This window comes from Paralichthys olivaceus, chromosome 7, assembly GCF_024713975.1.
Source record: "Paralichthys olivaceus isolate ysfri-2021 chromosome 7, ASM2471397v2, whole genome shotgun sequence".
NCBI classification, from domain to species: domain Eukaryota; kingdom Metazoa; phylum Chordata; class Actinopteri; order Pleuronectiformes; family Paralichthyidae; genus Paralichthys; species Paralichthys olivaceus.
This window is the reverse complement of record NC_091099.1, coordinates 2,836,051-2,906,911: the sequence shown is the minus strand read 5'-3', so window position 1 is coordinate 2,906,911 and position 70,861 is coordinate 2,836,051. Positions and strand designations below refer to the sequence as shown.

Sequence of the window (70,861 nt, the reverse complement as noted above, 5' to 3'; positions counted from 1 at the left end):
CTTCAAACTTACCAAATTTACAAGGAAACTACAAATTTCTCTCCATAGTTTGGCTCAAATCGCCTCCTTCCTCCATATTTTGTCGCCCACCAGGTTTATCGTAACAACGAGTCTGTGACTCCAAATCCCCGGTCTCCTCTCGAGGACTACTCCCTCCACATTATCGACCTCCACACCGGCCGGCTCTGTGACACCAGGTCCTTCAAGTGTGACAAAATAATCCTGTCCCACAACCAGGGGCTCTACCTCTACAGGAACATCCTGGCTGTGCTGTCGGTCCAACAGCAGACCATACACGTGTTTCAGGTGAGCACAAAAGGATTTAGTGTAGATTTAAAATGTAAATCTACATTTAAGAATATTTGATCTCAGTAATGGAATTTGTTTCATCGCTTCTTCTCCCTCGGTCTCTTTTCTAACCAGGTGACTCCAGAGGGAACGTTCCTGGACGTGAGGACTATCGGGCGTTTCTGTTACGAGGACGACCTCCTGACTCTTTCAGCTGTTTACACTGAGGCTCAGGCTGAGAGCCAGCCGGGCTTCCCTCGCCTCTACACAGACAAAACCATCAACTCCCTGAAGCACAGGCTGCTGGTCTACCTGTGGAGGAGGGCGGAGCAGGATGGCAGCGCCACCGCCAAGAGGAGGTAAGATTATTGTTCTCTTGTCTATCTGTCACTCACTTTGTTAATTTGTTCTCTGCTGTTGAATCCTTTATTTTTTCTTGCAGCTGGATTGTGAGTCTTGATTCAATCCGTGTTTATTCTGCACCAGATTCCGATTCACAGCTTCACACCACCACAAACAAACACCACAACAATGAGCTAAATGCACCAGAGTTCATTTATACTGAACCAAACCCATCAAGTGTTAAAGCTCCGGGTCGTTTGTACTCCTCTCGTTTGCTCTGGTTTGAAGCAGACTGTAAAGTTTCTCCTTTGGTTTGATTTCTTTTGACAAAAAAAAAAAACCCTATTGAACCTCTGTCTATTACTCAGATGTCTCTGGGGCGGGAACAGGAAAGTAAATACAAGAAGAAGCCGCCTTAGTCCAATGAAACCATGGTTCATTCTCCCGTTAGCTGCTTATACTGTGTAAGATGCTACAGTTTGTGTGCTGTGAGGCGTTCTAGCTCAGACTTGTAAAGGACACCTGGTGGACCTCCAAACGCTCTTGTTACGGTTATTTTAGTCAGCACCAGTTTGCGATTACTGTGTTCACACCTGCTCAAACGAATCACACCAGGGGGAATCAAATCAGAGGCGTACTTAACTCAAATCAGACTGAAAAGTGCAGGTGTAAAAAAAAAAAAAAAAAAAAAAACCTTTAGAAATCACAGCAGCTTGTATCAGTCAATCCTTAAGGCTCATCTCTTTCTCTGCCACATTCATCTGGACAGGACCGTGTCTGTCTGCAGAAGAAAGCAGAGCGGCAGCAGTGTTGTAACTGTGCAGAGAAGTTTTACTGCAGCTCACTTTATTAAGTCTGTGCATTCAATAATTCAGACCTTGTTAAAAGCAGGGAAACTCATTAGGAGCGCTCCATGCTGCGCTGACAAGTCTATAAACAAAGTCTCACACAGTCTGTGTTTACGAGTAGGAGACGAGCTGGACTGTTCAAAATGTCACTCCCTAAATAATGTTCGTTCCTTTGCATGAGGAATTATTTTTAGTCTTATTTACTGAATCATTTTTTAAATGTAATTTGTTTTTTCACATGATTTTATCCTGTAAATGCAATTCAGCATTATATTTCTTATTTCCTTTCTTTCTAAGGATCATTTTTAAAATAGCTGTGTAATTAATTTAATGTTTAGTTTAAATTATATAAATCCTTTCTCCTATCAGGCATCAGGAAACTGATATTTAAGACGTGTGAAATATGTGGTTTCATAAAGAGATTGTTGGGTGGAGGTTTTATCTCCTCTGAGAACAATTCTAGTCTTATTCAGTTGTTAGTAAGAATTTCTTAGTTTTGAAACTAAGGATTATTTTAAGATTTCCAGTGTCATTTCCTTAATATTCACTTTACTCCCATAAAAATCACCAAATCCTCTCAGCTGAGAAACTGCAGCTGAGACTTTTTGCTCTTTTGGCTCCAAAAAATAACATTTAATTATCGATCAAAGATGAAAATCGTTCTGTTAATTGTCAAATGATTTCCTGTTGTGTGATCTATGAAACTTGTTGTTCTTTGTCTTTTTCTTAAAATGTAAATTAATTGTTGATTACCAAAGCTTTTCAGTCCACGTCCCCATTCTACAGATGTTAGATATTCGTGTATTGATCCGCGAGGCTTCTGGTTTTGACTCATATGTTCCGTGGTGTCGTCAGATTCTTCCAGTTTTTTGATCAGCTGAGGCGGTTGAGGATGTGGAAGATGCAGCTGCTGGATGAGCATCACCTCTTCATTAAATACACCAGCGAAGACGTGGTCACACTCAGAGTCACCGACCCCTCGCAGGTAGGCTCACACACACACACACACACACACACACATTCACACACATTCCTCCCCCTGCTCTCTTTGTTGCTCTCCCCTGCCTCCTCTCGTGTCTTTTGTTGTTCACGGTGTATAAAAGGGATTCCTCCTTCAGGTCTCCAAGGACACGATTCTCCTACAGATTCCCTTCAGTCCTCTGTCCTGGTGACACCAGATAGATCTAATTAATGTTCACCTTATTAACATGAAATCTAAGCTTCCTGATTTCTAATTGTGTCAAATTAACAGCTTATAACATTACATGAAAACCCAAAGACTGAAATACCTGATTATAAGAGAATAAACTGTTCTGTGTTTTCATTATTTAAGACCAGGGATGATTGTTTTGTGTTTAGAGAAATAAAATACGCCTGCAAGAAGAAAATACAACAAAATGTTAAGACTTTGTTTCTTTCTCCAAACCCCCACCCGTCCCCACTTCCCTCCCTTAGCCGTCGTTCTTTGTCGTGTACAACATGGTGTCCACAGAGGTGCTGGCCGTCTTTGAGAACACCTCCGACCAGCTGTTGGAGCTGTTTGAAAATTTCTGCGACCTCTTCCGAAATGCTACGCTGCACAGCCAGGCCGTCCAGTTCCCGTGTTCCGCTTCATCCAACAACTACGCTCGGCAGGTCCAGAGAAGGTACGGAACAACTAGAATTACTACATGGTGTCTCTCACCCACACATCGATGGTGGTTACAGGTTTTTTTGTTATCGCACAGTGGCTGACTATGTGTGCATCCGTATGAAACCACATTTAAATCCACCAGATCCAGATTCTTAATTGAATCTAAACAAAATTACAAGCACTCAAGATTTACAATTAACTCTTTGAGAAATCAATGAAAATGTTGAAAAAAAAAAATGTTTCCAGTTTCCGGCACGATCCAGATCCACACCACCACCCTGACCCATATCACATCCACCAAGTTTCATGGTAATCTGTCCAGGAGTGTAACTAACAGACTGGTAATAATGGAGGAGGTAAAATGCTTGGCCATATAAAGCCAGGCGCTGGTGTCTGAGTGAAAGGGAAAAAAAAAAAAAAAAAAAACTCCCCCTGATGTTGTGAAGCCAAATGTCAGGAGGGATTTGAAGATGGTGGATAGAAGGAAGCAGATCAGCAGCGATCGCCTCCAGGAGGAGGAAGCAGTTTTAGGACTTAATCTGGATATAGACGCGAGGTATTAAGACAGTCAGTGTGGCTGGAGGAGCCGTGATTGAATCTGGTGGCTCGACTCGCCACCACAGACGACAAAATCCCCAGTGGGAGAGAGGAGGGGTGAGGAGGAGGAAGGAGGAGGCGATAAAGGAGAGTTTGAATAAGGAGAGGAGAAACTGAAAGCAGATTTTTGTCATTTACAATTTGAGAGTTGAGTTGAGCCCAGTTCCCAGAGAGAAATATTGAATATTAAAGCTCAAACTAGATATGAGGACATTTAAAAAAATCTGGGTATAGAATTCACTGGACTGACGAGTAGGAAGGAAAGTGTGATTTCTTTTTTTACTTTTCTCTCCACAGCAAGTAGCTGTAGTAGGAACTAGGCTGTTCACCATCAGCTGTTCAGACCTGGTGTTAAAATCCGTCCGGGTCTGAACAGGGTCTAATATCTGAGGCTCCCAGAAACACAGTGGAGTCGAGGATCTTTACACGAAGGCCACGCTGTCTGATGGAACTGATCATTCTCTAATGAATCTCCCTGCCGCTGTTTGCTTCTGTTTGGCTGATGTCCCGCCGTCTGTCTCCGCCTCAGATTTAAGGACACCATAGTGAACGCCAAATACGGAGGCCACACCGAGGCAGTGCGGCGGCTGCTCGGTCAGCTGCCCATCAGCGCGCAGTCCTACAGCAGCAGCCCCTACCTCGACCTCTCCCTCTTCAGCTACGACGACAAGTGGGTGTCGGTGATGGAGAGGCCCAAGACCTGCGGAGACCACCCCATCAGGTACGCAGCGTAGCGTGCTGCTCTCAAACGTGTGGCACAGGATGAATGATTTACTGAAAGTTAACGACAGATTGATCAGAAGAGAGAATGAATGAATGAATCAGTTGCTGCCTCCGTTTCAGACATAAACAGAAGAACAGCAACATGGATGTGTGTAATGACTGTGATGTGATTGCTCCGTCTGTCTCTCTCTCTCCTCCACCAGGTTCTACGCTCGTGACTCTGGCCTGCTGAAGTTTAAGATCCAGGCGGGGCTGCTGGGAAGGCCGGTAAATCACGCCGTACGACGCCTGGTAGCCTTCACCTTCCACCCCTTCGAACCGTTTGCCATCTCGGTCCAGCGCACCAACGCAGAGTATGTGGTGAACTTCCACATGAGGCACGTGTGTGCGTGAGGAGCTTGTGTGTGTGTGCGTGCATGTGTGTGTGTGTGTGTGTGTGTGATGGCAGAGAGGAAGAACCTGTGGACTCGTACTTGGAAACAAATTGGAGGATTGTTGGGGTTCCGTGAGCATCGACTGGTGACAGTACAGCAAACACTTCCACCATCAGGAGGCACAAAACGGTTTGTTCTGCGAGTCGCCCTCTTCTCCTCCAGAGAAATCAGCACTCACTCTCCTATTAGACACCCCCGTTTCCTCTCTTCTTTCCCCCCTCCATCACACAGCGGTCACTCCGCCCCTCCTCCCCATCTGCAAGCAAGCAGGCAGCAATTCTGCCTTTTCCTACTTCCTCCGCAGAACAAAGAGGGACCTGTAGGGAGGAGAAGCTGGAATAAGTGTAAATGGAAATGTAGAGAGAGTGATTGATGTGCGACGGAGGGGGGAGACGTAGGAAGCCAAACCTCTGAGAAGAAACCAAAGGTGGTTTTTTTTTTTTTTTTTCTACCATGCACTTAAAACTGTGCATTCATATCAGAATTGCTTTTCCAGTTGGTCCATGACCAGCTGTACAATGAACTTGCTTTTTTCTTACATGGATGTGGGAAATGTTAATTTTATATTGTTTTAAAACATTTTTTACCTTTTAATGTTTGTATATATTTTATGCCAATAAAATTGTCTAAATTCTGCCCACCGTGTTTATTTTTTTTTAACTAAAATCAGAGTTCTTCAGGTAGATCCCAGGATTATTTCTGCTTCCCACGTCTAAATACTGACGAGTATTTCGTCTTAAATGTAGGAGACAACATTTACTCACACACGCACATTAGCAAGGACGGGAGAATTTCTTATGCACATGTGAGCAGGAAATCTCTGGAGCAGAAGAATAGGTGCAAACATTTCCTGTGGAGGAAATTGTGTTAAATTATACAGCAGGTTCGGGAATTTTCCCATCATACCTTGCATATCGCCTACATATTTCTTAAGCAGCTGTCGTGAGACCACCGTGGCCACGTGTCTTGAGATGAACTTGAAATGATTTGAGTTTGAGAGCAGACAAGACTCAGTGTAAGTGTCTAATTGAATTTTGAGTACTGATCCCTGCAGCCTGCTCTCCTGCTGTGTGAAGGATCATAACGTACGATTTTATATCAAGTCCATCTGTTGTACGGACCAAAGCACCGAACATCTGTCTGGCTCAAATGTGTTAATAAAAACACGTGAGCACAAATATCCAAATTGACCAACTACCCCCCCCCCCCCTCCTCCACTCCTGACCATATAAACGAGAGGCTGCTAATAAAGAAACATGTTTGCATGTATAATAAACAGACTTAAAGGGGACGAGCACACACCCAGGCAGCTGCAGGGAGGTCATGGTGGTATGGACAGCAGGTGCTGAGGGATTAAGTGTTCTCCGAGCCTCTGGTTACACAGCACAGTGGACCTGTGTGAGAGAGAGAGAGAGAGAGAGACACAGAGGAGCATTGGGGTTTAGTGGGAAGAAGGTATTTACAAATGAAATGATGATGGAGAGATGAAAGAATTGGACAATCGGTGAGAGATGGCGGTTGATGAAACGGGCCAGAGGGAGGTGGAGGTGTGGGGATCGATCTGTATTATGGAGCTGCGTAGTGGGTTTTTTTTTTTGCATAAGCACAGTGGAAGCTTTCTCGTAGATGCAGGCTTAAGGAGGCCATGGTATGTCATTGTCATTATGGAGTGTTTGTGTAAGCTGTTGTGTGACAACATGCTGTGATAATCAACTAATTACAGGAAGTGCTCACAGCAGGCACAGACGCATATAGGATGACACATTGTCTGTGGTCCTCCTATGTGCATATATAAAACGCACAGGTTTCTGAGGAGGTGTGTTAGTGCCTCCTCCTCTCATATGTCCACGCTTCTGTTTCTTTCATGTCACAGTTTTCACCATCCCTGCTGCCGGAGACCAGAGACACATTTTCATCTCTCTGCACACAAAAAAAAACGTGTTTCTCCTCATTTGACGTTGATGTTTGAAAGAGCGAATGAAGATGCAGGACGCTGTGGAATCCGAGCCGCTGTTCGAGTCTTCGATGCAAACACAGAAAACAGATTGGACATGAACCTGATGACAGCACTTATCGTACAATAACAAATATGCTGCATCTGTCTTGTGCCTAAGATTCACGTAAACCTAGAGCCTTCTCCCTGACCTTGGTTGCTACGGAAACATAACCACTCTCTGCTTGGTAACCTAGTCTTTTCTAATTGCTGTTGTCTTGGCAACAGCGCAACCAATGTAATCTAGAAAAGGCCACAATCCTAAGTGTTTTCTGTTGCAGCGCTCGGCTTCTCGGAGCAGCCGACAAACACACAGACGCATTTGATCATTTAGGCCACGATCACCCGAGAAAATCCACAAACTGTGGGACTCGCTGAGGTCCCGGCCTCTGCTCTTCTGTTGGTGGAGCACACGTGTGGTTGGGCTGACTCTGAAATACACACAGACGTAGAGCAACAACGACTCTCTGGTTTATTTCTGTTTATTATGTTGTTGTTGAGTTTAAAACGTGACATCTGACTTGAGAACTGGTCACTGATGATTTTCAAGTATTGATCCTCTGTTGGTTCACAGCAAAAGCTTAAACAATTATTCAAACAAACACGTGGACACATAACAGACCTTTTTACTGGGTCGTAAAATCCAAATTGTAAAACATTATTTTTAATAATATGTCTTCAGACGTTTAGAACAATTTCTGGTTTGATTAAAATGTACATTGAGTCAAGTTTGGCATTAGAACGCTGTGAAAGTTAGTTTGATCCTTAACACTCCAATTGATTAATTGATAAAAAGTAATGTGGTGGAACAGTGAATTAACTAAAAGTGATAGATAGAAAGTTAAAATAATTTGATAAATGTCATGGAAAACCAAAAAGCTTTTGACTTAATGATTGAAACAGCAAAGTACTGAATATAAGGTTGAAGTAGTTATCTAAGTTTAATGGATAAATTATTTTCAGTTCACTAAAAGTAATGTGTAAATGGTGTAAACATGAATCCAAATGTAATGGATCCAACAGTTACCTAAAAGTAGTGGGTTTTGAAACAGTAAGACGAATCCAGAGAAATGTTTTAAAGTGTGAAAGAAAGAAAATGTAAAGTAAAGAAAATGAATTTATAGATATTACTTATTACCAGAATTTTTGAATGAATGTGTTTCATTTCATCGTTGGATTGAAAAAAAAAAAAAAAACACGTCTTGTCTTTGGGCTCGATTCGTTCAAGTTGAAGATGAAGAATAACAGATAATACAGATAAATTTCATTTTGAGGTAACTGAGGTAAATGGAATTTTGTTTGTGCTCCTCACGCTCCTGAAAAATGACACTCGTCATGCAATCTTTGCAGAAACGCTCCTGCTCGTCCCAGATAATCCACAGACTCTGAGCCGTTTCACTGACAAAATCTTTTTTATTATGAGCCGATATATAAGAAGTAGATATTAACTCCATCGACAAAAGAAATCAAGTGTTTCCTGTAATTAATGCGAACAGCAGCTAATCAATGTGGCCAAGTGGATCTGCAGTAATACCCCCCCCACACACACACACACACACACACACAACATACAGTCTTCACCTTTGCCCCCTTCATATCCAGCTCCTGTTATTGTTATCGACCACACTGCTGTTGCACGTCCCTGTATCATATAGCCCTATGACAGTGTCAACATTTCATATCACATGGATTAGCCCCTCAGACATCTGCACAGCTGACTGACACCAGCTCTGCTCTCTCGTGGAGCCTCCTGGTGCGAGACATGAAATCACAACGCCACCTAATGAGCGGAGGGACGGGAGAGAGGCTCTAAATATTGACAGCAAATATTTGAGTCAAGGGTAGAGGAGTCCCCCAGCTCATAGGTGTGTGCTCAGACACACACACACACACACACACACACACACACACACACACACACACTCCAGAATCACAGCTTCATGTTTTTATCAGCAACTGTACAGATGTGTTCAAGTCTGAAAGAAACTGGCTTTTGCTTCACACACACACAGTCCTGAGTGTGTGTGTGTGCCTGTGTGTGTGTGTGTGTGTGTGTGTGTGTGTGTGTGTGTGTGTGTGTGTGTGTGTGTGTTAGCTACAGATAATTTCTAACTGGTTTAATTTCTGTTGCACACACAGGCCTCTTGCATGTTGTGTGTTCGTGCGACGCGGTCGTGTGTCACTCATCTTCATTCCGAGAGCAAACACAGACGTGACCTTTGTCTGCGTCTGTCTCGCGTCACAGACACACTGAGGCAGAAGAGCTCAAGTTAATTTGGACACTTTTCATGGTGGAGTAAAGAGAGCGTCCACTCTTTGGCCTCTTCGTCCTCACAGACTGTTTTGTCTCCATGGCTGAGCAGCAACAGGTGATCAGAGTTCCCCCCCTGCTGGACAAAATCAGGAACTGTGCCTTCTTTCCTGGCTCCCTCAGGCCAATAAGCAGAAATGAAATATTTCTTATAGATATTTATAGATATATAGATATTTATACATAGATATTTATCTGAGTACTGACAGAAATGATACCTTAAAGGTACTTTTACTTTTGAGTATTCATTTTGTGCCACTTGAACTCTTTCTTTTGCAGCATGGAGTCCAACCTTGTACTTATTTTACAAATTTTTAAATCCGTGGTACTTCAATAACTGAAATACCATTGATTAAAGTACCAGCAGCAAATAAAATACTCAACCTCACCTCCAGTTTCTTAAAGGTCCAGTGTGTAAGATTAAGGTGAAAGAAACTGAATATAAATTAATCCTAGTGATGTTTTCACTGGTGTGTTTCATCTGAATTGTACCAATTGTTGTTTTCTTTACCTTAGAATGAGCCCTTTATATTTAAATACTTTATATTAAAATATTTTATATATAAATATTTTATATTTACTCTACAGAGACCGCCATTTGTATTTTACAGTCGTCCAAACTGGACAAACGAAACCATTTGAGTTTTTATAACTGAAGGCTTCCACGGATTCTCTGTCATGTTTGGAAGACGAGGGGTGTTCAGCTGCAACATGCAACATCCCCACTAGATGTCACTAGATTCTACACACTGAACCTTTAAAGTCAGGAGCAGCTACAGCAATATGTTTCTGCTTACACTTATATAACAGCGGAAACTACAAATACTTTGAATTTAACTTAACTTGTCAATTTAAGCTTTTGAGTGTTAAGCTGTGTATTTCACTGTTTCTCACTGTAGCTACTTCAGTCGACTACATTATTAGTTCATGAGTCCTGTCAGGAATTTAAGGATTTAGATCGAGACACGTTTCCTCTGAGCAGATCTATGAAGTGATTGAATTTTATTTGATATTTTATCCGACTTTAATATTGATGTATGTTGATTTCCACGTGTTGATCTTTGTAACAGATGTAATTGAAATTATATTGAAGCTATAAGACAACAGAGTCTCAGTACATGCTGTTTAATAGCATTTTCAAAATCCCAAAACAAACCAACTAACAAACGATGTCGATTAAAGCTGCGGATTCGAATGGATTCGATTCAAACATTGAGCACAAGGTGTTGTTTCTACTTCACCAGCTGCTCTGAACTGACCTCTCTGTGTTTGTCATCCAGGTCAGGAGCTGATTAACAGAGTGCATGTGGGTTTTTCCAGCCGCAGTAAATGTCACTGTGTTTTATCCACAGTTTGTCAATGACACACAACAGAGTTAAAGCTAAAAACAATCAGTGGTGTTTAAAAGTTCAATCATCTTATTCACAAAGTGTTGAATTAACCAAGAATGAACCTTTTCTCTCTTCATATTTACTCTGTTGTTATCACCTCCACCGAAGAGGTTATGTTGGTTTGATCTGTTTGTTTGTAGGATTACACAAAAACTACTCAACAGATTTGCTTGACACAGGAAGGAAGAGACGTAGGCCAAGAAAGAACCTGTCACATTCTGGTGAGGATCCTAACAAAGGGATGGATCCAAGAACTATTCTTCACTTTCTTCCACACTGTAAATGTTTACCAACTCTCCAGGGAATCAAACAAACAAACAAAAACATTCAGACCGTTAGCTTCCAGATGTGAGATAAAACAACATCCTGTTTGCATGGTTGACATATTGAAAATTGGACTATAATATTTTAGAGAAACAGAGAATTATCATTATTATAAAGTTAACAGCACATACTCAGAGCACATATAGAGCAGTGACAAACAGCTGTACTGTTTGTATGTACATGTACAATAACTCCAATTAGTATTTAAATCACTTAATTTACAAGAGAACAAATCTTACTGTTGTTATTATCATTATGGTTTATTGATGTTTTTATTATATGTATTATTATTATTATCATGATAATTGTTGTTTTTATTATTGATGTTATAGTTATTATCATGATCATGGTTGTTTTTGTTATATTTATTATTATTTATATTATTATTAGGATTGTTATCATTTCATAATTATTATTATCATGATGAGGATCGTAATATTTATTGTTATTTATATTATGATTATGATCATAATTGTTAACTGTATGATTCTGTTTATTATTGTTATGATTATGGTTGTGTTTATTATAAATATTATTATTTTATATGAGTATTATGATTTGTATCATGCTTATAATTATAATGATGATCATGATTGTTATATTTATGATTATGTTTATTATGATTGTTTTGATTATATTTATTATCATTATTGGAGGAGGAGGAGGAGGGGGGGGGGGTGTAGAGAGGAGGCCGGTGACGTCAGAGGTCAGCTGACTGGTTTGTTTTGCTGGCTCGAGCTCGCTGGGGATAAAAACAGACGGAGGAAGACGCGTCGACAGCAACAGATCCTGCGTCAGTTCGTCTGTGGATCCACAGACCGTCGGTCCGTCTGCAGACAGCCAGCTGAACACACACAGACACACACACACACACACACACTCATCTTTCCACCGAGAGATCCGCGGGGAGAGGAGCTGCCTGCTCGGGCTTTTGACGCAGCGATGCCTTCAGAGAAAACCTTCAAACAAAGAAGGACGTACGGTACGTGTGTGTCTGTGTGTGTGTGTCTGTGTGTGTCTGTGTTCGTGTTGTTATCATCCCGGGGCAGAGATTAGCCTTCAATGCTAACGATCAGTTTCATAAACACTGTGTTATCTAACGAGCTGAGGTCACGATGAGAAGAACGAGCTCAGGTCTGAGCAGCCGCCACTTCACGTTCAAGGAAAAACACAGAAGCACTTCGTTAAATCCTCCATGTGTTAGTTTGCATAAAGGAAAGAAAAGAAATATATATGTGTGTGTGTGTGTGTGTGTTTGCTGCAGGCCTCCCCCCTCTCTCCCTCCCTCCCTCCCTCTCTCTCTCTCTCTGGGTGAGCGAGTGTTTATTTGCATCAGAAAAACAAAGTGGTGTTGAAACGCAGGGAGGAGAGGAGCTGCAGGATTGGGGGATGGGACAGCTTGTGTTGGAGTTTAGAAACGGGGGCACAGTTAAAAGTGCAGGTGGAGACTTCGGTCCTTTGTTTCCTCGTGTTTTTCAAAGTGTTCAGGCCTCAGGGCTCGATCTGTTTCGCTTTTGTTTCTGCACAAGTGTTTCAGGAAACATCACGACTTCGGTGCCCTCTTCAGAAACAAACAGGGTTTTTCACACCACAGTCCTTGTTTCTCTCTCTCTCTGCTCATACGTTGGTCTTCGGGTGTTTTGTGTCATGCACCTCGAACACAGATGAGAACACGTTCCTCTGTCTCCAGCTCTGGAAATACATTTCCCAGTATGACTAACACAACTCCCACTTCCGCCTCGTCACGTTATTGGTCCACACTCACACGAGCTGTGCACGTGCAGCTGGGAAACACTGAGTCACGTGCGTCACTGACCTGAACATGTCTTTAAAAAAAAAAAAGTTTTTACTGGAGTGAACTCACATATTACACAGAAAAACACAAAGTTTGGAAACTATCCTCATCACTTTTCATGTTATCATGAGGGGCGGATACTGATATTTGTGAGTAATATATTATAATAATAATTCATTATGAATAAAACAACAAAAAAGAAATACAACCACATTATAGAGCGTCAATTAAGATCACATCTCTGGTACCTACATTTTGGCATCAACTTTAGTTCAACTAACCACAAATAAAAAGAAAACACACACACCAATTAGATAAATATATGTAAATTGAAAATAAATATATTTTTATCTAAAATGTTAAGATAAGAGGTAGCGTAGAGGAACGTAAAAATGGACACGGCAGCACAAGGAAGTAGTGAGAAATACAATTAAGAATATACACAGAATCCAGATAAATAAGACAAAAGCTGTTTCAAACGATGCACATCTTCTCCGCCCAGTTTATTCTGTAAAATAAAACCTGCAAACTGAAATATCTGTGAAAGGCTCACATTCCTCACCATCTGATTTTCATCTCTAGTTTTGATCTGCCCTCTGTGTCTTTGCCTCGTTTAATCGTGATTATCTGGTTTCATGTGTTTCACGGTGTTGGTGACAGTCTCCTGTGTGAATCGCCTGATTTGAACCTGAGTTCCGCCTGTGAAACTGTTAAAGTCACATATTTGCAGGTCATCGGATCATTTAGGAAATCACACAGAATCTTCCAGTTGAGTCAGGTCCTCTTAACTTATTCCTGTATGATGACAGAAGGGAAACCCACGTGGTTTTAGGTCAACTTGCTTCCCATTTTTTCTGTCTTCCCTTTGACTCAAAGGTTGTTTGTTGGCCTGGTCATGAGAGACAGAGAAGATGCACTGAGCGTCTCTGTTCCTCTGCAGTCAACTCATCCTGAATGTAATGCAATCACGGAACTCTGTCCTACATTTCCCCACGTTCAGTATGAAAATGGCCCCGTCAGGAAGATAAACATTTGTCCCCTGGAAGCAGCGTGTAATGAGTTGATTGAATCGGATCCTCTGACAGTGGGCACACAGGCTGTGTTCTCAGGATAACACACAGGACCCAGTGACAGACAGAGAACAGTGTTCCGCTTTAATCTGCTCTTGAGAAAATCTGCCCTCATCTTTTTCGTTTTAGTAAAAGTCCCTTAAATTCAATCAAGTCTTTCAGCTAAGGCCACATTATGTTGCGGCAGCCACACATTACAGGTTTGTTTCCTGTTTGTTGTCGTACAGTGGCTGAAAAAGCCAACGCCCCTATGAGGCCACACTTAAACTCACTAGATCCAGATTCTAACTGGCAGACAATCATAAATCTATGTATGCCTGATTTATTATTATTCTTTTTTATCTCACGATGTTAAAGAAAGTGGAACAAGTCCTTGATCCACCCCCCCCCGATCTAGATCTGCTGTACCAAAGTTTTATGAGCTCTTCGTTAAGCCACGCCCCACCGCTACGGAGAATTGAATATGATATTGAATCTGTTGAGTAGTTTTTGTACAATCCTGCTAAAAAAAACTCAAACAGCAGAGGAAAACATAATCTCCCCGACAGACACAGGTTTTGTCCATTTTCACCACGAGACATTGTTGTTGTTGTCGGTTCAAAGTGCAGTGAGACAAAGGTGTTATCTGTTGTGTGTCTTCTCCCGGTCGCAAATCACTTAGAATGGGGTTAAGCCTCACGGAGGAGGAGCCTGTTTGTCTGAGGTCACTGATGAACAAGTGAACATCTCATCAACATGCGACCCGAGAGTCATCACAGAGGAAACAACTTTCTACTGACGTTTAAAAATACAAAGACCGAGAAGTTTGTGGATTTGCTTTGTCGACGTTGTGTGATCTTCCGTAATGAGCCGGTGTGTAAATGTTAGTTTCATCTCTGACATGCAGGTGCGGTGTGTGTTCAACGAGTCTGTTTGTTTGCGAGGGATTCGAACCTGCAAACACACACACCTGTGAGCAAATGTTGTGAGGATCAGCGTTTTTAATGAGCTTATCGTCAACCAGATGGATTTTGATCCTCGATAACAAGGCCCCACATTAGCTTATTCATATTTACATGAAACCAAGTCACATGACGCACCCACGTCTCACAATTATGGCAACAAGAACGGTAAAAAAAAAAAAAGTCGCTGTTATGGTCACATGTTCAACCTGCTGCTTTTACTGCTCGTATAATGTAATGGAAAAAAGATTTTAATTTACATCGGACAGAAACGAGTACTTCAGATATTTCTTCCTGGTTTGTTTCACCGGAGTCTTTGTGACTGAGATGACATTCACCAGTGAAGAAGGTTCCAGTGTTATAAAAACAGTTTCTTAGCTTTATCCTTTACACGCTCTTTTGTGAACACAGAGAAAGTTCTTTTACTCTTCGCTGTAGAGAAACACGTATTGATTTTTTTCTGTTTGCATCTGTGACCACTTTGACCTCCTTTGTGTTTTGTCAGCTGATTCTCTTGACGTTCTAAATCTGTCCGTCAGGCCCTCACACTTCATCTCCATTAACGTGTCTTTGTCTCTGTGCCCCGCAGAACAGAGAGTAGAAGATGTCCGACTGATCCGGGAGCAGCACCCTAACAAGATCCCTGTGAGTTGAAACACACACACACACACACACACACACACACACACTCAGACAGGAGAACAACCTCTGAGCAGACATTAAAAGCAGAAATCTATCAGCGTGATGTGCACAACGCAGGAAGAAGAAAAAAAACATGAACGGAACGGAAAATGTTACCACACGTTTCCTGGTTCTACTTTTCATGTGAGGTGTCATTCTGGTGCATCTGATATGCAAAGGCTTTCTATTATCATTTAATAGTTTATCTTTGGTAAATAGTCTCAGCAGCAGCCTTTTCTGTCCGTTCCTTTGAGGAGCGGGTGTGACTGTGTCTGCCGCTCGGTCGCCGTCCTGTGGCTCCTAGCAACAGCAGACGACAAACAAACCGCGCACCTCGAGTTTCACCTGCTGGTTTCATCATTTTCAGATCGAGTATCACAGCGGCAGCCTCCCATCTGCCGCCCCATGTGACGCCGCGTCTCATCTTAAAAGCTGCGTGTGTGTTTTCTCTGTTTGCTCTTCTGAGGTTGAGATAGAAGCTGCCATGTCATGGTTAAGTGTTGAGACCAGAGGCAGATGTGCTGCGTCACTGTAACGTTACTCCGTGCAGACAGCCTCAGAGGAGCCTGTGGGGGGGGGGGGAGGGGGAGGAGGAGGAGGAGGAGCAGAGGACTGACTGATGAAAGCTCTCAGAGCGAGCAGGCAACATTTTACCGTGTCTGATGTCGTTCATCCAGACCCAAGGGCAACTGCTGAAATTATTTTTTTATTTTGTCATTATTGTTATTTTAACAATTAAACGCTGTAACAAATCCACAAAACTCTGTTCAGAGTTCTTCATATTTTAAAAGTTTTCTGCTGCTCAGGGACTGAAGGAGGAGACTTTCTCCACGTTCACACTCACTCAAACATGAAGTAAACTTTTCAAGCTGCTGGTTTAAAGATGAATAAAAGCTGCATTGTGTTTCTTTAAGATTCACAAGGACGAGTCAGTGAGGCAGATGTCTCTCTTCTATTTTTACCACATCATCTGATATGTGTGCTGCTTCATCTCCCTGCCGCGTCTCTGACACTGGGTCTCAGCTGTCAGCTCTGAGAACAGAATAAAAAAAGGAGAATAGAGCAGGAACCGTTGATGGATTGATGGTGTGCATCCTGCAGGTGATCATCGAGCGGTATAAAGGAGAAAAGCAGCTTCCCATCCTGGACAAGACCAAGTTCCTGGTGCCGGACCACGTCAACATGAGCGAACTCATCAAGATCATCAGGTGAAACTCAACGTACCTCCACCGGTCTCCTTTTTTTTTTTTTTCCTTCTTGTTTTCTTACTTTCATCCTTTCTCCAGTTTCTTCTCCTCTTTCACCCCCATTTCATGTCTCTCTTCCTTTCTTATTTATCTTCTCTTTCCTTTCTTTACTTTTTGACGTTGACGCTTTCCTCTCCTTTTTTCTCATCTCATCCCAGCCTCTCTCTCTTCCTTTCATATATTGATATCATCTAATTTCCTGTCCTCCTCTTTCCCTTAATTCCTTTTCCTCCGTTTGATTCTCTCTCCCCTCTTCTTTTTTCTAGTTCTTAAACTTCTGTTGCCTACTGAACTGTATTTTTTTTTTTAAATCTTTTCTTAACTCTTAATTCCTTTCCTGCCCTGTCGTCACCACTTTACCCATTCCATTATTTTATATTCTTTCCTTTCCTTGTTGTTCTCCTCTCCTCACCTATGTCATGTCTTTCCTTCCCCACCAGGAGGCGCCTCCAGCTGAACTCAAACCAGGCTTTCTTCCTGCTGGTGAACGGCCACAGCATGGTGTCCGTGTCGGCTGCCATCGCCGAGGTGTACGAGCGGGAGCGGGACCAAGACGGCTTCCTGTACATGGTGTACGCCTCCCAGGAGACCTTCGGCTCCGTCGCGACCACCCAGTGAACCGCCTCCCATCTTCTTCCGCCTGGCCGGCAATTGGACAATTGTAGTTTTTAGCCCCACCCCCGTGTCTCTTACTCACACGTTTATAGTCTCGACTGTAAGATTTAAAACACAAACGACTAAATCTAAGTACAGCGTCTGATCTTTCCTGCAGCGAGCAGATCAACTGGTTGTTAACCTCAGCAGCGTTTAAGCCACAAGGGTTGAACAGAGCAGGAGAATTAAAGGAGACATATGATGCTGTTTCAGTTTCAGACAAAAGTTTGTTGAGGGACAGGAAGCTCCTCTCCGGCAGAAAACACAGAAGCTCCTGAAACATCTCGTCGGTCGCTCAGGCGATGCTTCCCGGGGGGGGATCGTGATGTCACTATAACGGCCAGCATCTGCATAACACATCTGTCGCCGAGCCCCTTCGAGGCAGCACGTGGTGCGAACCGCACAGTGATGTGAGCTCGGCTTTACACAGACAGGAGCTGAAACCGAGTGTTGGTGTCAGAAGCTGAAGAGAGGAGCTGCAGCAGTATGTGTCTGAGCAGAATATGTCTCCTTTAAGTAGAGCAGCCCTCGAGTCCCACCGTGACTCAGGCCGATCAAGTCTTTTACTGTGTCTCTGCTTCTGTATCGTCTCCTCTGGTGACTCCTGTGCTGCCTGTTGACGGCAGTTCTCCTCAGTGTTATGTGTGTGTGTGTGCACATATTTATGTTAATGTACAGTGGGGGGGGGGGGCATAGGTTTGGCTTTTAAAGTAGTGATGTTACATAAAGTACAGGGGGCCCCACCACTTGTCTAAACATACGTTAGCCAATGAACAAAGCTGAATGTTGTCGGAGACGGGGCAGCAGAGAACGCTTTGTGGATTCAAGTTGTTTTTAATGAAGCTTTTTTTTATCGCAGTCTGAGGTTAAAGTGTTTTGGGAGTTGTAGGCTTTTATTTTGCCAGGGAGAAACCCCCGTTCTTCGAAGCTTCTGCCGACGTGTGTCTCGTCACATTCCCTGCACGGTCCTGCTTCGGTGTTTTTATCCCTCCCTGCCTTGTAGCCGGAAGAAGAAGCGTGTTCTTAACGGTAACGCAAAAAAAAAAAAAAAAAAAAGGTTTAATAGGAAACTGCTTTGCTCTTGAAACTGACGATTGTAGTTTGCAAAGAAAATAAAGGCCTTGGTGTACAGATGACTATAACTCTGGATATTAAACGGGTTCTGCTGCGAGTGTAACCAAGTTGAGTTTGGACCCACTACAAGGAGCATGGTCTGATTGCATGTTTGAATGGAGGATGATGGTGTTTCTGTAAATGCTGATGAGGGGAGGGGGTTCACATCACATTATCGTTTCTTCACGTAATCAGAAATGTGACCTATGAAAGGAGGAAGGTCTTGAAACCCTGGGCAGGTTGACGAGCGTCGTGTCTGACCGTCCATTGTTCTTTTTTCTTTCCGGCCCTTTGACCTGCAGGTTTGACGTTGTTGTTCTGATCCTTCCACCGGCCCAGTGGGTTTTTAAGGGCTGCACTCTATAGAAAAAAAAAACATTTTAAATATCCTGTTGGTCTATAGTTTGTTCCTTCAGTCGTTTTCTGTGCTTCTCCTCCTCCTTCTGTTTTTTTTTAAGAGATCTGATGTTTAGCTGCTTTTATATTGCAGTATTTTATCGTTTTCTTTTTTTTTTTTTAATTTAATGTGGTTTTCATGTCTTCGCTGTCTCCAGTTTCGTGAAGGTGACTTTCTTCCTGACAAGTGAAAGCCACCGTGTGTTTGTAACGGAGGGTGGGAGCGACCCTCCGTTTCGCACACGTCCACAAACAGCAATATCACACAGCCTACTATTATGTATTTATGTTGGTATTTTGTAAACAATAAAAGACAGGAAAAAAAAGAATAATTGAGCGTTTCCTGTTTTATTCTCTCTGCAGATTGGATATAATCATATCAATACTAGAATGAACCTGCCAACACTTAAATTCAATCAAGCTTCACTTAATTACACGCAGATATCATATCACTGAATATGCCTGATTTATTTCATCGAGAGCAATTAATTATTCTCTGAGAAATCAAAAAACATCACATTAAGAAAGTGGAAATAAATGTCCCTATTGTCCCAATCTGTAGTGGGTTCTTCTCTCTTTTCATCAGTTCTTATGAAAATATGTTGGGTATATTTTGTGTGGTCCTGCCAACAAACATAAAATAAAGGTAATACGTTTTTGATCTGCAAACAGAGATTATCCTTTTTCTGGAAAATGCCCACTGTGACATATTTAATATTATATTTAATATATTATTGTTATTTTGTCTGACTGACTCCAACATAAATTCTACTATACAATATCTTCCTTTTTGATTAAAAAGTTCCATTTCAATCAACTATCAAGTTGGTTGTCTGTTCATTTCAATGATTTACTTACATCAGCCCAAAACAGTCACGTCAGTCACGCAGGTATCCAATCTGCACGCGTCATCTGGAAACCTGCAGGTCAGAGTCACGTAGAAAAGACTTTTCAATCAATTACAGCAGTTAAATGTTGATTGATTCCGAATTTAAAATTAATTAAAGTTAATTAAACAAAACAAGACTAGATGTGTAACTAAGTGGATGGTCACACACACACACACACACACACACACACACACACACACACACACACACACAACAGAGACATTTTCCATGTGCTTGTGAAGAATATTGTTAAATTCTTCATGGTTTGAATTCTTAGTTAAGTTAAAGTTAATAAATAAACAACATGGACGACGTGATGAAAGGCAGAAACAGAAAATATTTTATTATTCAAATGTTTTTTTCCCTCAAACTTCAGATAAAGTTGTAAAACACACAAAACAATAAAAAAAAAAAAAAATCTGTCCAACAAACAAACTGGATTTTTTTATAAACTGTTTTAAAAACGTAAACTTCAAAAGCAAGTTTTACTAAAGACGAAGCAACACGCCGCAGCGCCACGCCCCCAGGCTTTACTGACAGGTGGAGAAATGCTGCAGCTCTTTGTAAAAAAGTTTTCTTTGGTACAAAAAGTAACAATATGAAAGTTTAAGGCACTTTTCTCTGTCTTTGTGACTGCTGACAAACACGTGCTTCTAATGCAGCACTGCTGAAATTTAAATAGACGCAATGGTTGATTCTGAGCCAGAACCCGATGACACAACACAAAAGCACATTGTCTAAGTTACACAAACTGATTGTTCACTATTTACTCTCTTAAATAAACGTCCCGTGTGGCTCCAGGGGGACAGATTTAGTTTCATCTGAAGGACCGGCTGTCCTCGTGTCTATAAAACTCTGGGTCCTGCCCAGCAACTCACTCACAGCCCCACACTTCAACCCACTGTGAGATCTTTTCAAACGAGCGCTCCTGGTTTGAATCTGACGCGAAGACTGTACACGTCAACTACAAGAAGACGCAGCTCCATCACGTCCGGAGCGAGAGAGAACAAGCTGAGCGTTAACGTCAGCTCAGCTCAACTGGAAGAAAATTGGCACTTCTGAAATGTTTATCCGCCTCGAAACGCCACAGGAACACTGGTGTCAACTGAAGATGCAACCGCAGACTGAAGATGATTCATTTAGAGACGCGACAGGAGAGGAGAGGTGGCGAGGAGGAGCTGCAGATCACCCACAGCTGAAGGAGTGACATGGACGAGGAGGTGCAGCCTCCGTGTCTCCACACGCTTCAACACGGACGTCTGCACTGAGGCCACATACTTCACATATCTGTGTGTGTTTGCAGATAAGAAAACCTTATTGTGCAGAGAAAACAGTGCAGAAAAGATTTCTGTTTATATATTGACATAAAAAATAGATTTTCTCTATGTTTGGTTGTTTTTGTGTAACTGTAAAAGCCCCACTTGCATTTCTTTGTCATAAGGGTTTGATAACAACATCTTTGGAATCACTGAGATTTTTTTTCACATATAAATACCAACATTTCTTATCACTAATTTCAGCATTGGCTTCAAAACAAATCCTTATTTTACTGTTTGACTTCTTGCACTAACTCACACCGCGTGCAGCGTGGCATTGGGACACATGACGTCCGTGAATAACTCAGAGAATCGAACCCGATCACACGACGTACGAAAGAATCCAGGTTTTAAAACTGAGTTGTCACCGGTGGATTAAATCTGACGCTTCACAGATTCTGACAAACAGTATATCCACAGTATCATTATAAGATCATGAAGTGATTAAACTGAGTTTTGTGATTCGGGACCAGTTGAAATGAGTTCACCGTGTTCGCAGGACGTCATCAGGAAGCTGGGGAGCCGAGCCTTCGGTTTGTAAAGCACAGATGCTCAGTGATCAAGCTGAGACTCTCTCTGGTGAAGCCTCACTACAGCTAACATGTCTGATTGTCTGTTTCCTCTGTGGATGAGTCAGAGTTAAGTCTCTGAAATGAAGCGTGGCAGAGTTTACAAATCCCACCTCTCCTTGGGACTTTTGTATCTGAGGAGATCTGAGGGGGGGGGGGGTCAGAAGTAATCCCATTACAAAGGCTCCATCCTGGTCTCATGGCTCTTCTCTGCTGCAGAAGAATTAAAAAGGATAACAGAGGTCTCTGCCGTCAGTCAGCCGCTGCCTCGCTGCTCCCGGACGCAGGCTGTCGACGTGCACGTCCCTTTTTTTTTTTTCTGCCTCAGCAGGAACACGAGGTACAGTTGTGTCAGGAGGACGACAGTTCAGATCCTAACTGCTGGTTAGTCCCCCGAGTCCTTACTGTCAGAGCGAGGAGTGTACTTCAGCCGAAAAGTCCCTGAGAAACAAGACACAGAGAGTCAGGGGCTGCGGTGAAGCTTTGCATCAGACGATGTTTCAGTTTCTAATCCTGCTGCTGAAACTTCAGAAATATAAACACAGTAAATAACAAGGATGACACTCATCAACAGTTAAACTCAATTTAACTGAACCACATTACAAACACTCAGAAATCATCATGATCCATGAATTATTCCCCAAAAATCCCCCAAAATGTAGTTTTTCTTTAATCCTGCTCACAAATAAAGAAATAATCCAACATAGAAATGGAGGTGGTGAAAACATAAGCTCCTCAATGAAGGTAAAAATAAACTATTAAGTTAATTTAGCTCAAATGAGCCTTGAAATTAAAGCGATCACATATTGGAAACTGTAGAAGAGAAATGAATAATGAGCCGAATGAAAAGTTATATGTTAAATTATAATAAACAAAATGTATAATGAGAAAAACAAAACAAAGAAAAACATGTTTTTTTGTTAAATATTCTATTTAAAGACAGAAAAAGTAAATAGAATCATAATTTGTATAATTTGGTTGTTGTTGCATCTTTTGTTTGAAATGCTTAATTAATAATCTATTTTTATTTCTATTGATGAAATGAATAAACAGTGAATGGTGGCTCGCTGCAGACTCACCTTGCTGTACTGAATCCATGGGCGGCTGTTTGCAGTCCTCTGCTCTGTGTCCGTTAGCACCACAGTTATAACACGACAGGCTCCCTACCGCCCGTTTCTGGCCTCCGTTTCCCATGATGCCATGGGGCTGGTAAAAGCCAAAGCCCTGCTGCTGGTCAAGTGGCGCAGGGCTGTGGCGGTAGAGGGGCGGGGGCATCATCATCGGGTAGGAGAAGGGCGTGGAGCCGGTGGCGCCGGACGAGGCCAACAGGGGGCTGAGGTGGAGCAGAGGACCCAGGGTGAAGAGGGAGGGGCCGGCCGAGAAGGGCTGCAGGTAGCCAGCCGCAGCGTATCCAGGCAACGCTCCATAGGCGCCGCAGTTACCCCGACAACCGCAGGAGCTGCAAACGCACACGGAAGGGGTGTGGCCTGAACTTTGATCCAATGAGGAGGCAGAGGACGGCGAAGGGGAGGGACTGGTGGTCGGCTGGGCAGGGTAGTACGTGTTCCCAGGTACCGCGGCTACAGGGACGCTGCTGGTTGCCATGGAAACAAAGCCACCACTCAAACTCCCAGACTGCGAGCCGGACTTTGTAGAGGGACAGGAGGAGGTGGAGAAAGAAGAGAAAGAGGAAGAAGAGGAAGAAGGAGGATAGGAGTAGTATCCAGACAGAGAGGGGGATGAAGAGGATGACAGGTGGAAGTGGAGCGGGGGGTGGGAGACGTGGTGGAGGCTGTTGGAGGTGGAGGTCAGAGCAGAACTGGTTTCTACCATCAGGCCCACGGCGCCTCCCGCCTGGAGAGAAGACGAGTCCATGTTCAGCCCGGGGAACAGGTTCTCCAGCCTCACCCCCACACCGAGCCCCGGACTGAAGCCCGCAGCCGCCACTGGCAGACCCGAGCCCAGCGGCTTCGTCCTGTCCTCCGTGCACAGCGGAGGGGGTCGGGGCTTGCGTGGGGAGGTCAGGATACGTGCCGTGTTTGAGACCGGGCAGAGAAGGGTCTGCGGGTAGCTGGCCTGTGGGTGGTAGGGAGACTGTGGGAGGCCGAAGGGGAGGTGGGAGGAGCAGGAGGGAGGGAGGGAAGGAGCTGGATCAGTCTGGACGGGAAGGACCTGGGCCGTGGGACGACTGGAGCCTGAGGGACAGCTGGAGTTCAGGAGGAAGAGGCAGGAACGGTCCTTCTCTGGAGCTCCTCCTCCTGCTTCTGGAACCGACACTCCTGAAACACGGATTAGATTTCACAAGTTTTATAAAATATAAAATAGCATTTGATCTTGTCATGATTTTGAACAATTTTAATAACTTTATTACTCTATAGCTGCTTTTAGACATGCGCCAAAGTCCAGACATTTCCTGAAAATTTCCAAAGATGTCTGAGTCAGTTGCTTCGGACATTTTCCGGAACTCTTCCTCCAGCCTCCCAATTTAAATATCCGGAAAATGAGTGAGGTCACGTGAGAGTGTGGCAGGAAAACAGGAGGAATACAAATATCTCAGGATGACAAAGAGGAGCCGCACACGGAGAAGATGTCCAGACCCAATTTTCAAGAGCTCGTGTCTGAAAACAGCTGAAGACATTCACAGTCCAGTTACAGAACTTACGCCTGTGAATGTCTCTGCTCCGGTCGAAGGAGGAGTCACAGCAGTGCGGCGTCCGAGGGGAGCAGGAGGAGCTGGAGTAACCCGAGGACGAGCTGCTGTCTGTGGAGACGGGGTGATGGTGCGACGCAGTGTCCACCTCCACACGCAGCTCTCCTGGAAAACATTTCAAAACAAATTCAAACTTCAACCAGGAGCTGCTGAGTCTCACACAACTGGACACATCTGCTCCGGAGGAGATGGACACACACACACACACACACAAAAAAGATTTAGTCTGATATTTGATATGAGACGAAAACTGGCTTCTGTACCTGCAGTGGAGATGGCATGTGTTGAGGGTCCCATGTGACTGGAGGGCGTCACCCTGGCGATGCCACTGCACGAACGCTTCTCCATTTTCATCTCCCTGCTGAGGACACACACACACACACACACGCAAATAAGTGTCCTTTAATAACCACAAGGGGGAGACACTGTTCTTCAGTTGCTTCTCTGCAAACATCTGCAAACCTGTGCATGGAAAACCTACGGTGGCCCGGAGAGCTCAACACACTGCAAGTTAAGAAAACACATGCAAATAGAAAAAAACACGTGTAAATGAAGAAAACAACTTCATCAACACACTGAACCAAAGCCAGGTTCATCACTTTTGTGGGTCCCCTGGAAACATTTCCGCACTTTGCAGCACGTTTGTGTATTTGCATGCGTTCAGACTTTTTGCAGCACACGTGTTGTCAAACTGATGAAGCTGTTTTCTTAATTTGCAGTGTGTTGAGTTCTGCAACCGTAAAAAAAAGCACCGCAGGAACTTTCCATTCTCACACACACACACACAGACCTCCCCACTGGAGACCTGTCGATGGTGGGAATGGAAACAAGATCAGAGATAACAAGAGGACTGTGTGTGTGTGTGTAATTAAGAGAGACAGAGCGTGGAGACACATTCACACTTGCACGTCCGTGTTTTTGTGTTTTGCATGTAGTTGGTTATCTTCTGGTCAGTACACGATATCTCTCCAGCCCACCTACAGCTGGTTAACCATTGACACTGAACGAAACGTTACTGCTCCATATTTAATGTGGAAATCAGCAGCCGATCAGTGCGTCTGTTAATCGTTAATAAGGACACACATCGTCTCTGTAAGAGCAGCTGATATCAATACCAACAAGCTTCGGTAAGTTCAGATCAGAACTGCGTCCACACCGAACTAAAGACAAAACCAATGTGAATCTTTGACCGTTTGATTGTCAAGTGTTTTTAAGTGCAGACAAATGTGAGAAGTAATTTTTAGGAGTTTGTGCTCTGATGATTTTCTCCAGAGAATGTGAGAGAATTTAGTGAAAATCCAGTCGTGGGAGATGTTCTTCAAAGAGAGAGAGAAACTTTATTGTCTAACAGGATGACGCTTCACTTCCTGGTCCAACCCAGTTAATGTTTCGCTCTCAGCAGAGTTTGCATACAGGGAAGACAAACTCTGAACACAGTGAGCAAAGAAAAAGTTGTACGACGCCGGAGAAACTTTCTGCACTCTCTCAAATACAGAAATAATGATGAGTTAGCTTCTTGATTTGGTTTTGGCTCATAAACCTCCCAAAAAAGAATTGGAAAATATTTGTAATTGATGAAGAGACACTACCTTTCAAAGGTTTTAGAACAGTGCACACAACTGTCCAGCAGGGCTGAGCGATAAATAAAGTTTTATTGAATAAATGAATCATTGTGGTGCCGAAGAGACGCCAATAAATTCAACAGATTTAAGGAAACTCAGCTGATATGAAAATCACATCATTTTTTAAATTAAATAAAAAACTCCAAACCTAATCATGACTCATACCGCTCGTTGTCGAGTCCCACTGGTTAAAACAGAGCGACACGTGAACCTCTGCAGTATTGAAGCGGTTTCACAGAAGAAAGTTTGAGAAGAACTGTGATAAGAACTTTTGTGTTTCACTCCACTGACTTTTGAAGCTCCAGCTGCGTCTTCAGTTTCTTCTTCGCTCCCTGAGTCAAGTCGTACTTGTTCAAATCCTCCTCTGTCAGCGCTAAAAACTGAGGGTGACACAGGAAAACCAATCGGGACGAGTGGAAACAGGAAAACATCGTAAGTGTGTTCAACTCAAACCGTTAGATGTTAGAATGTGAAGCCGACCCACCTCCTCCATGGTGAGCTGTTTGAACACGGGGTAGTACTTATGGAGCCGCAGCTTGCGGAGCCAGTCCAGGATGCCGTTCTGCTCCGGGATGTTGGGCTGAGGCTGCAGCGGTGGCTGGGCGTGAGACTGGGAACGGGACTGCGAGTATGGGAGGGACTGGGAATGTGAGTGGGACACCGGCTGGTGGAGGGACTGAGGCTGGGCGCTGGTTTGCGGGTGGAGGTGGTGTTGGGAGTGTTGAGGGAACGCGTGAGAGGGACTGTGTTGGGGGTTCGGCTGGGGGGAGTTATCGCCGCCGCCCGCCATGGGGCGCTGGCTGGGCAGCGGCGGCAGAGCGGGAGGGAGGGAGGACAGCTGCGGGGAGAGCTGGGGAGGGTGAATGGATGGAGGGAGAGGAGGTGGTAGGGAGGAGAGGGGAGGAGCGGAGCGGGTCAGGACGGAGCTGTGGGTGCTGACGACGGGCTGGACGCTGGCCACTCGATACACCGCCCTGAGAGGGGAGAGGCGGTTAGACGAGACACGATGATGATGACGGGCGACATGAAGCAGATAGAGAAGAATCTGACCTGTTAGCTCCTCTGTACTGAAGCATACAGCCCAGATCTGTGAGAAAACAAATGACCTTCATCATCCTCATCATCATCAAAACAAATAACAGCTGAAATATATCATCTCACAGTCTGTATAAGAAACTGCTGTCTGAGTGTAACCGCTCCTCTCTAACCACGCTGAAGTAAGAAAAGGAAATCCCTCACATCCTTCTACCTCGGAGTTTTGTGGAAATCCTGCTGATAAACAAACTTTTTAGAATTTCCAATAGATCAGAGCAGAGGTGAAACATAAAGAGGTACACACAGAAACACACTGTGCTGTCGGCTATATATATATAGTCTCCCTGATGAAGTCACACTCATAGAATCAAGAACACAGACAAGACAGAGACAGACACACACACACACACACACACACACCGACACACACATGAGGTCACCACACTCCAGGCTTCCCAGCACAAACATGCCACGCTGAATTCCTGCAGGAGACCAAAATAGACCCCATCCGCTCCCTCTGACACCTCCAAAACACAAACTGAAAATCCTGCCTGTGGTCTGTCTCACCCCTTCATTCTCCCACCAACCAGGACTCAGACTCACGACCCCCCCCCCCCACTCTCTCTCTCTCTCTCATCACCCACCTCAGAACCCAGACATGAAATGTTTCATCTTGTCCCGTCTCAGCCCCCTTCCCTCCCAACATCTAAGAATAGGGATCCCCTGTTTTATAACCCGGTTGCCCTCGATAAAGTCTTGCCGGCTTTATAGACTCACTGACTAGAAGATGGATGGTTCGATTCCCCCGGTTCCTCTAGTCTGAATGTTGAGAGAGTTGCTGACGAGACACTGAACCCTAAGTTGGCCCTGAACGTGACTTGCAGTAACAACTTTGAGAGGTAATTAGGGCGCAGACCGCCCCTGTGGTAACCCCTCACCCTAAACTGAAAGGTTTGAAGTGCCCTGAAACTAGAAAAGCACCATATAGATGCCATAAATTTACCTTCAGCAGTTCAGATCTGTCTGATGACTGCAATTCCTATTTCGTTTTTCAAAAAGCAGAAATCAAATCCAGATGAAATGAATAATTCATCAACAATGTAAAAAATTAAAGACGTACTCGAGCTGGAGGTGAGCGGGCAGGTTGGGGCTACGGGAGCTGTGGGAGGGGAAGAAGGTAGAGGGGGGAAGGAGGAAGAGAGGGAGGAAGGACAGCTGGGTGAGAGAGGCCTGGTGGAGGTAAAGAACAGCTGGACGCTGTGGTGCTGGAGGACGTGGCCGGGCAGCGCTGTCAGACACCTGGGTGTGGAGAGAGACGGGTCAGCAGGGAGTCAGACGGACACAGGGAGGCCACAAAACTTCAAATAGCTTTAAAAGCTGCAGGAAGAGAAACGGATTTGGATGAAGCACACATCTCTGTGGTGTTGGCCTACGTCTTGTCAGTACTACTGTGGATATTTTGTTTTCACGCTCAAACAAGCACGCCGGGCCAGTAGGTGGTGATAAAGTCTAAAACAACACTCCCTCAAATACCAGAGAGGAACGCTGCGGTCCGTGTAATATTGGACGAGGCAGACGCCTGAATGTCGGTAATGAGAGTCTAACCTGGGGTCCGGCTCTGAGGACTGAGGGAAGAACTTCTCCACTCCTTCATCGGGGAACGCCTGTGACAGCTTAAAGTGAAAACACACAGACACATATAAAACTAAACCAAACATATTAACTTTCTATGCTGACGATACTGAGCTGTACATCCCCAAACAACCAAGCAGCGATGTCATTTTCAGAAACAAATGACTTATTTATTCATTCATAATGTCACTAGACATTTCAATCTGTAGAATAACTGAAACCTTTTACTTTTCTATGAACTTGTGCGTCGGTAAAACTAAATTATACTATTTCCCCAAAACCCCTGAAGCAAAGAATGATGTGATTCCATGGTGCTAACCTGAGACAGCAGCTCCGTCACCTCCTGATGAGTTCGGACAACGGACAACACAAAACCATCCGACCAGCTCACCTGCAGGAGCAGGAGGAGAGAGGAGAGGAGGGCGGAGGAGAAGGAGCAGAAGAGGGAGGTGGTGTGGAGGAGGAAGGAAAACATTAAACATGTTAAAAAAAAAAAAAAGTTTGTGTGAATATTAACTTGTTGCTCTCACTGGACTCACCTCGAACACACATTCACCGGTGTCTTCAGATGTGTGCGTCACTCCTCTCAGCGCCACCCTCTCAATCACCACTGGAAGAAGAGCAGGTTGTTTCACAGACGATTAAACTTCACAACTTCACTCCCTCCAATTAAGTTTGACAAAAACACTTTCAGGCTTTAGGCTTTAAAAGTGCTACATGTACGTGTTTTGTCTGCCACTGAACGTAGCGTCTGAGAGCAGGTGGTGGGTGATGGTGTCGGATGGGTGGAATGGTAGGAACGTGAAATAGGTGTGTGTGTGTGTGTGTTTGTGTGTGTGTGTGTGTGTGTGTGTGTGTGTGTGTGTGTGTGTGTGTGTAAGCAGGAGACCCACAGTTATGGATTTAGACATTAAACTCCGCAACTCTCTATTTGAAACCACATGAGGCGTGAAGGGACAAGCAGCAGGGGAGGAGGAGACATGAGGAGGAGGAGGAGACAAATCAGGAGAGAGAGAGACATGAGGAAAGAGAGAGAGAGGAGTTACTCTCACTGCGCGCGCACACGCACACGCCTACACACACACACACACACACACACACACACACAGCGCTCACCACCTTGCTGTGTGCCCGTCGGGCAGCAGCTGTGGAAGTCTCAAAATGCCGACTGCCATTCACAGTAATCTAGGCTGCTATACACACACACACACACACACACACACACACACACACACACACACTCACACACTTCAGTAATCATAGTGCGTGTATATAACACAAGTGTCAGAAGTGTCCTCAAGGTTTTGTACATTGATAAATATCCCTCACTTAACCTCTTATCACAGTATTTACACGTGAAAACACGTAAAACTAACACATGAGGGGAACCGATCGTGGCACCTTCACTTGTGTATGTCTGACAGTGTGAGTGTACACTTCTCTGCATATGTACCGTGTTGCGTTTGATGCTGCTGACAGCTATGCAGTGTGAGATAGCTGAGCATTGTGTTACAGAGCACGGAGCCGCAGCAGTGACAGACTGTGGGACACCACCTGATCACTGGCTCATTGATTCAAATGGGTATTAAATCACACCCTTATGCTTTGCTTCATTAGATTCCAGGACTTTATTCATTCACTGTGCCAGAACCACGGAATTACAAAATCCTCAAATGAAACTGTACCTGTTTAAAAGATTAACAAAGGAAATGTAGAAATATAAAAATAAGAAACTATAAAAATAAAATCCGAGGTCATGAGGGTGAATATAAGAGCAGACGAGAGCCTTGGTCCCCATGAGGGCGACTGGTCCTGACAAGGTCAGTGTTTATGCCGGAAAAAGTCTCAAAGAGGACTCACGCACACACACACACATGCATGCACGCACACACACACACACACACACACACACACCTCAGCCTCAGGGCAGCATTCTTTAAGCTTAGTTGTAGTGTTCACATGTGCCAACATGCCACATCTTGTTTAACTGGGCTTAACCGGGTGTATAGCACAACACACACACACACACACACTTCATGCCGACACGCACAGATGCAGGGCGGGGGTGAAACCATATATACACACAGTGAGCAAGCAGCACGCTGCGATCGCACAAAGTAACAACACACAACAGCACAGTGAAGAATGTTTGCACTGTAGAAACTAACATGTATTTAAGTGGTGCAGGATCTTTGTGTGTTCTTCTACAGTCGTTTACCTTTTCCTGATTTCCCCTGTTGGGTCTTTGCCGCTGCATCCAGGCCTTGTCCAGCAGGTAGAGAAGGGGGGAGATGAGGAGGAGGTGGTGGCGGAGGTGGTGGAGGAGGAGGAGGAGGAGGGGGAGGAGGAGCCCGGTCTGGGACAGGAGGGGTGAGGTCTTGGCTTACTGCTTGGTCTCCTCGTCCTATGGTGACCCCTGACCCCGGCCCTGAAGCAGTGCCGGCTTCTCTGCTCTGGTTCTGCAGAACAGTGACGAGAGATCGAGGAGGAGGAGGAGGAGAGGTCAGAATTACAGAGCAGCACCTGAACTACACAGACTACAGGACACAGGACTTGATTACAGCTCGCTTGTGTACTGGAGCACGTGTGCTACTTTGCCACAAAACCCACTAACACCTACTAACATCTGGCTTGAATGGATTCAATCGGCATTCACTCTCGGGTTCAATGTCTCTGCAGAAGAGACACGATGCATCCAGACATAAACAGAGAGGTGAACTCCTCTACTGGCAACGGGCAAGGTATACAAAACTTGGTAATTTCGGTGAAACAGAGGTGTAACCATGGTGTGGCTGTGGTTTAGGAGGTAGAACAGATTGTCCTCTAACCACGTTGTTAGTGGTTTAATCCCTCGTCTCCCCTATTCCACATGCTGAAGTGTGTGTGAAAGGGTGAATCTCAAAACTTCACTGTAAAAAGCTCTGAGTGGTCATCAAGACTAAAACGCTAAGGCAGAATTATCGGATTGCGTCATGTTTATCGTTCATTGTGAAATCTGTCTCTGCTTACAGATGAGTCAAATGCAAAAAAAAAAGAAAGAAAAAAAAGTAAACTCTGCTTCTGCAGACTTAGTCCCACAACGTTTCCCGTCTCTTCTCAACCAAAGTGTTCCCAGTTCCCACGTGGACTCCAAAACACACACAGGGCGACGCTCAACAACCATTTAGATGAATGCAACACTTAAGCTCTGTGCTGTCACTGCTTGAACAAATTAGAAGACTGAGCAACGGCGTCTCCGGGGTCTGGCACTGTGCTAAAACACAGTGAGGAGAAAGCTCTGGCGGCAGAGAAAACCAATATTTAACCATGGACTGAGAGGCCGCGCTTTTATTTATAGCAACGTCCTCGAGGAGCTTTTATAGGGAGAACAAGATGACAGTTTAAATCATAGAATCTGAGTCCACCGCTTCAAACCTTTCTCACCTCGTTTAGGAACTGCAACTCTTAACTTCTCCAAACAACTAGAGTGTTCGCTCAATGCAAACCTCCGCCAAGGCCCGACAGTCCCCTGAAGAAACCACTTTTAATTTCACTAGATCCAGATGTGTTATCTGGCTCTGCACCAAACTGCACACATCTGTAAAGTCCATGTTTACGTAATACTACAGCCCACGCTCATCAATTTGTCTTTATGACATATAAATTATATGTGGACACATTTCAGTCCCATATTTCTGTCTGTCATTAAAATCCAACCACTTTATTTCACAGTGTAGTGTATGTATATTATGTATAGAGAACGAATCACTACATTTAGTTTGATGAATTGCAATTTCTGAAACGTTTTGCTAGATGCTGTGTTTTTGTATGTACCTGTTGTTGAGTCCATTCTTTGTGCAGCAGCAGGTTTTTCATTTGCTGCTGCTCAATCACTGCAGGTCACTTTTACAGTTTCAGAAAGAAAACCTGCCCACACCACATTGGAATTAAAATACAAACTATACTGGGGTTTTAAATATGTAACTATTTCCTTGCATAGAATCACAAACACACACACACACACACACACCTCCACACACACCATGGATCTGAAAACAATTAAGCGTGCTACTGCCACATCCGCACACATTACTCACACAGCCTGACAACTCTCTGCTCTGCGCAGCCTCCACCTGAGGAGGAGGTTTTTAACTCTGCAACAAATTAGCTGTGTTACGTAAAAACAGCACAAAGTCCTGAATCAGTGGGAAAAAATCATGAGGACGACACAAGGAAAAGAGGAAGTGAAGATAAATTCCAGATATTTGGACACGTGAACCTCCCTGAACGTCGCTTTTTAGTAACACCACAGTAAAAACAAGTGAAAACAATAAAACCCAGTGTGTGTGCAAACTGCAACTCCTCAGTCATCAGCTTAACTCTGCTGTTAATTCTGACACTGGCATTGTTTTTTATGGATATATAAAGCCCTCAGATAATAGGGTGATTATGCAGGTCTGCACAGGCCCTGCAGATGTGGCCAGTGTATTGTATGTGCGAGTTCATGCCACTGATCGTCTGTTGCTAGATCTCGCTGGAGAGAACCAAGGTTTTTCCCTCTGGAGTGACTCTGCATCCAGCTGCTTTGTGTTAAAATAAGATCAAATCCTGAAGGGAAGCGTTTGGGAGCAGCGTTGCGGAGCAGCAGTAAAATGTGTCTTACGGGCTGTGGTGAAAGTAACCCAGCACTCAAGTACAATTTGGAGGGATTTGGAGTTTAATGAGTATTTATGGGTCTTTATACATCTACTCTACTATAGCTCAGAGGGAAATATTGCGCTTTTTATTCTACTACATTTATCTTACAGCTGCAGTAACTGGTTGGTTTGAAGAAAAAGATTTCAAATAGAAAACTGTGCTTTGAATGTAGAAACAAAGAGTTTAAAATAGAATGAGAAGTAGTTGAAAGTAATGGTAAATCAATAATGTAAAGAGTTTTTAAAAGTTGGAGCCACCTGAAGGCAGAATATTCGAATTCTGAGATGTTACAGAAAGATATTTTCAAAGCAGATTTAACACGATCGTCCTCACAGACATTTTAACGCCTGCTCCATTCAATGCACTCAGGCTTTTAGCTCTTATAAGTCATGTGACGGCTGACGAATCAGAAAAGACCCCGATCAGCAAGAGGTCCGCAGTGTTTATGTCATCGTTTACAAACATCTCTGCTCGTCCGGACTAAAACACAGCCCCAGAGTTTTCAGAATAAAACTGCACCAGCTGTGTTTCCAAACTAAAGTCTCTAAAACTCCAGTGTGGACGAGTATCAGTCCACAGTTGATGCGTTTTCAAATGATAACGTACATATATAGATATAAATATCTAGAGTAGATGGCAGGAGTCCTGGTTAAAGCTGTTCTGCTGTAGATAACGTACAGTGTGTGATTCCTCTGGTTTACAGTCAAACCCCGTCATTCCCTTCAGAGCGCTGAAGGAAGGAAAGAGAGCCAGTGAGAGTACGAGCATTTATAACTTCCTGGGGATTCACTGGAGACACGCACACACCCACACGCACACACACACACACACACGCACACACCACAGAGGGTTGATTTCAGCACAGAGAAATGTGCTGACCTGCACTAAGCAGGAGCCAAGGGCAACAAAACACTAAATACAAACGCTCCTCTCTGAGCTGGGTACTTTCCCTTCACTGCACACACATGTTTAAACAGTGTGCCGGCCTGCGTCTGTGAGAGCACTGAAGTGTGTGTGTGTGTGTGTGTGTGTGTGTGTGTGTGTGTGTGTGTCCACTTCTTTGTGGGAGAAAATAACCAGTGTTTTGTTTCTTTAACTTGTTCCGTCTCTGTTTGTTCTCTTTGATAAAAAAGTTTATTTCTCTTCCAGATTTCTTCTGGTGCTGATTCATAATCCTTCTGAATCCTTCGTGTGCAGGATGAATCCAGATGTTACTGTAACAGGAGGTTCATGGACCAGTCATTTCTCTGCATCACTGGGAAATCCCCTCGTCTCTCTCCTCCTGCCGTCTCCAGCTTTTATCACAACACGTCCAGACAGAGGGACCACGTCCGGGAGCACACGGCTCTCGTCGTGAACTCTTCTGTCGTTATTTTATGGTTCACCAATGTTTTAGTTGTTTAGAGACGGCACCGATCCATACGGTTATAATCATTCAGCTTCCACATGAAGGTTTAAGAGTTATTCCACAATCTACATGTTCATAACTTTGGCTTAAAATTTGATTCATGATCTGAGTTTGTATTTCAATTCGTAGACTTGGTTGAAAAGAAATGTTTCATATCTACATTTAGTTTGAAAATTATTCTACGTACGTGAAAACTCTCATGAATTATCTCAGACAAGAATTATCTTTTTTATCTGCAACTAAAAATCCAAAAATACGCTGCCTTTCAGCCGGTTTACCTCAAACTCAACAGATGATAATGAAACTGAAGCTTCCCCCCGTGTGTTAAAGCACATAAACACATTTCTGGTTGCATTGCTCCCTACCCTGTGCCCGCAGGTGCAGTGCATGAGGCAGGGTCGGCAGGCGGACAGAGGCAGGTAGGTGGCGCTGGCCTCAGGCAGGGAGCGTGCAGCGGGGGTCGGCGAGGCCAGAGGCAGGGACGTGCCGGGATGGTGATAGTGGTGGAGCGGCAGATGGAAACAAGCAGCAGCTCGTTCCCCGACAGGCCCGACTGATGGAGCCTCTGCTGAACCTCCACTGCTCACCTGGAACAACCAACAGGTGCAGTGAGACTACAAATATGGCTGCCTGGTACAGACGTTTGCATAATGAGCGACCACTCCGGCACGCCCCCTAACGAAGCCAGGTAAAGCCAGACTGGAGGCCGACATTTCCCACACAATCACAACAGAATGGACCAGCGAGCCAATCAGAGCAGACTGGGCTTCATGAGGACGGGGGGGGCCTCAAAGAGACAGGAGCTAAAACCAAGTGCTTGAGAAGTGATGTATTTTCTGAACATTAGAGAAATAACACTGATTAAAGTTATGAAGCTGTGGTTGATAATGTTTGTCTCCTTAAAGGTTAAAAGTTTTTACTCGACACACAGAGCGTGGGTGTGTCTGAAGCTTGGAGCTGACACGATCGTGACAATGATACACAGCATAGCCGGCTTCCATGCTAACGTGCCGTGCTAGCTAACCATGCAAAGTACACAGGAAATAAACTGCAAACCAGATGAAGACCAGGTTCATCACCTGCATCCGAGCTCCGAGCTCTTTCTCACGTTTTGAGACAGGACCTGTATATTTGCATGAATGTAATTTGATTGGCTGGTGCCTGCACTCAAGATGTGATTTGGTTATAGCTGAGTTCTGCACATAGTTAAACTTTTTTTGACCTCAACTTCAAGAAGTTTTGTAATAGACGTGACACGTGAACCGTTGAAGCCTTGAAGTTAAAGTTGCTGCCAAAAGAGTAAAATATGTTTAAATATTCATTGTTTGGATGTTTTTTATTGTTTTAAATGGCTTTTCTATGATTTACGATCTTTTTTTTTTATTTTGTGAAACACCTTGTACCTGAGGTTTTGAAAGGCGCTCTAGAAATACAGCTTTTTTTCGATATCATTATTTATATTATAAAGACATCGAGTTTCCAGAAATCCTTTAGTCCAATAACCACAACATGATTTGAATCTGACCTCAGTTGCTCCTCCTCCTCCTCCTCCTCCTCCTCCTCCTCACTTTTCTCTTACAAACGTGTAATTTACTTTGTTCGCTCCTGGACTAGCACCTGACTGAGGTCTGTTGTGTTAACATGCAGTCTGTCATTGACTGAGTCGCACCTCTAATTTTGTTGTTAAGTGTGAACGTGAAACTCATTTGAAACATGTTTCCTGTGCAGGTTTGTGTTTCACCTGCTATGATGATGAAGAACGCAGCCGAGCCCAGAGACACGTCATCAGAGCTTTATCTGCTTTATCGCCTCTTCGATCAGACAGTGGTTGATCACATGTTCTCAATCAGTCATTGGACTTTTGCTTGTAGACTATTTTGTTTGTCATCTCACCGGAAACAGCCGGTTTCCATATACAAGTATTATAAGTATTTATATATATATACAAGTATTTTTTTTTATAGATAATAGGATAATTTAAGTTCATATCGTGGTTAAACACAAGTTCTATGTGGGAGCATTTAAATATTGTTTCCCCTGTAGAAATGAACTTTGTTTTAACTTTTAACTTTTTTTGCTATTACTTATGTTTCTTTTACGCTTTTCTTTTTCTATTATGTTTAAATGATGTATCATTTAATCTGCTGTCTTTGATTTAATATTTCGTATTATATAAATCTGTCTTTGATTTTAAATTGAATTCATTTGCTTCATATCTTTGACGTCTTTTATTATATTTTCTTTATTTGTCCTCGTTGTGAAGCACTTTGTAATGGGCCGTAATGACAGGTAATATATAAATAAAGAGATTTTTCTCATTATTTTATTTTATCAATATTATTATTTGTCTTTATCTGCATTAGCGGTGGCATGGAGTTTCCTATAATACTATGTGCTGTGTATTAAAGCTCCATCTATAATTCAAATGTTAAACTCGTATCTGCAATAAAATGATTTCTTTAAAGCAGTGGTTCTCAAACGTGGGTCAGTGGACCTCCATGGGTCCGTGGTACACTGCCTGGGGATCCAGGAGAAGTTTCCATTAAAATGATTATAAGTTAAAGGTATTCTTTGTTGGCTTGATAAAAAGTGATTGTCTGAACATTTCTCTTGAGTTATTCTTTCACATAACTAAGCAGAAGTAAAATGTTGTTATATGTGTTTAATAATTCCAATAAGGGCCATGCCAAGGTCCCTGGAATATGTTCTATCGTGGAGGTGGTTCTTTGGTGGGAAGCGAACAGAGAACCTCTACTTTAAAGTTTTTGAAACAGGAAGGATGTGTTCACTTGAAGTGTTAACGACTGAATAGAAGAGAGGTCAGCTGGTGACCCCGGTGATGTGACCCCTCTGCTGGCTCTCAGTCTGAGCATCGGTCCCTCTCACCTGCAGGATGTCCTGGATCTGGCTGAGCTGCTGCCTCAGCACCTGCTTCTGGTGGAAGCTGAAGGCCGGGTGGTTGGAGGCCATGGTGAACAGCAGCAGAAACTGCTCCTCGGTTCTCCCGTCGTTCAGCGCCAGCCCATAGTTATTGATCACCGTGTCCGTGTGGGTCAGCGTCCGGTACAGGACCCCCGCAGCCTCCCGGTTGTCCGAGCCGAGCAAGGCGAGGGACACGAGCAGTTTGCTGCGCACCACCTCGTCGGTGATGTTGGTGAGGCCCGACAGGTCCGCGGGGTTGTTGGCCTTGATCTCCGCGTCCCGGAGCGAGTGGTAGTCCTTGCGGGCCAGGTCCTCCAGGCAGGAGCCGAGGAAGCGCAGCTCGATGGGGACGCAGAGGTCCAGCAGCCCGCACAGGAACTCGGCTCTCTGGGCAGAGGTGAGGGAGGAGAACCAGCGGTACACCCCCTCCCTCTGGACACAGCTCTGGCTCTCCACCATCCTCATACACCCACCCTGACAACAGCTGGATCAACCACAGCTGGAGTCAAAATGTCACTTTCAGCTGAGAGTGAACTCCACAACAAAGGGAGCGCGTGTGCAGGCTACGAAGGCGTGCGTAATTGCGCACTCAAGTGGCCATAAACTCTGAGCTCCTTTTGTCAACTTTCACTGAAGCCACGGTCCGAGGCTGAAACTCACTCTCGCTGTTTGTTTCCCGGCTGAAGAAGCGGCAGTTCGCGTCCCTGCAGGCGGGCTGAGCTGCGGGGCCTGTCCGGTCCACAGTCCTACTTCCAGCGCGGAAGTCTGGAGTCCCTCCGCCGAGTCCCCCTCCGCCGGTGGGACCTCCGAGCTTCTCCCTGCAGCCTGGTGGTGGACGAGGTGAGAGCACGCCGCCTCATTCAAGGAGACTCTCGGGGTTTTCTGGTCGGAGCAGCTCCTCCAAACAACGAACTCCTCCCGTGGAGCTGCTCCTCATGCTCCCCCTGAAGTTTGTGCGCGGTGCCGCCACCAGGTCTCCACCGCCTGCGCGTCAGAGCCACCGGGGTTAAAGTTTAAAAACAAGGCTGCTGCTGGAGGAGACATTCTTACAACACGACCCAGACATGAGCTCACCAATCCCCGCTGCGGATCCACAACCTCACCGATGAATCCAGTTCAGAAGTCAGATGTTGTCTCCACGAGTCCTGAAGTCGATTAAAAAAACAGCTGTGTTTAACATTATCCCAACTATTAAAAAAAAAAGAGAACGATCTCTGCTCTGATTGGCTGCGAGCCCCGTCTGTCACCGATCCCTCTCTCGTGATTGGCTCAGAGGGATTAACGCCGCCCTGCTGCTCCACATCTTTCTCTCATGCGCTCATACATTTCTCAGCTTTAGTTACTGGAGCTTTAAAGCGCCAGATACACGTGGATTACTAAAATACTCAAATAATTAAAAACAAACTGTGATAATTAGTTCACAGAACAATAAGAATAAAGACATTTAAGTGTTAATTAAAGGGTATTATGTTGAAATGTGTGATGATATTCAGTTATTTGTTTTTATCTGCCCCCTGTTCATGTTAAGTATCTTATTATTATTATTATTATTATTATTATTATTATTATATAGTTTTACGTAGAGTGAAAATATGTGGTTGTGTAATTTCATGACATTCAGGCCTGTGATTCACAAAAGTTATTCTTAATATTCTACATGGCAGCAGCAATTTAACCTCACACAGTAATACAATTACATTACGTCATCATTTAGCTGATGCTTTTATCACATTAAGTGCATTCAACCATGAGGGTACAACCCCAGAGCAGCAAGAAGCATCTAAGTACATTAGCTTAAAATAAGTACTTAAAATAAAACTTAATAGAAATAATACTGTGACACTCATTTTGATAATTATCAATATCATCTGATATGAATTTCTATCGTGATATAAATTTTAGTCATAGCCCTAATTTATATCCATAGATTCATTGTTCAACTGACTAAATACAAGAACATTTATCGACTGTGTGAAAGTCTTGATTTAATGTTTGGCCATTGTCGTGTCCTGTAGTTCATAGCTGCGACCAGAGGATGGCGTCACGAGGCCATGTCACAGTCAGTGTGTGTCGCAGCAGCACGTGAGCTCATGTGAATCCTTCACGACACATGAACCTGTCTGCACACAGGTGATGAACACGTCACTCTCTAAAAATAACCCCCCCCCCATCTAATCAGTTCATTGACAACGTTAGTCTCCAGAGGTAAACTCCACCCCCTTCAGCCAACAAGCCACGCCCCTGCCCCAACTACGTCGTGCAGACACATGAGGTAACAGGAAAATTCAGTTAATGTTGCCATGGCAACCGCATCCCTGCCTCTCAACGAGGGTGGTACCACGCCCTCTCTGCATCAAGGATGGTGCCTAACACACACACACACACACACACACACACACACACACACACACACACACACTTAGATTTCCTGAAGACTTGTCCTGACCTTTACCGTGCTTCCTACTTACCTTAACCTTTCCCTTACCTTACACACACATCCTCACCTCAACCCTAATGACTTATGATTTCTTGTGGACGTCCGTTGTGTTCTCAAAAGGAAGACAAGTCCCCGTGGTGTGATTGATGCAGGTCCCCAAAAATTGTCCGTTGTCACTGGACCACACACAGAGCGGGAATTAAAAACACAAGAGCCACGAGTCATTTTCTTTCCAACACTTTCATTATTTTCTCCACACAACTCAAAAACAAAACAGAGTAATTCCCAGAAACATAAAGAAAGAAAGAAAGAAAGAAAGAAAGAGAAAGAAAGAAAGAAAGAAAGAGGAGAGTGAAACTATAGAGAGAGAGCTTGGCATGCTGTAGCATGCTGCAGACTAAGGGGGTGGTGGTGCAGGGCTTTGTCACCAGGCTGATGTCGTACAGAAGAGCTTCTTGAACCTGTTTCTGTCTGGGACCCGAAATGAAAAATAAACGCGTTAGTGTTCGGCCTCTCACGTTGCAGGCACGTTACTGAACTGTTGCAATAAAGTGGTGAAACGCCAGAGATGAACTCGCTGCTGGGTTTGAATTCCGATCCATACTTTGAGAAACAACGGTGGTACTCTCCCTACCCTCTGTAAGTTGTTACCAAGGGCAACAGGCTCAGCCGCCCCATCCCGTCACGTGGAAGGAGGGAGATGCACACACATGTTCACACACTTCGATGAGCATCCATGTGCACACATGCAAACAGAGGATGCTCTGCCAGATGTGTCAAAGAGACACAGGAAAAGCCTCCTCCGTTGGAAACAGACAAATTGTTAAAGGTGTTTCTGACTGTGTTCTTGTCACTGATGGTCTCGGACAGGTGGAGGAGACGGTGAGGAATGGAAGCTGTAAATCCCGACCTCCATCCTGCTCCTACCACACTACAGACTCACATCGTTCGATGAAATATTCTCTCAAAAAGTTCTGCAGCGAGTTTCACGTCGTTGCTGCTGTTTTACTCTCCTGTCACTGCTCCGGTCAAAACGTAACATGTCGCATGTGCTTCTGAAGGTTTTGATTCTCCGATTAAATGCACAACTAAGATATTAAAGTACATACGCATGCATTGTTGTAGTTTTATCAATTGGCACTACAAAAGCAAGGCAGGTGGCGACGGGTGGTTTTTGTTCCGACATCATGCAAGTGTAGTATAAAAGACGATGTCTTCAGGTTATGTTTTGAGAGAAGCAGCAGGAGACGGAGATTTATCAAAACCAATTCGTCTTTTAAGGGAGAATTTTTCATGCTTCTGCTGTTGGTGAAGTGGGCGCAGGTCTTTGCCAAGGACGGTCATCAGTGAACTACCACCAACTCAGAGGAAGCTCCATCTCTGAGTGGTCCATGTGTGTGTGTGTGTGTGGAGGTGGGAGAGAGTGGGAGGGAGAGACCGAGAGAGCACAGCTGTCAGCTGATGCTGGTTGGCTGGATGTGGATGAGCAGTGACTGTGTCCTCATGAGATGCTCTCGCAAAGTTCATGAACAGCGTGAAAGGCCACGGAGCCACTTGGAGACCACACACACGCACACACACACACACACACACACACACTGATGGAAAACACAATGAAGGTGGTTACACTCGCTCTCTGTACAAAAAATCCATTCACACACATGACCTCTGCTGTTATACTGTATATATACAGTATGAAGAGATGCACATGAGCATGCACACATTAGTACACACACTCACTCACACACACACACACACACACACACACACAAACACTCACACACTCTTTCTCATTCCCTACACAAGATGAAGAATGAGACAAAACAGAGCGAGGACCAGTGACTGAGATGGACGGGGCGAGTGCAAAAGGTGTGTGTGGACTTGTACTTCTATCTATGTGAGGACCATACCATTAGACCCCCCAGAGTGAGGACACGTTGGACAAGTGAGGACATTTTGGCCGGTCCTCACAAATTCAAAGTTCTGTTTTTGGAGGTTTAAGACTCAAATGACTTCACATCAAACGTCACTGGCTTCTACAACGCAGCGACTGTAGTCACCTCACTTCAGTCGTCCTCTCCTCGGGCCAGTATCTGTTTGTAGTTTACCTACGTTGGTAACAGGAGTAGTGGGGGCGTTAACACAAATGAACCTGGGGCGAAACCTGTGTGAGGAACGCAACGCGAACATTCGCTTCTCATTTGGTGCGAACGCAGCGTAACTGTTGAGGCTTGGCGTTCAGTTGTAAGGTCAGAGTGAGGGGCCAGGGAACGCATGATGCCAACACATGTCCTCTCAAAGCTGGAAGTACAAGTATGTGTTGTGCGTGGGTGGACAGGGAGCCTTCAACCAGCCACGTATCCAGACAGCACACACTAGGCAGCTCAAGCAACACACGCACGCACACGCACACACACAGACACACACAGACGTTGAACCATCAGTAACAACACCTGGGCAGGCACCTGGGCAGGTGGAGGGACAAAAAAGGCAGGAGTTATATAAAGAGGGGTGGAGGGTTACAAAATAAATATATCCATCAACATATTGTACATGAGATAAAATGTTAATAAATAAATTAGAAGTTACAAATCTGTTGAAAACTAGGATTTAAAGATGAAAAAGTCTCGTCAGTCCTGTCTGCAGACAGTGGAAGCAGACGTCTCAGTGGCCTGGGAATCGAACCGCTTCAGCTCACTCGAGTCTTTAGGTGAACAACTGAAGCTCACTCATGTAGTCTCCCTCTGGACCGGTTCACCCCCCCCCCCTTTCATCCACTTCTTTGGGCTGCACACTACATCATCTCTTTCGCGACGACCGGACCGGCGATGGCGGAGTCGCTCCTCGCTCCTGGTCGCGCTCCAGCCGGGTCGCAGTCCTCTCACCAGGAGCACGGAGGGGCAGCAGATTTCGAAATGACACTCATATGAATTTATAGTTGTTGTAGCATAGATAGGCTGACTCTGAAAGCAGTGCTGTCCTTAAATAAAAAAGTGAATAAACAAAATAGCCACTCCGATGTTGAGCAGAATCACCATGACAACCAGGATAGAGCTGTAGGCCTGCGTGGGAGAGAGAGAGAGAGAAGGGGAGCATGTCAATAATCAGAACACACACACACACACAGAGTTAGCTAATACATACAAATATACACACAATCATTTATACTCAAGAAAGAATGAAACAGCCGATCAATTGAATTAATTAACAAATATGATGAACGGAACAATGAGATTAACAAGGGGAGGAAGTTAAAGTGCAACACAAACCTTTAAACCAATGTGTAAGTGTAGATGTTGAGGTGATGACTCTCACACGCAGAAATACAACTTTTCTCTCTCTGACCAACACAAACACGGGGCCTGATCTAAACCCTCCTGCGTGTTTGGCCTGTGGCGATGCTGGTTGTAGTTTAGACTCTGAAACTGGAAGAGTGACCTGCAGGGATCGAGCCACGGCGAATAAAGACCTGAACCCTGAGGAGAATCAGTCGTCACTGTCGTGCACGAGCCCGGTTGTCGTCATCGACATCGACATAATACAACTCTCTCCTATTTACATTTAACAGCAGCTTTAAAGTGGTCACATGACTAATGTACACATATTTACTCAGAGCTGAAGTACAGACATCTCCCCCACAGTTTGAAAAAGAACAACTTCCTGTTCAGTCTTTTTTTTTTGTCCTGCACCAACACATGTGAAACTAACAACAATCGAATACATGGACAATGTTTGAATGAATGCAGTACATTATTATGGATAACATAATTAAAATTAAACTGAAATATAAAATAAAAACTGTTATTTCACAATAAGGACGATCGACAAATGAACGTCAGTTTTTTTTCAAATGAAAAGTAAATAAAAAGCTTATTTTATAGCTTATTACAAAATGTCCTCTGTTGACATATTACTTATCGTGACCTATGATATTTTGACATATATCTGACAATATGGAATTTGATTAATAGATTTGAATGTTCTTTAAGGAGTTTGATAAACGTGAGTTCTTCCTCGTGTCAATGGTTGTTTATGCACATCCCATAAAATAAGTACATGTAATAATGACCCAGCAGCAATGACGACCTGTACGCAGTGCAGGGTTGAAGGAGCACTTTGCGTCTTATGATAAATAATAATAATATTAATATATAACGATAAAACATATTCTGTGTCGGTCCCACAGGGAAGCCCGCCTTCTCTGACAGCGAGGTCAGAGGTCAGGCTCGGCAGCAGAGCAGCCGCCTGCAGCTGGTGTGGAATCAGTGTCTTGCTCAGTGACACTTCAGCAGATGCTCGGTGACAACCTGGGTCGTGTGGGTGAAGGCCAGTCGTTCTGACCACCTGTCCACTCCAGGTGAATGTGTGACTCGAGCGGATTCACCGATGTTCTCATTGATGCAGCACTTTTTTTCTTTTTTTTTAACCCTATGTAGAATCTTGTTTTACAGGAATTAACTTCGACTGAAAGGTTTTTTAATTACGTCTAAACCTAAAATAATCTGAGGCTCTGAGTAACATTACACACTGATATTCAGCTGCAGTGATGCAACCTTGTTGTAGCTGAACGTGTCCAGAGTGGCTGCTAACGAGGTTTCTGCTGATGAACCTGGCGATAGGCTTATCTCAGATCTGTGTCACAGTGATTACCCACGGGACGATGAAATCCTCTCATCATCTGCTTTTTTCTAAATCCATTCAGTGAGGAGAATGTACGGTTTATAATTTGTTTAACTTTTTTACCGGCATGGAAATATTCAAAACACATTTCCTGTTGTTCCAACCCCTTGACGAGTGATTGGCCGATTTCCGAGAAATTAGATGATGTTTTAATCGAATTATTTAATTTGTGCAAAATATCATAATCATTCACAATTAGTAATTCAATTATTTGGAAACTCTCAGATTTTAAAGATATTGCCTTCCTCCTTTTTCTTCTTGTCCAGAGTTAGAGGACGGATGTGTGTGTGTGTGTGTGTCTGTTAGATGTGGTGATTTGTTCCTGAAACACTTTTTATTTTATTTGTTGAAATGCTCTTCACGTGCAAGCCGTCAATAAAAATAAAGTCATCTGAAAAAGCCAGTGTCTGAGGCCCTGGCAGGTAATAAACACGACCAAATGAAATGATTGCCTACCTCCTGCTCACTCTACCTTACCTCAGTTATTTTAGGGAGGGGGTTGAATTAAGGTGTGGGAGTTTAATGTGATAGATTTAAACTCAACATTGCCTCCTTACATTTATTTATATCCATGTTCTATAGTAAAGTATTATTATATCAATCAATTTCACGCTGTAGTGACTCATGTAGCGCTCTGAAATTTTCTACAATTACTGTATTTCTTCAGTCCTCCAGTGTGACTAAGTGATTACAGACTTCACAATAAAAAAGGCTGAATGTTATTTACTTTTCTTCAACAGAGCTGATTTATTTCTAATCCTCCTGGTGAGTAAATCCTGAAAATGCACAGAGCCCAGAGGAGAATTCTTCAGGGAAACCAAAGATCAGGTTAAATATAATCCCAGTAAACGTGTGACTCCTCGTTTGTCCAATTCCACCGTTTTATAAAATTATCAGGCAGGTTGTTTAAACTTTGCATTAATATATTATATTATATTAAACTCTATCTCACATGAACAGCACTCTTCTTTCTGGTTTGGTATTGAACATTGGCACCGAAAGAAAACAGCGATGATGCTCTCATAAAACATTTCACCATCATATTAAAAAAATATTGTATCTCTGACACAGAGACCTTATACACTGTTATCACAAGAGATTTCTTCACAGTAATATTTTCCCAACGAAAGCTTTAGATAAACTGCAGAGCAGCCGAAAATGTGCTGACCAGTCTGAGAGGACACATTGTTCATGCATACACAATTTCTTCTTTGTATATTTTCAGATTCTGCTCTTTGAGTTTGAAGTAAGAACTTGGGGGGGGGGGGGGGGGGGGGGGGCGAAGCCACGACTCATATTTAAATGTGCTTTCTTAAATCTCACTGACATCGTGTTAAGTGATGTTTCTGCGGGACAGGACAGGTTTGGTCGTCTTCTTGCTGTAATTGCGAAACATCCCTGTGTTCCATGATGACGACGAGTTGATGTGTTTGAGTTGAGGTGCGGTGCTATTTTGGTACAGAGGCTTCATGCTGCTGTGGATACAGTCACAGAGCAAGCCTCTTATTTATTGTTTCTTCAGTGTGACACGCACAGTATGAATGACCTGTGTGTGTGTGTGTGTGTGTGTGTGTGTGTGTGTGTGTGTGTGTGTGTGTGTGGCTGCACGCGTGCACACATGGTTTGCGTTGTGTGTTCCCTGTGTATATTTATCTAAGTGTGTGACAGTATCTGTGTATGCAGTGAACCTGTCTTACACAAATCTCACTTGCTCCTCTGCAGCTGCAAACACACACACACACATAACACACACAACACACACACACACACACAAGCACCCCACCTCCACCCACCCTCACCTCCTTGTCACTGACAGACGCCCACCGATTGGCCGCTGTTGAAGCCAGGCATAAGCTGTTCCCTAGCAACAGAGCGCTGGTTAACCAATAGGGGGCCGTCTGTGAGGAAGGGGCTAGTTTGCCAATCTGCTGTTACTAAGGTGCACAGAGGACCGCTGAGGTCTGTGTGTGTGTGTGTGTGTGTGTGTGTGTGTGTGTGTGTGTGTGTGTGTGTGTGTGTGTGTGTGTCTTAGATAACCAACTTAACTCGGAGTCATCACATTGTTTCAGTAACATTTGTATTAACAAGAACAAGTTGTGATGAGTTTACACATAGTAAACTGTGTGTGTGTGTGTGTGTGTTTATAATGTGCGTCTGTAGCATTAATATATTCAATGTGTGGTTTTCTCACTCGCTGCTGAATTTCCTGTTGGTTTCATTAGCTAATGCTGCAGCTGTATTATCATCCAGGATTACTGTGGTTGTGTCCGTCCACCAGCCTGAGTCAAGACGTAGCCAAAACATTATAATACAACGGTGTAATCCTCCCCTGCTCGCCCGTAGCACAAAAAGATCTTTCTTTATTTCACAAGGTTAAACGTTGTGCCTCTCCCAACCAGGATTATCTTAATATGTGGGATAACATTGTGTTATGTCACTGGGGATGGGATGTATCCTCATGACAGTGGGCAACTAATCCTTTTAGTCAAATCAATGTGTGGCGGCGACATGACAGATATGACAAATGCACCGTACAGCTGCGATCCAGTGACACTTGCAGGCCAAACAGTCACGCAGAGGTTTAAACTGATCAAATTCAAAGACGCTAGAATCAGTGTTAACTATCAACGTGTGAAGGGAAACAGGCTGCAGAAGCTTCACTGGGATTTCCATTCATGTTTTCTGTTCATTGCTTGTGTGCGATTTTTCGGCCGACACAATATGCTGGTGCTCCACTGTGACACCTTTAAACCGGGCTTGTTGTATTTGGTCTCAACAACAGTAAACGTTGTACACAGTATATTCTGAAGGAGTAGGAAGTTGAAGTTTGGTTCCGGAAGTTAAAAAAAATCCCCATTTCTTTCTGAATAGACGGATTATCATATTGTAACCCTCCACGTAGACGAACCACAAGCTCCGAGATTGTGAACCGGGTTTTGTTTGTATGGAATCAAGTGCGTTTTAAGAAAAACACATCTTATTCACGATGTCATGGAGAAGCACAACACTACCCACAATCCTTAGGTGTCGTTATCCCGGAAATGTTTGCCACAAAGCGTCTCGGCTACGATCGGATCGTTCAGCTGAACACGATTTCCCTTCATAACACACAAGAAGCACAGGAAGTTATTCGGTCGTGTGGTTCCTTCGCTTCAGTCTCGTACTTTTGCCTTTTTTTGTGTGTTTTCCAATTTTCTTTTGCTCTGAACCAAATGTCTCATGGTCTCGATTCATCCTGTAGCTGGTCGGCCTGGCAACAGGCTTAAAACTCTTTTCTTAAGGGTTTCCTGCAACGTGAATGTAGAAAACAAGTGAGTGACGGTGTCTGTTGTTGGTGCAGTGTGAGTCTTACCGAGTTGCCTTTGCCCTGGGTGAGGCTTTGGTCCTGCTGCTCCGGTGAGATGGGTGAGGACTTCAGAGGGGGGGAGAGGGTGAGGTCCCGGCGCAGAGGCCGTGAATCCATCTTCTCCCCCGGTCTGTCCAGTTTGTGCGCTGAGTCTTTCCCGCCCTCCTTCGCCTCTCGTCCTTCCCTCCCCTCCCTCCCGTCACGGTTCTTGTGTCTCTGTCGCTGCACAGTGTGTGAGCGCCCGTCTCCGTGAGCGTGACTGTGCCCATGCCTCTCCTCCCCGTGCCCATGGGGCTTGTGGGTAGCGGAGTCCCTTGGCTGTAAAGGCTTCATCTCCATCTCGTAGTTACTAATTTTCTCCTCGTCCTGCTCCAGCAGCCGGCCCCCCCTGCTGTGCACGCCCCTGTGCCCTGACGTCCAGGAGGCAGACGAGGACGACTCTGTCCACCGGTCACCTCTGGCCTGTCTGTGATTGGACGAGCCGTGCTCCCGTGACTTGTGATTGGAGGAGCTGTGTTTGTGTCCGTTGGTCCGACTGGCTCCACGTCCGCTGACCCCACCTCTTTCTTTTGACAGCATCCCTCTCCTCTTGTCCTCACTCCAGCTGTTGGCCCGCGTGTACTCCCCCTTCCCTCCTCCTCCTCCTCCACTGCCTTCACCTCCTGCGTTACCTCCCTCCATCAACACCTGGATCTCTGTCTTTCCTCCACCCTTCTCACTCCTCTCTGCTCCCTCCTTCGCCTTGTCTCCATGGTCCACAGCGCTCTGCCGGTGGAAGCGGGCACTCTTGCTGCGCTGGGTCGGCCGAGCAGGGGGAGGTGGAGTGTGAGGAGGTGAGGAGGAAGGGGGACTGAGGTCAGGGGTGGCAGCGTCATTGGAGGGGTCGTCAGAGGCTGCACTCTTCACGTAAAGATCTGGGCTGTCGGCTGTGCCAGCGCTACTCGACAACCCCTCACCCTCCACTTCACTGGACACTTGACGTTTGGGACGCTGCACCTCCATACCTGCGAGAGACATCATAAAGACAACAGGGAGGAGGTGAGGTGAAGCTATGGAGACGTTTGAGAGGCATGACAGCACAACAGGTATCAAACACAAACACAAACATTTTGAGCTGCTTCATAAAGACGTCACAGGAGTTCAGGGGTCGCAGCGTTGATGGGTTATCATTCCATTAACGGTTTTATAGCAGGTTTGAGGAACAACCGGCATTTTGGTTCAAGAGACACTAAGAGCCGCATGAGGGAGGAAGAGGTCAGAAGGAGTGAAGCTTTAAAAGTTAGGACCAGTATTTAAGAAAAAAGATGCAGAATTGAATGGTTGAGAAACACAACAAAATGTCATCTGCAAACAAACTGACAAGAGATGCTGCTATAAAACCTGATGATCTGTCCAAGAGGCAGCATAATGTGTGTGTGTGTGTGTGTGTGTGTGTGTGTGTGTCACGGTGCATGTTCTTGTGGGTTGGATACCTGCAGTGATGTACAAATGTGACTGACAAAGGCAGAAACACAAAGCTGGAGGGTGGTTGGCACTGACCTTTATCAACAACCCACATACACACGTTTATGTGCTCATGCATGTGTAAGCGTGTGTGTGTGTGTGTGTGTGTGTGTGTGTGTGTGCGGTTGTGTGTGTGTGTGTGTGTGTGTGTGTGTGTGTGTGTGTGTGTGTGTGCGCTCACCGTTTCCTGGGTGCTGGAAGGAAGGGGAGAACTGCTTGGCGGTGACCCTGGCCATGCGACTCTCGTCCTGGGCTTTCTGAGCCGCTCCCACCGCTGCCTCAGCTTTACCCTGTGCGTGGGCCGTCCTGACACAGAGGACACAAAATTCAATGAATGAAGCAAACGTTCATTTTAAAATGAGAAACAGCCAGATGATGATATCCCGGATATGTTTGTCGTCCAGGGCAGGAGACACTGGAGTGAATTCTCCGAACATCAAAGGTTTAAACTCACAACAATACCACGTCATGTATTTTTCTTTTCGGATTTTGTTGTAGAAATGTCGGGCATTTCTTGGAGGGAGGAGTTTTGCAGTAACAGACAGTAAATCATGGTGACTAATTACTTTAAGAAGAGGTAAGAAGTAAAGTGGAGACGAGGATCAACAGAATGAAACTACAACAGTGCTCCACAGTGGTGAACGTGCTAACGTCTAATTTTACCAAGTTTGGTGGAAATGGAACAAAGCACAGCAACATTCACTAGATTCATATTTTTATAGATTCACATCAAATTGCACACATGCATTCAGTCCTAAAGTGAGTTTTTGCGTAATCCTGCTAACGATCAAACAAACAAAGAAACGAGATGATCCTTAAATCACAACATTAAATAGTTAAAAACTTTATTAAATCCAGTCGAAAAAAGTTGATGGTTTGTTCTTTGTCCCATTTCCTTCCAGCAGGTTTCAACAAAAAAATGTTCAGTAGTTTTTTGCGTAATCTGCTAAAAACAGACAAACAACAATGAAAACACCTTCATGGTGGAAAATACAAATATTCAGTATGTATATATAAATATACCAATATACGGAATACACAGGTGAATCTATATTTGAGTTATAAACAGCATGTATACACATGATGCTTCACACGGCAGCAACAGGAGGATTATGTGTTTATTAAATGATCTGTTTGATCTTGTGTTCAGAAATAATTAAAAAATTATAATAATTCATCTCACTGTCTGTCTGTCTGTCCGACTGACTGTCTGTCCGACTGACTGTCTGTCTGTCTGTCTGACTGACTGTCCATCCGTCTGTCTGTCCGTCTGTCTGTCCGACTGACTGACTGTCTGTCTGTCTGACTGTCTGTCTGTCTGTCTGTCTGTCTTTACAGCCTCCGTCTCAAATCTCTCTCTTTCTTTTATTTCTGCCCGTTCTCCTCTCTGCCTCTCTCTAATTGCTCCCTCCTTCTTCTTCATCACAATAATCTTTTCATCTGCCTCACCCCTCTCTCTTTCTTTCTGCTCGCATCAAATAAATCTTTTCCCTCAATGACAACCACCGTCTCTGTGTCTCTGTCTCTCTGAGGGCTCTCGACTCGTTCACAATGGCCTCTCCAAACCCTGCATCCCTCTCCTCCTCCTCCTCCTCCTCCTCCTCCTCCTCATCCTCCCTCCATCCTGATCTGCTCTCACTGGACAGTAACAGTCTTGATGCAGTGTTGCATGTCGATGGCTATTGATTTTTCTTTCCCTCTCTGCCTCTGTGTTTCTCTTTACCCCTCTCTGCACTCTCTGCCAGCTCCGCTGTGCCAGGCCCACAGTATTCTCAACACCAGCGTGTGTGAGTGCACGCCTGTTGTTGGTGGGGGAGTCGAGGTGTGAGGAGGGGGAGGGAGGCTGCCTCTCTCTTTCACATGACACCATCACATGCAGATTTTCTTTTCTACACAGAAATAAAATATTTACCAAAGTTAAACATCATGAATAAACTGCTTCCAACACAAAAAACTTTAAATCTCTCTCCCCCTCTCTTCCACCATCATCTCTCCATCCACAACTTCCTGCCCCACTCCCGTCTTCCCCAGGAACAACCTGTTTCTGGATTAATCAAACTGCCAGGAGAGAAAGGAGCTGCCTGTTCAAAGGATGCTTGATTACACAACACAATATCCTGTCCAAAAAAAAAAAAAAAAGGAGAAAGAGTTCACGGATGGAGGGGAAGAAGAGACGAGGGGGAGGAGAGCATGTGGTAAAGGAGAGTTGCCGAGGGTGAGCCACTAATAGAGAGAGAGGCAGCAGGAGAGAGTGAAAGGGAAGAAAGAAGATGGAGTTAAAAGGTGTTCAGTATTCAACATCAATGAATCATTACCAGATTAATTGTGAGACAGCGTAATTACAGCGCTGCCCAAAAGGCTGACAGCCTCCATTAAAGCTGAGGGAGGGAGGGAGGGAGGGAGGGAGGGGAGGGGAGGGAGGACAAGCAACAACGTCTTCTTCATGACAGGGAGGCCAAGGATTGATGGGAAAGTTTTTACCAGTGGAATCAAACAGAGCTGCATGTTGTTCCTGCGATCGCCTCATAATCAGGCGATCGAAGAAGAACCTGATCTTCATCTACGTCCGAAGCAAAGACGACAAACAAACAGTGTAACAGCATTTTAATAAATCCCTTCATTAGCACCGCTGGGAGAAAACCTCAGCGAGACCTCGATCTGATGAGAAGAGATAGAGGACAGGAACGAGAGAACAAAAACAAACAGAGGATGAAAGACGGTCGCACACAATGAGGTGAGGTGAGAGACGGAGGTGTGTGTGTGTGTGTGTGTGTGTTTGTGTGTGTGTGTGTGTGTGGGCTTGCCGATGGTCAGAGGTTTGCAGTGAATGGCTCCGTCCACAAAGCACAGAGTGAGTCAGCGCTACTGAGTAATCACAGGTATCCACATCAGTTACATCATGTGACAACAGTGATCAGGTCTCACACACACACACACACACACACACACACACACACACACGGATAAATTACACACAACTTTTACCAGCTCCCAGATTCAGCCTCGGGACTGACCTTTGACCTCTCTGAGACGGATCAATAAGAACACAGCCATAACACGAAGACTCAGGACAAAAGCATCAAACTAGCGAGAGGTATAAAAAGAAGTAAAGTAAATAGATAAAGACAATAGTGTTATAAAGTTAATTAAAAGCAAGATCATCATAGAAGTAGTTATAAAAGTTATAATGCTAAGAAACGATCCACAGACGTGGCTTGTCTGACGTGTGGTGGGAGTTTGGTTCTAAATCGTTGGTGCATAGCAACAGAAATCTGCTTCCCCAAAGTTTTTAGTAGTTGATTTTTGGGATGTTATGTAACTGTAGCAGGATAAATTAGAATATGGCAGCAGCCGCCACAGTCGTGATAATTAATGGGAAACACTGGATGTATGTTTATGTCTCTGACAAGTTTGGTTTTAATTGGTTATTCGATGCTTTAAAAACATAATTTTTTGGTGCATCGGCCGGACCTTGATACCTGATCACTGCTGCACAATGACCAAGATATCATAGCAAGTGGAGACGTGTCGTCCGTCTTTAGATACGATCATCAGACCTCATCAGACCTCATCGTCGTTAAGGATCTGGATGATGAATGAGACATTTTTAGAAACACGCAGATGAGGACGTTAGAGAAAGAGCTGCATCATCCTTGAACCAGTTTGCCACGGGGGCTTTCACTTAGATCCAACAGAAAATATCTGAAGCGATAATTATCCTGCGAGTGTGTTTCACCTCTCAGGGCTTCTCCTGGTGTTCCACAAGGAAATACCCTGCTGTTCTGTTCTGGGACTCACACAGAGGAAGAGAGAGACGGGGACAGAGAGAGAGAGGGAGGGAGAGAGAGAGAGAGAGAGAGGCTGTCCTGTCCTGGGCCCTGCTGCCGTCTAAATCTAGGTTAGACATTTGTGTGAGTGTGGAGGAGAATCAGAGTCGAGCTGGTTTACAGGCCGGGCTGTGACTGTAACTGGTCGCCGCTTCGTTTCTTCTCGATTGAATCAGATCTGACTGTACACGTTCCAGTCAGGTGGCGAGCGCTCCAAGCTGCCTCTGCTGCAAAGAGACTGCATTTCTAAATGTAGGTAACTGCTGGTTTTCATGAGATGCTGGCAATTACAGAACAGCATCTAATGCATAATAGTGTGGTAGGAGATTTACAGTAACCTGAGGTTTATGTTTTATTTCTCTTTAATTGAAAGTATTTAAACTTTCTAGACAGACCTATAGTCCTCGCTTTTCTCTCGGCTGCTTCGACATAACTCATGAAATAAGTTCATGCGAGTACTTTTTGTGTTGAGATCTCCTTTAAGCATAAAGCGGCACCCTACTTTAAACAAGGACACTCTGTCCCTCCCCAAAAATAATTCACCCCCCCACCCGTGCAAGAGCGCCTGTCCTCTAAATATCCAAGCATGATCCTCCTCAGCGCAGATCATCTGAAGTTTTCCAGTTTTTACACCTGTCACATGTCTTTAATTATTCATTTGTAGCGTCGTTAACTCCGTCAGATCCACCCGAGGGTTCGAGATTTTCAATGAGACATTGTCCACATCCACAATTTGGGGGGTTAACAGACCAACAACCTGTTCGCTGTTGGTCTATCAGGCCGCTACACTGGCTGCAAAATGAAATCACAACTAATGCAACTTTCATGTGTAGGATTCTACAAGTAGAGCGAGAACATATCACCGTGATATACGTGACATCCCTGCCCTGTCGCTGTCTTGATCACTTTCTTCCTTTCGGTGACGTGACTCTTCAACCATGTGGACGAGCGAGGTGAGCAGCTGCAGCCCTCTGTGGTCACTGCCCTCAGCAGAAGACTAATAGGACTAATAGGATTGGATCTGCACTGATTCCGCTCATGCACGCTCTACAAACACAGGCATGTTCCGCAGCTGCATTTACATCGTACACATGTAAGCCTATAAGCATATAAGGAGGTGTGTGTGTCTGTGCGTGTGTGTTTGTGTGTGTGTTTGCCTTCCTGCTCTTTCAGGCCACCTGCCAGCACTGTTGGCATAATGCGGAAATCTCTCCCTCTCTCTGTATGTATGTCTCGCTCTTTCTCACTTTCTTTTTCTCTCTTACTCCCAATTTGCATCCTCTCCATCCATCTTTCCTCTTTTTTTCCTCATTCTCACAACATTTCTGTCTCTCTCCGGCATTTTTCTCTTTTTATCTTCATCTGAACCCACTCAACCATCTCAGCCTAGAAAACATGCAAACTACTGCTGGATGCATCCAAACCTTCCACACGGTGCACGGTATACACACACAGTATACTTTACATAAGTTACAGCTATTGACCATAATGTCAGAGTGCCACGACATTGATCGGTTTCAAGGTTAACCGTTAATCAGATAGTGACCATAACCTCTTTTCAGACGAACGCTCCGCTCTAACTCAGTGACACTAACCCATAGTCTGAGGCTGCTTTCCCTCCACAAAGTCACAGTATCTGCCTCCTTACTCACAGGGTTTGACAAATCCACAACGTTAGGATCAGCTTTAAAAGAAAGTAACTGAATGCAGCTTTATTATCTCCACCGATGAGGCTATGACGTCTCTGTCTCAGCAGGATTAGTCAAAAACTACTGAAGCCTACTCGTTGTGGAGCAGATCCGCTCGGAGAGTCACTTCCACTTTACATTAACATGGAGAAATATATGGTGCAAATTAAGAAAACTACTTCATCAATTTGACGACACGTGAGCTGCAGAAAGTCACAACACATGCAAACTCTGCAAATAACAAAAACGGAAATGTTTCCAGGGGACACACAAAGGTGACGGACCTGGCTGTAGCTCAGTGCTTTGTGAAGTTCCATCACCACTGACGAGGAGAGGACTACAAAATAGCTTTTCTCAGTTTCTGACTTTTAAGGGTGTTGGTGAAGCATAGAGGAAATACTGCTTAAATAAAACATGGCTACGATAACTGAGACAAACATTTATTATCACCTTCAGTATTTCTTTTCAGAACTGGCTGCATGGCTGCATCATATATATATATCAATAATATATATATATATATATAAGATTAACTGTGGAACAGGACTCAAACAAACTGCTCAGTTTATTTCTCTGGATTTATCTCTCACCAAGTATTTTCTTCTTTTAAACTTTGCAGCACAACATCTGTCTATAAATAAACAGCGTTCGTAACCGTCTTCCTCTAAACAACAAGGACTGGGACCAAACTGGGTCATAGGCCCAGATCTGGCTGGTCCTCACATGACAAGAGTATCGACGTGTGTCCATGACAACAGGTCCCAGGACAGCCAATTAATTTCTGCTGTGAGTCCTGAGCCCGAAAACACAGAAATGTTGCTTCATATACTTATAAATAATTTATTTCTACTGTGAAAAGAAGAAGGAGAAAAGTTCAGGGCACATTAACGTCCTGACCCCAGCTGTGCACATTGTTTTAGTCGGGTGAGCAGAGTTATAATGAGAACAGACTCATTTCCATTCAGCAGAGCAGCTTCATCAGTCTGAGCAGCTCCAGACCGTCTGGCTTCGCTCGCTCTGTTCCTCCCTCACCCGTCTTTCACCTTCACCTTAATCCTGCTCTTAATCTGTCATTGATCTCAATTAAAACGTGGAATGAAGCTACAGGTGTTTACACGCAGAGACAACGTCAACAATGACGACCGTGTGTTAACAACGTAGTAGAAGAAGAAGAAGCATTAGTGACAGTCAAACCCCTTTTAGAAAACCTAGTCTGTACATAAATGTTAAAGCCCCACTATGTGGATTGCCCCCTGGTGGCTGCCTGCTGTGTAGGCTGTGATCCCTGCCTCTGCCATGTTAGTGGATGGGACACTGACAAACTAAAAGTGTAAAAGTTCACGTTAAATACATTTTTCTCAAAGATGGTTTCTGTCATTTTAAGAATTCTTCTTCTCACACAGATGTTTGTGTCTGGAAAGTTTGGTTTTCATTAAATATTTTTGAACGTGTATCGACAGGACGGCCATACTGCGACTCCATCCCTCGATCTCCACTGTACAGAGACAAAAAGCAAAATGGTGGCTCTTGTGTTCAGGATATTGTGGCTTCAGTTTTGGATGGTGGGAGGAAGTGGAATCTTGTCGTCCATCAGTGGAAAAACAAATAAATATAGACTAATTTCATGACATCACAGCACTTAAATAAATGCAGAAAGTGAGATAACGTAGAACTGTAAGTTTCTGTGTTGATGAAAGACTGTGGTCAAGATAGATTTACGATTATCCTCTGAGCTGGCGGCCTTAGAGAAACAACAAAACACAGACTCGTCCACAAATCAAGTGGCGTCGCTACCTTGACAGAGCGATTTCAGACTTCTGCCGGGAGATGTCGGAGGCCTTCTGCGCTCCCTCCACGGCCCGGTCCACCTTCTCTCTGATCTTGCTGGCCCGCAGGGGGATCAGGTTCTTCCTCTTCCCGCTGACCAGGATGTTCTGCTTGTACTTCCCTTCCTCTTTCGTCCCATCGGGAAACGTGGTGCAGCCGTAGCCGTGGCGCTTGTTGCTGAGCCACTCCCCCTCGTACTGCAGCCCGTCGGAGCGCCGGCTCACTCCGAACCCTGTCCGCTTGTCATTCTTCCACTCTCCGCTGTAGGTCTCTGTCGCTGTTGCATCCACATCATCGTCAGCGACAGCCAGTTCTGCATCTGCATCTCCGAGACTGGAGAGGAGAATGAATACATTAGTTTGATTGATTTAAGGCAACGATCATTATCTATTTTTGAATATAACAAAGTTTACGAGGACTAAAATAAATTTGGTTGCTCACCAAAGTGACACAGAACAGACGTTCAGGGTGAAGAGTGGGAATGACAGAGGAAACATTCTCCATGTTCACACTCACTCACACATCAAACTTATTTTGAAGCTAAAATCTTAAGGTTGAAACATATTGTTTTAATTCCATTGGCCCAACATTATTATTATCATTATTATTATGCTCATAATAAGCAACAACAAATGATGAAACACGTGAGTCGATGACTGGTTAACTGTGATACATCACATGTGAACAATTTAATGCCTGCATGCACGAGAGCTGTTTCCAGCAGCAGGATGGAAAAAGCCTAGAAACCTCTGCCCTTATCAACCCTGCCAGTCACTAATCAGACCTGATGAGCCACTCTGCAAACAAAGAGGTTTAGAGCTGCTGACACTCGCTGTCTAGTAATTGGTTCCTTTAAAAATAAGACACCCCAATCCAAACACTTCCACTGGTCCCCGACTGATCGACAGCATTCGTTTCAAATCAGCTGTGGTTTGCTTTTCCTTTAAGAGTCGGAACGTCCCACCAGGGACATGATCTGCTGTGTCCAATATGATTGGTCAGAGAATGTTCAAATGTGCACCAGCAGAGCAGAGAACAGGTTTATCTATGGATGACACTTTGAAAAGTAGTGGACAGGTCCCAGGCGTAACTGTTGTGCTGAAGATATTCCTGATTTTAACTACATATATGCATCATGGCTGCATTACTCGACTTGTCCAATAACATTTGGGAATATCTGACATCTACTAAAATGCCCTACTGCCCATTTTCTTTCATTTCCGAGTCTAACCCTTCTTTACAAAGTCTACCACCATGTAACCAGCTTGTTCTTCCTCTGGTCATCACCTGATGGTTGAGTTGATGTCGGATGCAGCAGAGGACACGGTGCTCATCCCAGCCTCGCTCCTGAACGAGCTCTGTTTCGACCTCTGTGAGGCCAGAGAGCTCCTGGACTCTGACTTCCTCAGCTTGAGGCCGGACAGGATGGACCTCCTGAAGAGCCCGCCTTTCCTCTTCCCCTTCAGCAGCTCAGCCTCGCTGTGCGCCATCAACACAAAACCTCCACGGGACACCGCGGGGCTGCTGCCGCTGCTGCCCGTGCTGCACATGGAGACGCTGGTGGTCAGAGTGCCGGGGACGGGAGGAGGCCCAGGAACCACCGCCCCGGTCCGGTCCAGCAGAGCCGTACCGTTGCTGTGTTCCGAACCGGAGCGGAGAGAGTTTATAGAGGTTCGCAGAGGGGAGCGGATGACGGCCGCCATGCCATATGGGACACTCTGACGAACTCCGTAGCCATGTCGCATCCCGCCAACCCACTGACCCTGAAATGTTCCTGGAGAGAGAGAGAAATAGGTTTAATACACAGTCTCATCCACCCGGGTCTTATCGTCAGGAGGTGGACGTACAGGTCATGGTTAGAGAGCAGCAAGTGAGAATAAAGATGTCGAGCTGATCAGGGTTTGGAAACACAAAGGAAGCAAATATCTGCACAAAGCAGCCGGAATTTATTATAGTTTATCAAATCACTGATCGGACACTTAGGCAGGGACGTCAGGAAAAGTTAGGACTGAGGGCCTGTGACTCCGCCACACTCACTCACACCGATCTACATTCATTTAGATTTAAACCATTTAGTGTCAAAACGTCATTAAAACAAAAACACGACAGAAAGCATTTCTCTTCCTTTCCAGTGTGTCAGTCTCACACAGTCTGACATTCACATTATGTGAAAACAAAACAAAGCAAGGAGGACAAACGTCTCAGTTTCCATCAGCAATTCAAATGTCTGAGTCCGGGAGTCGACCAATCTTCTTGCCTAAATGCTGACAAGAATAAACTCGATGTTTTTAACTAAAAGCAACTTTCAGAAATATAATTTTCTACTTTAATTATATTTAAAGGCAAGTTTTACTCAAGTAGAAAAGTTACATTCACTCTTACTTGAGGACATTTTTGTCTATTTACTCGTACTTTTACTTGTGTAAAATGTTTGAGTACTTCCTCCACCACTGCTGCATTGTGGGAGAGTATAGTTTAAATCCAAAAGAAGAATAAATGAGATGTTTTTAACGAACTCTTCTCTCTGTGATGTTAAAATTGGGTTTGTCTTCCTCTTGTCAGATCGTCCCATTCATTCATAAGCGCTCGCTGCTACATAACTGTCCTTACATCTGAAAAGTAGGGCATCTGAGTGTGTGTGTGTCTGTGTGTGGTTCCATCATTCCTCTCTCTCTCTCTCACACACACACACAAACACACACACACACACACACAAACGGAAGTGTGTATTCCAGCTGGAGTGCAAGTGATCCATCCCTCCTGCCCCGTACCTCTGATGTAACAGCACTCTGATTCATTCTCTAACCAAACTGCACGACCATATAAGGACTGCAACCACGTTCTCCTTCACAATCGCAAACGCACACACAAACGTTTCCCTTGTGGGATCAATGTGTCAGTGAAGTGGGAAGTGCTGAATGGAGCCAATCATATGAGCCAATCGTATCCTTGCTTACGTTCTGAGACACACACGCAAACACAGTCACAGGGGCACGACAAGCACATACGCAGGAGTGCTTTTTAAAAAGCTTCTGAGAAGTGCTGCTGAACTTGCCCTTGTCATTATCCCTCTCAATCACACACACACACACACACACACACACACACACACACACACACACACACAGACAAACAATAACAGAATCCGTGTCACAGACAGCTGGCCGGCACATCTGGCCAGGTCTTTGTAATCTTGTCAGTACACAGCTGTACGACCATATGACAGACAGATCAAAGAACACACACACACACACACACACACACACACATCAACATCCGTGCAACTGCCTGGTGATATTTTAATTTCATTAAACGGGCGACAGAACGCCTGAGCAGGACACTTAGTCAGAGGACGACAAAAGAAGAGAGACAGTCACAAGCTTCACCTGAGTTTCTGTGAGACAGGGTTTGTGCTGACGGGTCAAAAAGTTTGCTACGGGTCAGAAAACTTCTTTTACACATAGTTGAAACCTGCTAGAATCAGGATGCATGGCTCAACAATTTGGGAAAAACATTCAAGCAATATGATTTAATTTAGATGAGAAATCGACACCGCTCATCTGTTAGGTTAGCTTAGCTTAGCTTAGCAGCAAGACAAGAATCAGGGCTAATGTCATCGAGACGGAGCACAGTCCGGCTCTAAGGCTCCAGAAACCTTGTGTTTGATGATTTATGGGAGTCAGGTAAGTGACCCCCGAACATAAACCAGAGAGGTGTTAACTTTGGACGGAGCCAGGTCGGCTGTTTCCCCTTGTTTCCATCGTTTACTACACAGACAAGAGAGTGTAATCCAAAGTACAGGTAGGGATCTCTGGTATCATAACTGCAAATGTTAAAAATATAAATAAACATTACATACAAGATTGTTTTAAAACATCTAAAAGATTCAGATTTCAACTACTTTACATTGTATCCCCTAATTTGCATAAAGCATTGAGTAACGCTACACTTTGAGCTGCCTCAGTGTAAACACAGTGTTTCTTATAGTTTGTCTTCTCGATTTAAATACTGTGAATACTCCGGTCATCACCTCTCAGTACAACACAACACGGTCCAACAGCGGCGCACAGCCTCCAAAGAGACCATGAAGTCAAATCAACGCCTCTCAACAAACACTTTCAACAAAAGCGGAACATTGCAACCTTGAATGACGCAGGGTTTGTCTCAGGGTTGTTGCACCAGACTGTATATTCGTTTTAGCATTGAGGAGGCTCCGAGTGTGAGTGAATGAATGTGTGTGTGTGGGTTTCTGCTTCTTCGTGGTTTCTTGGAGGCATATAACAGCTTCAATTAGTAATGACCGGCTGAATAAAATATTCAGTGTGGCTCCACGTTGCTCCTGCCTGTCGCTCTCCGTGGTGCTGAACAAAAAGCAGGCCGTGATTTTCAGTCGAAATCAAACACGTTTCCTGTTTTCAAGTCAAATCACTTCACGATATGGAAACTTAGAAAACAGAGGTTCAGATTTTAGAGAGCCAGAAAAAAATCCTGGTGCAGCATTGTGTTCACTTGTCTGTCACAGTTCCAGTTGAGAGGAAAAAAAACAGACTTCTGGATATACGAAGGCCTCAACCCCAGACTCGCATGTGAACATGATTTCACTGATTCTGCCTGGAGGCCGACAGGAAGTGCTCTAACATCATATGGGCCTGTAACCCCGGCCGCGGCCACTACGGGAACGAGGCAGCCACACGGAAAGAGTTTATGCGGGGAGATCAAAGCCGTGGAGACATCACAGGGACACAGTAATTTGATCGACCCACGGGCTGAATTCATAATTGTGTCTTTAACGAATGCGTGCGTCTGTTGCCTGTTTCTAGGTTAAAAGCCATCTGTCTCTTTGGGTCTGTGTTTCACCCGGAGATGCAGCAGTGGGAGACACTTGTCGAAATCTGTAAATGATGCCGGTTTGACTGAAGTGTACAGCTCTTGTCGTCTCTAAAGATTATCTGTGGTACTCACACCACGCATTGTGATGACGAGGCTTCAAATTTCACTCACTTTGTGAAGAGTCAAGGTTTGTGGCTCATGTGCTTCTGCTGTGGCCTCGGTAACTACTTCAAACCTTGAAATAATTATTCGTAAGGCACAATGGCAGTGAGAAAGAAACAGCGTGGAAATAGATCGCCGGCGGGTGAGTTTAAATTGTGTTATGTGACAGTAACTTTTTTCCTTTATGTCTCAGATCGCTTGTGTCAAAGATTTTAAAGGAGACCTATTCAGGCTGAATATTTTCATTTGTGTGTTACTACTTGAAAAGGTTTACAAGCTCTAATGTTATTGAGGTGGGCTGAACTGTAGCTTTTAGTCGTTTAAGTTAACTTCATTTGGATCATTCTTTTAACAGGGACATAAAACTTTACAGATATTGCCCCAGTGTCTCGAAAACGAGTCTGATACAAATCATTAAGACTAGCTGAGCGAAGTAAGGTGAGCGACATGTCCGTGTCTTTCTCCCCGTTTCATGCTTAACTCCGTCCTATGGAGCAGAAGCGTATTGCCCAAAAAATATCTACAAAAATAATTTAACCTGAGGAATAGATTATAGTCGATCTGGAAATGATAATTGAAATAAAATACTGGGGTGGATGAACATTTTTTAAAAATCCTTCACTGCTGTATATCAATATGTAATCCTACCCTTTGAACTCCATCCATTCCCCACTAACGAAGAGTTTCAGGAAAGTTGCAGTACTAAAGTATCCCAACAGGCTAGCGTAGTCTCATTAGTATTTCTATCTAGTACTGTATCAGCAGCAGTGGTGCAGGGCAGACTTCCAAGATAGATAATTCAGAGTTTTCATGTTTCAGACAGCATCGCAAATCCTCTCTTCAAACATCAAACCGTTCCATTACATAAGCTAAAGCCTGCAGTGGGCTTGTTGCGGCGGTGGAGGAGGTGCATGTTTACAGTGACTCTGAATAAAAAGTGCAGTGCAAGTGACATTTCTCCGTAATTTATTTGTCGTACAATTTGACTGCATCGATGGAAGAAAAGAAAAAAAAAACTGTGCAAACACACGGCAGGTGGATTTTCTTTGACTCCACCATTTAAAGGTTACACTTTCTTATCTGAATGTGAAAATCCTTTCAGGAGACTGGGGTCAATCTAAAGCCTGAGGATTCATATCATGTAGCACTCGCTGCAAAGTGATGCATACTGTAGTGTGACAGAGAGAGGAAGAAACGAGAAAGACAGTCAGGAAGCAAACACGTCAGAAAAGTGATGCAACCACACAGACCAGGTAACTAAAGACAGGTGGACAAGACAAGTGAGACAGACTGATAAACAGCCAGACACACACATGTCCTACACTACACTCACATCACCACAGCACTGAGAGCAAAGGAAAGTCAGTTCAAAGCTAAACCTCTGCCCGCGTAAACCACTGTGTGGGACCATTATCCGTTTAAGAGATTTTGCTTGGGCCCCTTTTCTGTCTGAGTCTCTTTGAGGATTAGTCATCTGCTAAAACATTTCATAAAAAAGAACCAACGATAACGCGGCTGTTTGTGATTTTATGACCAATGTTTTCGTATTATAGTTCAGCTGTGATTTATAAACACAAACTCTTTGTCCAAATACATCTGGGTTGTCCTCAACTCCCAGGTAGACAACATGTTTACTGTATTTGTACGATCCAAACCACATTTCTTACATTTTTCAGGCATTATAATTCATTGCCGCACAAGAATTTAGCGCACACACACACAAAAACATTACGCCAAAGCACTTGTAGAAGTAAAAGACTCGATAAGGGAACTCTTATGTACGAATGGCTCACAAACACTGACACCAGTAGGTCAAAGATAAAGGCCTGGCTATGAAAATGAAAGCAGCAGTATGGCTGCTCAGAAAAAAATCATGGAGGTGAAAGATGAAGAAAGTACGTAATGAAGACAATGATTCAAAAATAATCAAATGGGACAAACAGGGAAGATAGAAGAGATAAAAGGAAAACAGATAGAAGAGATAAGGAGAGGAAAACATTTCACAACAACGTTCCAACACAAGACAACTTCAGCATCTGCACAAACTACAGAGGAATCTCCACAACAAGCGAAATGCTCAGAGGGATCATCTCGAACAGGATAAATGAAGGGAACACAACTTCGTTCTCTGCGTTCATCTGAGGGGAATTACTGATAATCTACCAAAACAGTTTCCATGAACTTCTGTGATGGGGGTCGACCCAAACGATTTCGGAGCAAATCCGGATAAATGGGCAGATCCAGGATTTTTTTTTTTTTTACAGGAGTGTGCAGGTATTAAACTAAAAGCAGAAAATAGCTCAACAAAAGTGGCATTTACTGGTTATTTTAGCATTTTATTTGTTTTTGAGATATTTGTGATGATATGTTGTAAATTGAAGGTTGTGTGGATTTGTGGTTTTTTAAAAACTAAATATCCGGAAAATGGTCCAATTTGAACAAAACCCACCCTCATGCTCGGCTGAGTGATCCAGAGAAACTTAGACAGTTTGTTCTCTGAAGAGTTTCCTCCCACACACTCAAACATATTTTCTCAAACTCAGTCCAAGGAAGGCAGGTTTTAGACTTGATTCGGCTTCTCGCTCCAAGTAAAAAACGCTGACCATGTGTCGGAGCACACAATTGTGGAGTTGCGTGGTGTATCTGAACACGAGATGTGAATTTATTTTCTCAGCTTACATAACAGAGCTGGGATAATGACTCCGTTGGTGGCGGCCTTAAGCGAACTAACGGAATATGTTTATGCCGGACGATTAGAATGTTGTAGTGTATTCGCAAACCGCTGGGGGACAGGGCCGAGGGTCCGGGACGTTTCTGAGGTGCCACAAGCTCAATGTGATGAAACATCTGTGTGAGTTGATAGAGAAGCCGTCACTGCCTCGTGTCCTCGTGAGATTTTGTCGTCACATCTGGGGGAATAAGTCAGTTTCTGTTTGATACTGAGACCGTTAGCTCGTCCGTCCTGGTGTAATGTGACTGTTGTGCACAGTGACAGTTGTAATCTCTGCCTCTCTCTTTGTGACTCACTTCGTTCCCAACTAAAATGATTACTGTGTGTGTGTGTGTGTGTGTGTGTGTGGTTGGTAATCAGTCAGCTTAGCTCTTCATCTTGGTAAACAATTAGCCCGGAAGGCCGAGCCGGCCAATCAGGGCCTAGCAGAGGCAGCCGGGCGGCCAATAGCAGCGAGGAACACTGAGTCCCCCTGTGACACGCTGACCCGCTGCATGTCGGTGAGCGTTGCTATGGAAACCCTACTGTACAGAGCGGCGCCGAGGTAATGCAGTGAAGCGAGGGTGGGAAAGAGCGAGGTGGGAGGAGAGGAGAGGAGAGAGGGATGTTTGCAAACGTAGGACGAGGAACGAAGAAGCCAAACAGCGGAGGAGGAGTGATTCCTACAAAAGTGGCTTCAGGTGTAGTTGTAGGAGAGAGAGAGAGAGAGAGACATGAACCCGACCGTGGGTAACGTAGCTCTGAAGTGCACAGCGTGTTGTTAGTATGTCGGCAGCAGAGCATCTCTGAATGTTTTGGCTCCCGACTCTTTGGGTAAGACGGAGCCCTGAGGTTGCAGAGGTTAGACTGTCAGCTTCAATCTGAGAGGAACAGCCTCGTCTCTTTACTTCAGAGTGCCACAGGAATTCAGACTCAACTCTGTCTGCACAACAGATGTCCACCTTTATCACTCATTTTACCTATTTGGACTTTCTCTACTTGTATTATTCTGTTTTATTTCTGATACTCAAAGAAAATCCAATTAATCCAAAATGACAAATGAGTCTCATTTACAGTTTGTAATTATTTTGTTCATTAAAAACGGGTTACGTTTACGTTACGTTTACACGGAACTGGACCTCATTTGGAATAAAGAAATGTCTCTTCATTTAATTTAAGTATTAGAGGTGTGGGCAGGACACAAACTGCTTTGTGCGTTAGCGTAGGAGAGCAATGCCAGATGGGAAATGTTGAAGTGTCGTACAGGAAGCTTTAAATTATTGTATTCTGAGGAAATTGATCAACGCTCAATACCAACGTTGCGAAACTGTGTCGAGAGTCCGAAGCAATTCAGGACAGGGATGGTTATTTTTGAGGCACATGGCTCTTATTTTGAAAGATGAGACGGGAAGGAATAGGTATAACTAACTGAGGTATTAGTAGTGGTAGCAATGGTGGCAGTAGTAGTAGTAGTAGTACTGTTAGTGATAGTAGTACTGGTAGTGTTGGTACTGCATGCTGCCAGTATAAGTACACAGTGTACTGTTGGAGCTGGATAAACACTCAGAACTAGGCCAATCTCTGCTGCATTTACAGTATGTGGGTTCAAATACTTCACAGAGCGACAGTGTTGTTATCTCCTCTCTCTCTCTCTCTCTCTTTCTTTCTCTCTCTGGGAGGTTTTCTTATCACGTTTCTGTTCTCTCCGTTTTCATCCTTCATCCTCTTCTCTCTGAAACGACCTCACTCGTCCCCTGATGAAGACAATCTCTCATGGTAATAACGATAATCATCCATCCAGCCATCTTTCCATTATCTGTCCATCACTTGACTGATCCATTCATCCATCAATCTGTACATCTGTCCATCCATCTCTCTGTCTATCCGTCCTTCCCATCTGTCTGCTTATCTATCAGGCCCATCTCTTCTTCTTCTCCGTCCCGATTCAACCACTCACACCCGTCTGGCCTGTGGATTTTATCTGGCTGCTTTAGGACAGTGTGTGTGTGTGTGTGTGTGTGTGTGTGTGTGTGTGTGTGTGTGTGTGTGTGTGTGGTCCAGACTAGCTTTGTCAAACCTGCTGGTTGTAGAGTTATGTAACACGGCTTTAACTGTACTGTGTGTATGCTTCTGTCAGCTCTGTTGCTCAACACACACTTTCGGCCTGATTCCGTGTTGTGTGTGCGTTTTCACACACGCACAATTTGCATGCACGGGGCGTGTGCTTGTGTGTTTCTATTTTTAAACAGGAATCCATATGCCGGGTCTAAGTGCATTGACGGCATCGATTTCAATTTCAGGGCAAATCTGGTGCTGATTCAAAAGGTATTCTGTAAAATAAAGACCTTTTAAAATCAGAGAACTTTACATGTCGTCGTCGTAATTGATGATTTAACTTTCTACAACAATCAAATGACCAAAAAAATCAAGTCATAGATATATTAGCACATTTAATGTTTAGAGCTGATGAGCTGCAAACCGTTAGATAGGTGACATGCTAAATTGTAGCTTAGCATCACTGTTGGCTTGCTGACTTCAGCATTCAGGCTCCCACAGCCACGAGCACGGCTATGAACTCAAAACTAAAAAAGTTGGAAGATACCAAAACACTGTGCAAGTTTATAATCATCTCATTTTAATCATGGTAAAGATTCGGTGTTCTGTGGGTTCGACAATGAGCCTGGTTTGAGGTTTTTGAGTTGAGTGAAATAATAATTAAAAATCCGCCCGTTGCTGTGAAGTATTTGACACAATACATCACAGGAGTAATTAAAAAACATACAGAATAGGCTGCTGTGGGGAAATTAACAGTAAATTACGTCCGGTTCTCGGGAGCTGTTGTCCTCCTCTGTCCCTCTCACCCTTTATTCGTCCCTTAAGACTGCATGGCCTGAATTGAAGGCCTGCAGATTTACAGTGTGTCTTCGTGCAGCTGAATTAAAGGGTTAAAACTGGAGGAAAGAGAAGAAGAGGAGGAAAAAGAGAAGAGGAAGAAACTAGAGATTTGAGAATCATTCTTCGAAGACTGTCCTTGTGCAACCCCCACCGCCTCTGCATGAATGGGTGTGATGACGGGGGCGGGCCGCGGCAGGAGAAAGGACGACCCGAGAAAACCTCCAGACAAGCTCCTCCCACTGTAAATCTGTCACCTGGGTAACTGTCAGCAGTCGCTCAATCATCCTCCAGTTACAAGGCGATCGTTTCATTGAGGACAGTTGTCAATCATTCTTATACCGACTGTCTGGTTCACACATCCTCTCTCACTCTTTGTCACACACTCTCAAACCCAACCCCGATTCTCCCACAATGCAACTGCCCCCTCCTACCTCCGTCCGAGTACGTCTCTGTTCCGTATCCGTCTTGCAGCCCGTTGTTCCACGTCCCCTCGTACTTCCCGCTCGTCCCGGTGCTTTCCCGGACGCCATAGCGTCCCTTAAAGCCGTGCGTCCACTCGCCCTTGTACACCCAGCGGCCTTTATTCTCAACACCCACTCCGTGTCTCTTGCCCTGAGCCCAGGTGCCCTGATAGGTGTTACCGCTGGGCCACGTGTAGACGCCCAGAAGCTCAAAGCCGTGGGCCCAGGACCCACAGTACTCGCCCTGGCCTTTGGGTCCCGTGCAGATCCCGTGGCCGTGCGCCTTGCCCTCCTCCCACCCACCGCAGTATGACCCCCCATCGTCAAAGTTGAACCTGCCGCCAGTGGACATGCATGAAACAGGTCTTGGCAATTCCCCTGAAGCCTCGACAAAAAGAAAAAGAAAAAGAAAAGAAAACAGAGGGAGGAAAAAGAAGGACAGGTTGGTGCTACAATCAATCCATGGAGCTGAATTCAGAGTTCGGTGAGGAGGAGGAGGAGGAGGAGGAGGAGGAGGAGAGGGAGGAAGTTGGGAGGAAGAGGGAGAGAACTCCCACTCAAATCGAGAGACGCCACCCTTTCTTTTCAGCTGGCAGGAAGAAGAAGAGAGAGAAACAAGGTGGAAAACAAAACTTGGCCCCTCACAGGAGTCTCAGGGGTTTCCCGGCTTGGTGGGTAAAGGCAGTGAGATGCTGTTCACAACATCCTCTCGTCGGGCTCTTCGTCGCTTTGGCTAGCACTTCCCGTCTCCTCTGTGGCAGACGCCGGTGAGACAGGAGAGTGGGCCAGGAGCTGCCATTACCCTCTCTGAGCAGGAGATGAAACCATCCGGCGGCTCCACCGGCCTGAAATCAGCTTCAACCACACAAACGCAGAACTCTCCCTCCTACTCTTCTCCTGCTCTCCGTTCAGGCCCACTCGCTCTGCCGCCTCCTACCCGACGATGCCTCCACCTCTCTGGGGTGTCGAGCCAAGAAGCGTCCCTGGGGGCAGCCCTTCAAACCTCCAGGCTTCCTCCAGCATAGGAGCCACCCTGATCAGCACCGGGGCTCTGACTGGAGCTGTGACATTTTGCAGTGGTGAGGAAAAAGAGAAGAATAACTCTCCCTCTTAAGAAAATGTTTTTTCTTTGGGTTCGCTCCTAAGAAGAAGAAAATCATTCAAAGTCGGACTCTGGCTGTGTGGCTCACTTCAGGCTTCAGCATCCTCTTCTTATTGTCTCGCACACACACACACACACACACTCTCAGACACACACTTGGCCTGGTCGCACAGCGAAGGAGCACACATGCATAGATAGAGGGAGAGACAGAAAAATGGGGGGAAACATAAGGTGATCTGCTTTGCTGCTTTTGTGTTTGTCCTGTGGTGCTGGAGAGCAGCAATGCAGTCTCCTTCCTTTTGCACACACACACACACACACTAAATGCAAGCACACACACATGCACACTTTCTGACAGCAAATGCGCACACACACACACACACCCAACGAAGATAAACAAGTGGATTGATGAATTCTCCTTCTTCTCTCCCCCCCCCCCCCTCTCAGTCGGTCTGTAGGTCTTTAATCCACTGCGTCCATAAGTGGTTTATCCTCTGCGCGGGTTGCCTTCAGGTTGCCTGCTTGATGAAATAACATCCATCTGTGAGATCCTGTTGTGGTGGGTTCTGTCCTCCTCAGCATCTCCTGCTTGTCTCCATGTTTCCCTACGGAGCGCCGGCTGACGCACAGCCTGCCTGCTGTCTCACAACCTCTTCTCCTCCTATGGCTGGATGGCTCTATCTCTCTCTCTCTCTCTCTCAGAAAATCTGTTCATTAGAGAGGACTGTTCCAATGCAGCCACCACCACCCCCCCTCCTCCTGCTCAATAGCACGCTCCAGCTCTTAAAGAGACACACACACTCCACAGTCAAGACCAGCTCCTCCCCTCCTCCTTCACCTGTAGCTTTTATCATTCACTCAGCCTGCGTCCGTCTCCCTGCGTCCTGCCTCAGTCTGAGCCCGACACCGGGACCTGGGAGAGGACTGTAGTGGTGCCGCTCAGCTTCAGTCGTCTTCACAGGTCTTCATCAAACATCACACGCCGCAGAACGCTGCGGTCAACAGCTCTGCACCAGATGTTAGGGTCTGATCAACCTGTGGTGGAGCTGGAGGGTCTTGTGATTAAAACTCCTGATGACGTTAAGGTACACAACTGAAGACAAGTCCCTAACATCCACTAACTAGAACATACGAGGGATGTTCTCCATCATCTAAAATGGGACAGTGTTTAAAAAGGCATAGAGGTAATGACATCTGATCTACTGAGCGGCTCCATAGCTTTCATACACGATTCACCTTTAGCCTCAGTGTACCTCAAGTTGGGCCTGTATCGTTGATTAATACTCTACTGGTCGTAAGTAACTTGAATTGTGCAGAAGACCTTCAAATGTACATTCACCATCTTGTCCTTTGTTATAAAACACATAAGGTGCAATTAAAACAATCTGTTTTAGCTGCACTCAGTAGATCCCAACAGTCAATCCCACAATTCTGCACCAGATCTTTCAGGCATTTCCTCAGCTACACACCGGCGGTGGTTACAGGTTTGTGTTTGCGTCATCCTGCTGACTCACAAACAAACCAGCCAACAAATAGAGCAGAATGTCACCGAGTGGAGCTCAAACCAAACAGTCTCCCATCAAGCTTCAGCAAAGTCCACAGAGTCATAGACAGCTGTTTCCCAACTACGCAGGTTTTTTCAACAAGATTTCATCATGAATTATTCTCTGGGAATTTAGTGAAAAAAAAAAAATTATGATGATAATAATAATAATCTTGCGATATTAGTCATAACAAAAATCCCAGATCTGAGTTGAAATGTATTTAACTCTCTCTTGACCCACGTCCCATCGTTCAAACAAGTTTTGAGGAACGCTGTGAAGTAGTTTTT

General features: G+C 44.6%; 4 protein-coding genes across 6 annotated transcripts in view; 2 read left to right on the top strand and 2 right to left on the bottom strand.

Annotated features, from left to right (window-relative positions):
* Positions 1-5,501, top strand: part of det1 (DET1 partner of COP1 E3 ubiquitin ligase) — an 8,004-nt gene extending 2,503 nt beyond the window's left edge. For both annotated transcript variants that reach the window (XM_020104882.2, XM_069528809.1), the window contains 6 exons: positions 94-306; positions 424-647; positions 2,334-2,463; positions 2,934-3,124; positions 4,238-4,429; positions 4,635-5,501. In XM_020104882.2, coding sequence (XP_019960441.1) covers positions 94-306; positions 424-647; positions 2,334-2,463; positions 2,934-3,124; positions 4,238-4,429; positions 4,635-4,824 — 1,140 coding nt within the window. In that variant the 3' untranslated portion in view covers positions 4,825-5,501. The remainder of the gene's footprint in view (positions 1-93; positions 307-423; positions 648-2,333; positions 2,464-2,933; positions 3,125-4,237; positions 4,430-4,634) is intronic.
* A 6,035-nt stretch (positions 5,502-11,536) lies between these two features.
* map1lc3b (microtubule-associated protein 1 light chain 3 beta) lies at positions 11,537-19,113 on the top strand. Its single transcript, XM_069528786.1, has 4 exons — positions 11,537-11,866; positions 15,280-15,335; positions 16,473-16,579; positions 17,059-19,113. Exons 1-4 carry the CDS (start codon positions 11,827-11,829, stop codon positions 17,234-17,236), a joined length of 381 nt encoding a protein of 126 aa, XP_069384887.1. The 5' UTR covers positions 11,537-11,826; the 3' UTR covers positions 17,237-19,113.
* Positions 18,130-40,067, bottom strand: zcchc14 (zinc finger, CCHC domain containing 14). Of its 2 annotated transcripts, none has more exons than XM_069528783.1 (14): positions 37,527-40,067; positions 35,006-35,227; positions 30,774-31,014; positions 29,095-29,165; positions 28,875-28,946; positions 28,529-28,596; positions 28,044-28,222; positions 26,939-26,975; positions 26,373-26,862; positions 26,180-26,268; positions 24,530-24,627; positions 24,219-24,371; positions 22,636-23,835; positions 18,130-21,997 (listed from the first exon to the last, which is right to left on the bottom strand). In XM_069528783.1, the coding sequence occupies exons 1-14, from the start codon at positions 38,025-38,027 to the stop codon at positions 21,942-21,944; spliced, it is 3,477 nt and encodes a 1,158-aa protein (XP_069384884.1). In that variant the 5' UTR covers positions 38,028-40,067; the 3' UTR covers positions 18,130-21,941. The 2 variants fall into 2 exon arrangements, with proteins under 2 accessions (XP_069384884.1, XP_069384885.1); XM_069528784.1 differs by having other exon boundaries at positions 24,530-24,624.
* Positions 40,068-40,221: 154 nt separating this feature from the next.
* jph3b (junctophilin 3b) lies at positions 40,222-69,748 on the bottom strand. Its single transcript, XM_069528785.1, has 6 exons — positions 67,899-69,748; positions 58,158-58,644; positions 56,838-57,203; positions 49,710-49,834; positions 48,032-49,029; positions 40,222-43,061 (listed from the first exon to the last, which is right to left on the bottom strand). The coding sequence occupies exons 1-6, from the start codon at positions 68,278-68,280 to the stop codon at positions 42,981-42,983; spliced, it is 2,439 nt and encodes an 812-aa protein (XP_069384886.1). The 5' UTR covers positions 68,281-69,748; the 3' UTR covers positions 40,222-42,980.
* Between the last annotated feature and the right edge of the window lie 1,113 nt (positions 69,749-70,861).

Excerpts from the sequence above, each read along its gene's own strand:
- jph3b (XM_069528785.1), bottom strand. The coding sequence starts at position 68,280 with ATGTCCACTGGCGGCAGGTTCAACTTTGACGATGGGGGGTCATACTGC. Across the intron at positions 57,204-58,157 it reads GACATCAACTCAACCATCAG|TCTCGGAGATGCAGATGCAG; the intron begins GTGATGACCAGA and ends TCTCCTCTCCAG. Across the intron at positions 49,030-49,709 it reads CTTCCAGCACCCAGGAAACG|GTATGGAGGTGCAGCGTCCC; the intron begins GTGAGCGCACAC and ends TGTCTCTCGCAG.
- zcchc14 (XM_069528783.1), bottom strand. The coding sequence starts at position 38,027 with ATGAGGATGGTGGAGAGCCAGAGCTGTGTCCAGAGGGAGGGGGTGTAC. Across the intron at positions 35,228-37,526 it reads AGATCCAGGACATCCTGCAG|GTGAGCAGTGGAGGTTCAGC; the intron begins GTGAGAGGGACC and ends TGGTTGTTCCAG. Across the intron at positions 31,015-35,005 it reads ACTGCACCTGCGGGCACAGG|AACCAGAGCAGAGAAGCCGG; the intron begins GTAGGGAGCAAT and ends ACTGTTCTGCAG.
- map1lc3b (XM_069528786.1), top strand. The coding sequence starts at position 11,827 with ATGCCTTCAGAGAAAACCTTCAAACAAAGAAGGACGTACG. Across the intron at positions 15,336-16,472 it reads AGCACCCTAACAAGATCCCT|GTGATCATCGAGCGGTATAA; the intron begins GTGAGTTGAAAC and ends TGCATCCTGCAG. Across the intron at positions 16,580-17,058 it reads GAACTCATCAAGATCATCAG|GAGGCGCCTCCAGCTGAACT; the intron begins GTGAAACTCAAC and ends CTTCCCCACCAG.